The sequence below is a fragment of the Triturus cristatus genome, chromosome 1_1 (genome assembly GCF_964204655.1).
Source record: "Triturus cristatus chromosome 1_1, aTriCri1.1, whole genome shotgun sequence".
In the NCBI taxonomy this organism is placed as follows: domain Eukaryota; kingdom Metazoa; phylum Chordata; class Amphibia; order Caudata; family Salamandridae; genus Triturus; species Triturus cristatus.
Genome location: NC_140579.1, coordinates 1,211,572,993 through 1,211,645,081, shown reverse-complemented (window position 1 = coordinate 1,211,645,081; position 72,089 = coordinate 1,211,572,993). Strand labels below are relative to the sequence as shown.

The 72,089-nt window shown below is 47.7% G+C and overlaps 1 long non-coding RNA gene across 1 annotated transcript; it reads right to left on the bottom strand.

Annotated features, from left to right (window-relative positions):
• Nucleotides 1–12,641: 12,641 nt before the first annotated feature.
• Nucleotides 12,642–71,670, bottom strand: LOC146871847 (uncharacterized). The gene is made up of 4 exons (XR_014981170.1): nt 70,943–71,670; nt 25,202–25,291; nt 12,922–13,020; nt 12,642–12,726 (listed from the first exon to the last, which is right to left on the bottom strand). It is a non-coding gene; the product is annotated as an uncharacterized LOC146871847 (long non-coding RNA).
• Between the last annotated feature and the right edge of the window lie 419 nt (nt 71,671–72,089).

Below are 72,089 nucleotides of genomic sequence, written 5' to 3'. Positions count from 1 at the left end.
CACACACGACTTTGCCTCGAACCGGTCCCTACCAAACTAAGGAAGTGATGGCAGAGGTGTTAGAGGACGTTGTCATTCCAGTCCCTTTCGATGGCCACGCCCCACGGATACCATTCAAAATACACCCTCACATAGGTGCGAATAATGGTGGTGCAACGTGGCCTGACAGTCGTGTTCTCAAACCCGGATGAAAGACATGCCACTAATCTAAAGTACATCTCTGTGGATTAATTCGGTGGATGTTGTATGTTGAGCCAAAACAAAATTGTGTTTTTCTTTTCTATCTGCCTTTTATAACGCACCATTCAAGTGCACAAACAAGCCGTACCAGAAGGTGTTTTGCAACCGGTATTGTATTTTTTCTTTCTATTTGCAAGCTCTTAGGAGCTGTTGACACTCCGGTGGCACGCGCTGTTTTCCGCACTGTAATAACCCTGCGCTGGCACCTGTCCTTCCGGTGGGTAGTACGAGCGCTGCCTGCCGACGGAAGATGCACCCAATAAGTTTTTCCTGATGGTGAGCGTGGCCCCACAAGTCTCAGTGGCTTGTAAAAGCGCATACGACCATACTTAAACACTTCTGGGAGGAAAAATAGATGGTTTTCGTTCAACCAAAACATTATTTTAACTCTCTTCGTCATAAAGCTGCATCCGCTCCAATGCAATTTAATGGGGACATTAAATTCCCACCATATTTGTTCTCCCCCTTAGGTGGTGTCCCACATCTGCATCTATGATAATAGATTAAAATCGACTTGCCTTCAAAGAGAAGCGTCTGCTTTTAAAGGTTTGCAGCAGTGCTTGGTAAATAGTGGTGAGGTCGTAAAACGGATATGACCCTAGAAGCCTTGACTTGAGGCATGCCTATGGAATTTATACATGTGAAATGGCATCCTGGATTTGACATAATCTTAATTGGGGTCTCGTTGAACAAAGCATAATCAAAATCGGTAGGCTATTTTATTTAACAGTTAAATGGCTCCTTTACCCAGGGCCAAAAAATCTATATAAAAACATGACAAGGTTAGATTAAAAGTTGGTGGTAACACATTAGTTATTCACTTGAAATTAAATAGTGCTTTAGGCCCGTAACACAATGGAAAACAGCAGTAGCCGCCTGTCACTTAGGACCTGTGTCACATAAGGGACTTCTGGAGACGGAACTACAGCGTTAGCATGACAGGAAGAAAGTTAGGGGTTTGTTTCTTCAGTTGGTGAATAACAGAACTAGAGGGCCCCAGAGGGCTCTGGCTCAGTGCCCTTTTTAGGTCTCGCCTGGCTATCGCGTAAGCGATTGCTCAGCGAGACTCTAGTAAGGGGCTCCCAAAAGTGCTCCCAAAAGCGGATTGCATGGCGAGCACGCGCACAATCACGTGCATCGTGCCGCCATGCAATCCACTTTTGGGGAAGCGCTTCAGGCCACTGGCGCGTGCACTGGCGACGGGCGTGCGGTTACGCGCACAATGACGAGCAGAGGCGCCATATGGCTTTCCTCTCTAGTCATGGTTCGCGCACATCGCACACCACTCGCCAGCCAGCCTGCTTTCACTTTTGCGCCTCAGTCTTGTTCTGTCGGTTCACAACCTTTTCGCATTTCTGTTGCTGTCTACCACGCTGCCTGCGCCTTCACACTGCACCCAGCTCCTGTTCCCATCTCAGCCTGTCTCTTTTCTTTACTTGTCTATCTTCTTGGCTCTGCGCCCTTCCCCCAGCTCCATCTGTCTCCTACTGGATCTCACTTTCCCGGTGTCGGATTGCCTGCTCCTCTTTCCGGTCACTCTGCACCACATCCTGTGACTTCCTGCCTCCACTGCTTCCCTCTGGTTGAACGTCAGCTATACTCCATGTCTGGCCTTATTCGTGCTTTCCTGTCTCAACCTCCCCCCCCCCAACTCTGCCGCTTGTCCCCGCCTGTCTTTGGTGGTCTCCGTCGGCTACTTATTATGCCTCTTACCCTTTTTTGTTCCTATCCCTCTCTTTTGGGTTCTCCTCTTGCCCCACGCCCTGCCTTCCTCTGTGCTTTCTCCCCGTCTGCATTGCATGCCTTTTCGGTATCAGTCATGCTCCACTTCTGCCCTTTCCGTATGTTTTCCTGTCCGTCTTCTGGTCTGTCATACCTAGATCATAAATGGCCTGATTTAGATGATTTCCCCAAGAGCCTTTTCAGTTGCTATTACTTAATTTCCAGCCAGCATAGGATGTTAATAATGGATCGCCTTTGAGAAGATCGTAGTCTTCAGCACAGTTTGATAAACGGGCTCTTGCACTGGCATGCTTGATTATTCACACCAAACTCAAGGCGTACTTGCGCTGATGAAGCTGACTTTGGTATATTAAACACAGATTTATAAACTTTTGTTTGGATCTTGTTAAGAGTGGCTATTTCCCGACCCTGCATAATTCCATACCATAGGACAACATTGGCGCTAGCCGAGCAGACATAACGTGAGCAGATGGGTGAATGACGGACAGTTCCGTTTCTATTATAATGTTTTGAACCCATAAATTAGCGACTGTGCTTTTGCCTAGATAGGATCTAGTTAGTATTTACAGGTCATATGGAGTAATGCTATCTGAAAATGTGCTGTATTATGCTGATTTAAGAGGTCAAAGATAACCTTAGAAAGCTACCCAAGTGGTGGCTGTGGAGAGCAGCCTTCAGGCTTAGTCTTGAAGGAATGTTAAGCAGCTTGATTTTCCAGAATGCAAACTTGTTGGATTGGTTAAATGAAAGGAGAACCACACAGTAGTTATAACAAGCATTTGCAATGCAATAGGTCTCGGATTTACGCAAGTTTAAGCTATTGGCATTGTAAATGACAATGCCTTTTATTTATGTTTTAAAAACGAAAACAAAAATAAAAGGCATTGTTATTTGCAATGTCAATTGCTCAAACTCACGTAAATGCGAGACCTATTGCATTGCAAATGCTTGTTATCCCTTACGACGGGGTCTTCCTCAGAACAGGAGTGAGAGGGAACGGGGGCAACATAGACAGCCGTTCACTTGTGGCTGATTCGGAGGCGTGGGCGCGTCTATTTATCTTTTGGATATCATTTTGAATCTTGTGGCTTAAGCTATGAGGCTTGTTTTTCTATGTGACTAACTGTGATTTGCACTATATCTTCTCTGCTTTCTCTGTTATCCTCACTCCAATCACAACACCTACCTCATTACCCATTTCTCCTCCTTTCTCCCTCCTAGGGGCACTACCTATTGATGTACGTTCAGTGTGATTAAATAACACTGATTACTAAATACACTACGTATTTCCTCTAGTATCTCTTCTTTATTTATTTATTGTATTTTGTGTTGTTGAAGAATTCTTCATTGGGACCTAGTGACTGGTTGGCACGTAGAGCTATGGAGATTGGGTTCTGCTGAAAGCTCATCGCTGGGCAGGGAGGAATACTGAGGGCTGCACAAAAGGCCAATAGCTATGGCATGGGACGCTATGCTAGAACTCTTTAAAGCACAAGGAGAAGACACTGACTGATTCCGTAACGTGGGTTGGTAGCCGACCAGGTCAGGTTTCTCACTCCTGATGTTCCCCCCTTTCTTAACATGTCACACATGGACATGGATAGGATCTCCTCTAAGAGCTAGAATACAGTGACCGATCACACTCTTCTTAGAGACATTAGCGGGATGATGAAACACAGAGGGTATGGCAGGCATGTTAGGGGGCGGTGGGAAGGGTCTGTTGAATGTACAAGTTTTACCTCACTTTGCATTATCCACTACATTGTTATAATGTAAATCTAATGGTATTATCTGCTCTTATGCGGAGTCTATTCATAAGTTATTCGTGTTTATGACATGGCCAATTAACAATTCAGCTGTATGTGAAATTGTACAACAGTCCAATACAAGTTTGTTTCATGTCTGTCTAAAATATTTAAATATGTTAAAAAAATAAAAAAATAAGTGCATGCGTACAGGTCACTCACCTGTCGCTTCAGGGAATATCTAGAGCATCTGCCATTACTGCCAGCCTCCAGTGCATGCCATGGGACTCTCCTGTATGCCTTATGGGTGGATTTGACAGAGACCCGCTAAATCAGGCACAAAAAGGAATTCATGTAAAGTGCATGCTCTCTCTCTCTCTCTCTCTCACTGCTGTTCGCCCCTTTACACGCTTAGGCGTTGTGACCTAGAAGAAGCTAAGAGCACCCGTCTTGTCATTCCTGCACCTCACAAAAACACTTTCCCCATAGGAATCACTGGAATTTAACACTCTTACAACAAGTGCCCTCTCATCCCCATGGTGAAGCATGGTTCCATCGACTGATGCACTCTGGGACCTCATCGAGAGTATGAAGCAGTATATAATTGCAATTAGAATACAATATGGTACCAACGCTGGCATTGTCTTCTCTCTTTCTGTATGTTTGTGATGTTGTTTATAAACAGCATTCATTTACTTTCCAAGACCTTTTTGAGTAAGCTTCATGTACTTCTGAGAAGCCATAAGCTGTTTTTTCTCCGATCGAGTGATCCCCTTGCTAGCATTACTCCACTCCCTGAGGATCTGCATGTTAGTATCCCTCTGCTTCTGACATTCTGTATGTCATCATTGATTTGCTTCCATATATTCCCAAGGGAATCATTCATTTGTTCCCATAGATTCCTGAGGTTGCATAGAATGGTGTTCCATAGCTCCCAGTTTTTATGTAGGCTAGCCTGCCTAGCTTCAGTTAAATTCCTTCATCTAAATTTCCTGTGAACCCTGGAATTGTTTAGGATACCCGTCCTGTGTACCAAAATTCCTTAGATCAATAATGCTATGCTTCCTGTGATTGCTTATTCTAGTTTTTGGTTGCTCCTTGATATTCCATAGGCTAACATTTCTTTTATCCTATAGATTTTGTAGGGTAGCTTTCCTTTACTACCAGACGTTCCATTTGATAGTATTTTGTAGCTTAACATTCAATGTGTTGCGGTGTCCTAGGTTTGCTGCTTCCTTGCCCCCTCTACCACTATCCCTGCCCACCAGTTTGAACCATAACCATTCGCTTGCTTGGTGTGGGGCACTCCAGTTTGTTACCCTGGGAGACTATTGTGAGGACTAAGGCCATCCCAGCACCAGGAGACCCCCCCATAGAGCATTCACTTATGAGAGCAGAGGGAGCTGTGACCAGTCGCCCCTGAATCATCTCCTATGCCTGTTGTCCATACAAGCAGCTTTCCCATAAAACTGCAAACACACGAGCATACAATTATCAACATTACCACTACCCGAGGTCCAGGGTCCTCTCTTCAAACGATGGCCTCAAAAATACTCCTTGATTTAAAACTGTTGTCCAACTCTTTCATAACTATTTTAAATCTTTCTCTTTTCTGAAATTAGTTCATTAGGCATTCATTTTCACATTATTATTTTTGGTGACTAGCAGAGAGATATATCTTAGAAGAGTGATTTCATTGGTATACTGTTGCTTTCCTTAATAAGGGATTGCTTTCACGGGGCGCTTCATATCCACTTCAGCCATATCTCACCATTGTATTTAACAGACGTTACTAATATCCAAGGATAATTGGGTTGCATCTCCCGAAGTCCTTTCTGAACAAAAAACAACCCTCCTTTAGACACTTAAAAACTTTTTGGACTGGTGCTATTGATCACTGGTTGTTAGTTCAGGCAGTGATTGGTGGAAAGACCGTGTAACACTGTACTCTGACAGTAGGCTTCTGGTGGTGGTTCTGTATGACAAGAATGTTTGTGCATGTTTGCAATGTGTCATTGTGCTGTGATGGTGATGTATTCTGCTGTGATGTATTTTTGTGCTGCTGTATGTTTGTGCTTCTATTGCAATGTGATATTGTGTTGTATTGTGGTTGTCATGTTGCATTCTTTTTTATTTTTGTGTTAGGTCTGTTAAGTTTTCATTATGTTATTTTGTTGCTTTAGGTATGTTGGATATCTTTAATTTAGATATGTTGACACATGCTGAGTTAAGGTAGTGATTGCTGGAAATAAATTTTGATCTCCTTATTATGACTGTAATTTTCTGGAAGTGGTTATGTGTTAAAATAATGTACATGTTTGCTGTGTCTCATGTTGTTGTGGTGATGATGTCTTCTGCTAATTTTTGAGCTGATGTGTATTTGTGCTGCATTATTGAATTTTATGATGTTATTGTTCAGTGCTGGGGTTGTTGGGTTACATTTGGTTGTTACTGTTTTGTTGTAGTGTGCCCTGTTATTTTTTTCTTTGTGTTTCTTTGTTGCATTGTATATTTTATTGTTTTCTTATTTACTTTACATACATCTGTGTTGGATTTGCAAACAAAAATAGTATATACTTTCAAGGTACTTGTGACAAGCAACCATTTACCACTGTCTTAGGTAAATAGCACTGCTCTAACTCTTCAACTTTTTAGGATGCCAGTCACTCCAAAACTGTTGCAGAGACCATGAGGCCTAATCACAAATGTAAATATTCATGGGTTTATATACTCTTGTATATATTTACTGCTATGCCTATGTGTAACTCTTTTTTGCTATTCACCACTTCCGAGTGCACATTTGCTATTCACCACTTCAGAGTGTGCATTTGCTATTCACCACTTCGGAGTGCAAATTTCCACCTAGATATAGACTTATATGTCTCCGCTTCCTCACATCAGGGGTGGAGCCTGCAACAATGGCTTTACAAGTGTAAAGCTACTGATAGTATTTTTGGATACATGGAGGAAGATCACCACTGCCAAAACAGAAATCTCAAAAAATGAAAGTATAGGGGAAATGATTAAAGTTTATCATTCTTTAAAACATACTCAAAACATTTTAATGAAAAATATAATGTGAAGTAATTTTAATTATTTATTTTTAGCATTGCACTTATAAAATTAAAATCAGATCATGTTAGATCACCAATTAATTAAATAATAATAATAATTAAATAACTAACTACATTAAATATACTAATTTATAAATAACTATTTCAAATAATAGTTAACAAATTCCCACCCTCAATAACATTCTAATTTTATATGTAGTATATTTTGTTAAACATTATGGGCCCGAATCACAAAAGTAATCTGAGACAAAAGTCTCAATTTACGACTTTTAGTATTCACAGAGGGCACTTACAATGTTTGGTATTCACAGAAATCACTTTTTACTCCTATCTTTACGTCTGCACTGTAATTTCCGCACCCAGAGTGTCTTTTCTGCCTCCGGGGTGGTAATCCCGCACTTGGGCCAGCATTTCCGCACCCGCACCGGAATCTCCGCATCCGGGACAGAATACCCGCAGCCCAGCCAGATGATCATTTTCCACAATGCTAAACACCTGTCCAAGTGTTTACCATCCCCCCACCATGCTCCAGCTGAAGCACTGCAGCTCAACAGCCAATCCCAGCCCTGAAGCACATATGAAAGCAAAGCAAACATACCCAAATCTTCCAACATATCGCTGTATGTATTTGTTGCTCTTCCCCTTGCCATGCGGCAAGAAGACTTGAGGAGGAGAAGGAGGAGTAGGAGAGTAGAGAGGACATTCAGACAAAGGATAAACCTATTTGGGATGTCCAACCAAGATGTCAGGGCCAGATACCGTTTCCCTCCTGAAGTCATCTTGGAGATGGTATGTGAGTGGGAGCAGGAACGTGACTCAGTGACCTGCTGCTCCCATGCCATTCCAGCATATCTCAAGATACTTTCTGCTCTCCATTTCTTTACGACGGGGTCGTTCCAAAGGGTCTCCAGTGACCTTGTGGGCATCTCTCAAGCAAGCCAGCTGTGGTGCTTGCATCAGGTACTGAGCTGTATCAATTCAAGAGCCCACCTCCACATACGAATGCCCCATACACTGAACATGAGACAAAGGGAAGCTAGAGATTTCTGTCTCATATCTCGCTTCCCACATGTGCTGGTTGCAATTGATTGTACCCATGTGGCCCTTCAGCCACCACGCCGCATTGCACACATATTCTGCAACAGACAGCGATGGCATTCCAACAATGTGCAGGGTGTCTGTGATGCCAGTGGGAGTTTCATTGATGTGCATGCAGTGTTTCCAGGCAGTACCCATGACAGCTTTGTATGCCATATTTCACCTCTTGCGTGGTGGATGGCTGCTGGAGAATTTGGCAACATCGGCTGCTGGGCATGTACCAAGCACTACAAATGAGGAATATGTGTAAATGAAATGTATGAATACCATCTTACATTAACAACCATTGTACAGTAAGAATCATCAAGCAACATACACTGTCTCAACAGACACTACATGTACTAAAGTATAGATCACATTCTGTGTAAATTAAAGAGGGAAATGTAACAAATTGCCCTTTCTTCCCTCCTCAGGCGATGCTGGGTATGCAATCTCCCCACAACTCCTCACACCTTACAGACATCCAACCACTGTACCTCAGCGTAGGTACAATAAGCACACATACTAATTCGAGCCATCATAGAGTGCATTTTTGGTCTGTTGAAGTCATGATTCAGATGTCTTGACCGTATAGGGGGTGTGCTGATGTACTCCCTGAAGTCGTGTACAAGATCATATTAGCCTATTGTGTTTTGCACAATATAGCTTTAATGCATCGCTTACACATACCTCTTGTACCTTGGCTAGCTCTGGGCAACCGGGCCATTGCACATAATAAAGGTCTGGGTAATTAAGTCCGTGATCAGCTGGTTGCCACGTTTTTCACATGAGCAACCTGTTGTGTCATGGACAAAATGTGGTTTGCAGTCTATTGTCAATGATGAAAGTTGGATAATTACGACTCTGTCCAAACATCCCATCCTGAGACTAGTTTGCAAGCCACACTAACTGTATGTAAATCACAGCTGTTGACATGAGTCAAAAGATAGACCGTTCATCAGGTCATGTGCCGATGTCAGCAATCTGTGTAGTGGATGTCCCTAAGGCATCTATTGACTCGGAGGATAAGATGTTTATGTTCTGAGAGACCTTCCTGGACCTTTTGAGAATGGATGTCTGAATCACAAAAGGGCCTAACTATTGCATTGTTGAGTTTTTGCCCCCAACAGATTTGACTCCCCCATAAATGATGGGCTCACAACATGAGTTATGTTGTTCTCGGTGAATCTGGCACTTTGTGTCTGGGATACACAGCACTGCATTCCCCAAATTTTCCGCAACACAACAGACAACTCTTGTGTCGAACACTAAATATGGACTACATATACCATACTGCAAAGGAGGAGAAGAATAAACTGGGGTGTGATGTAGTGCCAGCCCCAATCCTTCTCCCAGCCTAAATCTCATTAAATGGTGACTTGCATCGAATTCGGTGAGTTGGGTTCTGACAGACTTTGAGATCCTTGTCTCACTCTTAAGTGTTTCCAATTTTGCCAAGTGTGTCCACAGACACACGTCTTACCCTCAGTGGCTTGTATGCCATTTGTTAAGTTCAGGTAGCTGTAACAACTAGCCACTAGTGTTTACCAGTGCACAGCACAACCTGATCAGTCTTCGAAGCCAATATGTGTGTCACTGGATTGTCAGCTTTTGTGAGGAAATATTAAAAGGTTATACTCAAAAGTATCCAACCTAAGAGCCCAGACCCTATATGGATGTGTGGCCACAAATCGGCATTTGTGTTGTCTCATACAATGCTACACAGCAGATGCCATCTGTCCGGAAGTAAAAGTGCAGAGACTGCATATCTCAGGCCCATTCCTATACCATATGGATTCTCTTTGATCTCCTTTTGTAGACTGGGTTTGGAACCTGCCCATGTAGCAGTGACAGGACACACAGATCACAAGAATGCCAACATTGAGGGTTGGTCAGTACAGATGTGTAAGCCACCAAAATTCAAGTGAGATGTCCGACTGAAATCAGTTCTCACAAGACGTACGTCCGACGTAGGGGTTTGCAGGAGACAGACCACAGTGAGGAGAGGGGGGGCAGCCCGGAGACGCCACAGTAGAGGTAAGTTTGTTTTTTTCTTCTTTAATTCTTTTACAAATAGTTTTATTAGGGGGGTGGAGGCGGGAAGCGGAGTTCCAGAGTTTTTTCCCAACTCCGTGGAACTCTGCGTAGTGGCACTATGCCATCTCTACCCGGGGTTAGATGTGACAGTGAACATACACATAATTTAAGCTCCTAATCACTGACAAATGTATTGTGTGATCAGAGGAGAACAAAGTCTGCCCTTGACTCATATAGGTATGTGTCTTGTTCTGACGTGTACAACCACTACATCATGATTTGTCTTACATGTCAGTGGGCTCAGCTGGCCAACAGGACCAACAGCAGGACCCGGTTCAGAGCAGGACATCTTTGATGCGCCGTCGGCCATGACCTCTATCCACAAGTGAGGGAGAAGAGGATGAGGCGGGACCATCTACATCAGGAGGCAGGGGGATTGCGACCACCCGGACCGAGCAGGAAGACACCTCTGGTGCTACAGACTGGAAGGGAGGCTGAGGACATTGGAGGGGGGGGGGGAGACCTGGACACCTCTGGTCACGGGGGGAGGAGATCTACTCTCTCATGGACCATTCACCACTTACTTTTGGCGAGGTGCCCCCGGGGCAGGCCACTTCACAACCTGGGCCTGCCATCAGCCCCTCCCTATCTCTAGAGGCCCCCAATCCATTGGGGCCTCCAGCTGCATCCCCTGCAACCAGTCCCCCTCATCATGCCTGCTAGGCAGACACCAACATTGGCTCTGAACCCGAGGCACCCCACCCCTCATGTTTCACCCAAACCCCTCCCTGTGTTGTTAATCCTGCATACTTGATGTGGGCATGTGAGGGTCAGCCAGACATAGCCTTTTGCATCATGCTGCAGATTTGTACAGAGCTGCGCATGATGCGAGAGGAAAATGCAAGAGCTCTGGCCACCCTCACTGCCAGTGTCAATTCCCTGACTGCAGCCATGTGGTCTGTCCTACCCCAACCCCCCTCCCACACCACCGTCAATGTCTCCCCCTGTCCGTTGTGTCAAACTGTTTCTCCCCATACTCCCTGTGTGCCCAAACCCCATGTGGTGCCTGGTCCTGCACTGGACAGCCAGGAGCCCGCATCGGACTCAGAGGATCTGGACATTGTGCAAATAGAGGATGACCAGAAGGACAGAATTTTCTAATTTGGACAAATATTTACTTTGCACTTTGGACATAGACTGGTTCCCCTGACGCTCCCTGAAGTGTTATATTTATGTTGCTCCACCCCAATCCAAGTTCCCTTCTCCTTCTATAGTAAGAATATCATTTGTTTTCCTTTCTCCCTTCCAAACAGACTGTTGTTGTTTTTCTAATCCCACACTTTTTTTATATAACATTTTATTTTGAATCATACTGTCTCTATCTTGTTTAACTTCATTGTGAATGTCTTGTACATAATATGGAAATATATTTTGGGAGTCATCTGCTAGTCTGCACATGAGAGCTAGTTGCAATGATGGGGTTACACTTGTACATGTGTCATGCACAAACATACATCCTCACATCTCTAGGCCACCACAATTGGTAAACAATTGTCTATCAGGACATAATATGCAACATAGTATTGACGTGTGATGAAAATGTAATTTTATTTACACATTCACACTGGTCAAAAATGTAGGTATGTGATCCATGGGGATCGTGCTTGCTACTTCGCAAATTTGGAGATGAGGATCGCTGTGAGGGATTATGTCTGAGTTGTCGCCGAGGTGCAGGTTGGTGTGGTGCATGTGCCTGTACAGGGTGAAGTTCATACGTGGGCGGATGATGTCTGTAGAGTTGGTGTTTGTGCATGGACAGGGGGTGGTTGGGCAGGTGGTGGTAGTTAGTACAATTTCAGGACATGTCTGACAGGGTAGCCCCTATGGCACGAATGTCCTACCTCACATCTGCCTGCTGTTGGAAGAAGTCCTGCTCCCACTTGCCACCATGGCCAGGTGCAGGTCCTCTCTGCAGTGGTCGGCCATGGATGAGACCACCAGGTCCAACAGCAGTGGGGAGGGTGGCAGATGGAGACTGTGAACAGGAGAATGGTGCCCAGGGGTTGGTACTTCCCTCAGATGGTGTAGAGAATGTCTGGGATGCACTGTATAGGGGGGAGTGTGTAGGGGAATCACCATGCCTGTACTGAATGTGAGGGATGTGAGGGAGTGATGTATGTGCTAGGGGGCATGTGAGCTGTGGCTGGTTAGCTGTATGCTAAGGACGGGCAATCTTTCTTTGTTGAGGCTGAGGCACTTTGCTGGGCGACGGGTGTGAGGCCTTGCCAAATTTGGCAGATGTAGGAAGTTTTCTGTCCATGGAATCTGAATCGTCATCCTCTAAGAGGATGGACAGATAGTCTTTATCATCGTCAAATTCTATAGCCTCCTCAGGTACTTCATCCTCCTCCTGTTGCACAGTACTAGCAGCCGACATTACTTCTTGCAGGAGCAGTGGATTTTCGCCTTTGATTGCCAGTCGCCCAACACTGGTGGAAGGTCCATCCTCGTCATCATCACCTGGAACACACGGAGGTTGCAACAGGATAAGTAATTTACCTATTATAAGATGTGGTGCAACTCAAGAGTTGGTTCTACTGTACTTTACCTCAACAGATGAAGCACATGTGACCTGGTTTGGGTACCCCTACACGTGACAGTTCACACCATGGCACTGAGGTGTTGAACAGAGATGTACAATGCACAAGGAAACTCACAAGCTTTATGTCCCTTTGTGATCCCCCCTGATGTCAGCTGCTGAACCTGGCTCCTCATAGGTGTAGTTGATGAAGCGGTCCCCGATCCAGCAGCTGGAGAAGGAAGTGACACCATACGCAATTATCTGCATTACTAATATACATAGAGGCACATGTGACACTTATAAAAATGAAATGGTATCTATGTAACTTTGTAAACACCGATTGCAGATTCTATGCAGAAGGGGATTTGGATCTTTCACATGGTTTGGGAATCTATGATAGGGAAACACTTCATGCCACACTTACCTGATGGACAGGTGCAAGAGGGTTTCACTGCTGCAGCCAGGATGTCTTGCATTCCCTGGGAAGGTGTTGTACGCTGCCCTGGTGTCATCTTGTCAGCACCTGTGATGAGACATACATATCCATATTTCAGTACACCAGATGGTAGCTTTGAGCTAACATGTATGTGTCATTCACAATGACCATTTGTAGGAGAGTGGCATCGACTGCATAGTTGCCCCCAACTTTTTGCTGATGTTTTGACTGTTTTTATGACTTTAGCCAGGCTGTGGCCCTGCTATCCAGGACCCCAGCCTATCAGCCTATCAGGGCATGGGTCCCTCAGTAGGCCTACCAGGGCTGCAGCACTTATTGTGCCACCCTGGGACAGCCATACAAGCTGACACCACCAGACCACTATTGTAGTCTGGGAAGGTGGTGCTAGCACCCCTTACAGGGATGTAGGTACCCTATATCCCACACCATTACAACACATATACTCTCATAGGTCACCCCTATGGCAGGCCCTGGTAATCCTACAGGGCTGGGTGCTGAGGTATGTGTGAGGGGGGACCCCTACATGAGTAGGGCCTCTCTGCAACCTTCGTAAAATCGTTACTGGGTTGTTTGTAGTGTAGCCATACCATATACTCTTAACCGCATTATAAGTGAATCGCGTCATCGCAATAACTTGAGAATGGCTACACAGAACCATATCGTGTTTGGTGTCAAACATGTAGGAATCATACCCCCAGTCCAGCCATGGGCATGAGGATACGATTCCCCCTTGCTAGAAGGGCGATATGGGAAAAGCGGTAGAATTTAGACACCAGTTTAAAAGTGCACAAGTTACACAAAATGGCTACTGCCCGCCACCTCCACGACCCTGGCTGGCTGTTGCTGGGGAAAACCCCAGCCTCGCCAGCTGGACAATAGGGCTCCTGTGGCAGGGAGGTGCTAGCATCTCCCCAGACAGGATAATGTGGATTGGAACAGGGTGGGTGCACCAAATGTCCATTCAGAGTTGCACGTAGGCAGCTGCAGAGACCTAATTCTGCATACACCGCTTGGAACCGGTTCAGGGGCATCCTGCCCCTCGCCCAGGCGGGAAACACACAAAGGGGAGAGGGTGTAGCCACCCTTTCCCGCCTCACCAGCCATTGGTGAACACTACTCTGGACACTCCCCTAATCTTGGGGATAAAGGTGAATAACGTGGCCTCAGAGCCTCAGATTACTTTGGAACTTTACAGAACCGACCTCCGACGAGCTGCTGCCCAGCTGACTGAAGAAATCTCCCTTGGGATAAAGGAGTTATCCCCCTGCTTGGCAGGCACCTGAAACACTGCAAGTGACCCGGTTGGAACTTCGCTGCTCTCACGAACTTCAACGTCTTCCAGAACCCTTGAGGTGGGTTTCCAACGCATCCTAGAGGCCAGTGAGTGTGCTCAACGAGTTTGGGCACAGTGGACTTCGTGGGTGCCGAGATCCTTAATACCCCGAGACCCCGGCCTCTACTTGCATAGCACACGACCCTGACCAGTGGGGAAGTTGTGCTTTGGCCCGTTTACGAGCCAACCAATTTGCAGCAATTGTGCCAAAGACCAGCACCCTAGCCCCCTCCGGTGGCCCGTGGGTGCCCTTTTACGCACTCCAAATTGCCGCCTCCCGCGGTCCCTTGTCTCTCAACTTGTGGGCCCTAGCGGAAGTCTATCTTTGAACACAAGAGTTCCTCTGGTTGCTCCAGGCCTGCTCTACGCTCTCTCCAAAGGAGAGCACCCTCAGACCTCGTGGGTCTGCTCCAGCAGTTGCTTTGTTCATCTTGCCTGGGTTGCGGTTGCCAAGGCTTAGTGGATCCAATCGGGACACTAACACCGCAGCGACCCTCATCTGACGTGGGACAGTCGCCCTCCGGAAGCTGGCCTTCCTTGAAGCCTCCCGGAGCCCGTGACTGCAGAGCCAAGCTGCACCCATCTCTACCTGAAGCACCAGACATCCACGAGCTCCTTCCTGTGAGCTCCCTGGTCACTGTGCCGTGACCCAGACTTTGTCCCCTCTGCTTTCAGGTTCTGCTCTACATTTTCTACATCTTAGATCTTCACGACATCATCGACGTTTTTGGCTAGCAGCAGTTTGGACTACTTTTCCATTGAAAATCAGCCCGCGACCCGACACCAGAATCGACCTATGCACCCGGCTTCCCTGGGGCAGGTAACAGTGGTACTTCGGTACACCCGTGGTAGTGGGCTCTCCAAAGCCTTAAGTCTCAAGCCTTAACTTTGTACTCCTGCTAGAAGTGTCTTTAATCTTTAAATATTCAACCGCGACATTCTCCATAGACTAACATTGCGATCCCGATAGCAACTTCTTGTGCTGCACGCGTCTCCCGTGGGTCCCCTTCCTCTTAACAGTGGGTGGATTCAGAAGGGGCAAGCGATCCTGAATGCCCTAGGCATTGTCTGTAGAATTGTCGTGGTTCTTATACCACTATTTTAGTATACGGTTTGGTTCCCCCCCTGGGGCCCATTGTTTTCTGTGCTATTTATTGTGTTTATAAATGCTTGTTTGAAGTGTAACTTTGCCACTAGTCACATAAAGTGACTGTGGGATTCTGTCTAGAATAAATACATATATTTTATATATATACCTGTGTGGGCTACTCTTTCATTTGGTTATTCAAGAGGTTATTATGGTAAAACAATAAGCTTAACACTCCTTCAAGACTTAGCCTGAAGGCTGCTCTCCACAGCTACCACTAGGATAGCTTTCTTTAAAGGTTGTCTTAAACCTATCATCAATAAGAGTCGAATTGGACTGGTGCAAGGTGTCCCTATAACTAGGAACAGCATATGCCAGGCCAACTTCTCACATTGGTGTGCAGCGGTTGGATTCAAGCTTGCCATTGTTTTACCAGATAAGAAATTGAATTTCTAAAGTGAAAGCCACTTGGTACCAAAGGTACATATAAATTCAAGCTAGAATACAATAAGTTCTACTGAACTTAGAGTTGTGTGTAGAGGGTTTAGCACACCTTGACTACAACTCAAGAGAGGGTTCAGTAGGCCACACTTAGTGTAGGTAGATACACCACTATCACTACACTAAAAAATGTCTGAAGGTTTAGGTGCCCATAAGGCTCTGGAAGGACCCCAAAGGGTCCCAGTAGACAAGTATGATCATCTCTCCTTTGCTGAGCTCAGGGAGATGTGCACCCTTAGGAAACTCAAGACAAACAAAGGTGCCAATACCCAACGTCTCAGGGAAATCCTGCTCATAGCAGACTCTATGCAGACTTTAGGGTCTGGTGGGGTAGACAGGTTGGGTGGGCATCCATCAGAAGAGGACCCTCCAGTAGAGGACTCTGATGAGGACCAGGAAGAGGATGAAAGTCCTGACCTGGAAGAAACAAACCACTCACAACATGGAGGTGATGGCCCAAGAGGCACTCTCTCCATCCCGAAAGGGAGAGTGGTGGATCCAAGAAGGAACAGATCCCCCTCAGTGGGATCCAACCATTCTGGGAGATCCAAAGGGACCTCTGCCTCTCCTCAGAGAAGAGAATCCTCCCATGAGAGTAAATGCAGACTGATCAAATTTGAGCAGGCTAAGCTACAGCTTAAGAGAGAACAGTTAGCATTGGACAGGGAATCCCTGGAGCTTCAGAAAGCTTCAAGAAAGTGGGGTCTAGAGACCCCTGGTGGCAGTAATGAAACCCCTAGAGTTAGAGAGAAAGTCCCTGACAATAGGAACCTCCACAGGATTGTGCCCCCCTATCAGACAGGGGATGACATCCACAAATGGATAACTGCTCTTGAGAGGGCCTGTAAGGTACAGAGGGTCCCAGTAGAGCAGTGGGCAGCAATCCTGTGGCTCTCCTTTGAAGACAAAGGAAGAGACAAGCTCCTCTCTGTAAGAGAAGAGGATGCTGATGATAACTATATCTTGAGAGATGCTTTAATAGATGGGTTTGGCTTAACCACTGATCAATACAGACTTAAGTTCAGAGATACCCAAAAAGCACAGAATCAAGACTGGGTAGATTTTGTTGATTGTGCAACCAAGGCACTGGAAGGTTGGTTAACTGGCAGCAAGGTAAATGATTATCAAGGATTGTATAATCTCATAATGAGGGAGCAGATTCTTAATAATTGTCAGAACCAGCTCTTACATCAGCACCTGGTAGACTCTGATCTGACCTCTCCCCAAGAATTGGGAAAGAAGGCAGACAAATGGGTCAGGACCAGGATCAAGCAAAAGGTCCAGCCCTTGGGGGGTGCAACTAAAAAGGAAGATGCCAAAAACTCTGAGAAGGGTGGGGAGAAGGGAAAAGACCAGCAGTCTTCAACAGGCCCCCACAAATCTGCATCTGACAAATCCCCAGCTAATAAAGCTAAACAACCAAGGAAGCCATGGTGTAAGTTCTGTAAGCAGAAGACCCATTGGACTTCAGACTGTAACAAGGCCAAAGACTCCACAAGTACCACTCCACCTGCCCCTAAGGCAGCTGTTCCCCCTAGTGCAACCATAGGTGGTGGTACACAGAACAAGGGTATAGTAGGGTTGACCCTGGGATCTGGAGAGGACTCTGGCCTAGTCAGAAGTCCTACTCAGGCTGTTCTAGTTTGTGATTGGGACCTGTCCCTGTTTGTGAGCCCCAGTGGTCTGGGCAAATACAGACAACAGACAACCATAAATGGAAGGGAGTCACTAGCTTACAGGGATACAGGGGCTAGTGTCACTATGGTGACTAAGGACCTTGTAGACCCTAGCCAGATCATACTTGGAGAGATATACCAAGTGACCAATGCTAGCAACGTTAGTACAGACCATGCTCTAGCTGTTGTGAACTTCTCCTGGGGAGGGGTAACTGGCCTCAAGAAAGTTGTGGTGAGTGCAGACCTACCTGTTGAATGTTTACTAGGGAATGATTTGGAGACCTCGGCATGGGCTGAGGTGGAGCTAAGTACCCATGCAGCAATGTTGGGTATACCAGCAGAAGTATTTGACCTGACAAGGTCAAAAGCAAAGCTGACAGGATCTGAACAGGCCTTGGATCCTGGAAAAATGGACCAAGGACCTTACAAGAAGAGGAGTAGCAGGGGTAAGGCAGAGCCTTCCCCCCAGGATCAGTCTGTAGAGACTCTTTTAGCAGAAGAGGATCTATCTCCTGAAGAAGGAACTGCCCCAGAGGAACTGGAACCTGATCAGGTTGAGTTCTTGGGGGCAGGGGGACCTTCTAGGGCAGACTTGAGCCTGGAGCAGCAGAGCTGCCCCACTCTTGAACCCCTCAGACAGCAAGCTGCTGCTGAGGCTGCAGGGAATGCCAGTGGGACCCATAAGATTTATTGGGATGAAGGGCTCCTTTACTCTGAGGGTCGAGACCCCAAGCCTGGTGCAGCCAGGAGGTTGGTCATACCTCAAAAGTTTAGGGGCTTCCTGCTCACACTGGCCCATGATATTCCCTTAGCAGGACACCTGGGCCAAAATAAGACTTGGGACAGAATTGTCCCTCACTTTCATTGGCCCCAGATGAGTGAAGACTGTAAGAGCTTTTGCAGCTCTTGCATTACCTGCCAAGCAAGTGGCAAGGCAGGTAAATCCACAAAGGCCCCCCTGATACCATTGCCTGTGGTGGGGGTGCCCTTTGAGCGGGTGGGGATTGACATTGATGGTCCCCTGGACCCACCAACAGCATCTGGGCACAGGTTCATTCTAGTGGTAGTGGATCATGCCACTAGATACCCAGAAGCTATTCCCCTTAGGACCATCACAGCACCTGTGGTGGCAAGGGCCCTCCTTGGAGTTTTCTCCAGGGTGGGGTTTCCTAAGGAGGTATTGTCTGACAGAGGTACAAACTTTATGAGTAGTTACCTGAAGGCAATGTGGAAGGAGTGTGGGGTTAACTATAAGTTCACCACCCCTTACCACCCACAATGCAATGGTCTTGTTGAAAGGTTCAACAAGACCTTAAAGGGTATGATCAAAGGACTCCCAGAAAAGCTTAGGCGAAAATGGGATGTTCTTCTGCCCTGCCTTCTCTTTGCATACAGAGAGGTGCCACAAAAGGGGGTTGGTTATAGCCCCTTTGAACTTTTGTTTGGCCATCCTGTTAGAGGGCCACTTCTTCTAGTGAAGGAGGGATGGGAGCAACCTCTCAAACCCCCTAAACAGGATATAGTGGACAATGTTCTTGGTCTCCGCTCCCGGATGGCTGAGTACATGAAGAAGGCAACTAAAAACCTGGAGGCAAGTCAGGAATTAAAGAAAGCCTGGCATGACCAAAAGGCTGTCCTGGTGGTGTACCAGCCAGGACAGAAGGTATGGGTGTTGGAGACAGTGGCCCCAGCAGCTCTCCAAGATAAGTGGAGTGGACCCCATACCATTTTGGAGAAAAAGGGAGAGGTTACCTACCTGGTAGACCTTGGCACTCCCAGAAGTCCCCACAGGGTACTTCATGTGAATAGGTTGAAAGCATATGTGGACAGGGCTGACATGGGCTTGCTCATGGCAACAGATGAGGGACAGGAGGAGGAGAGTGACCCTCTCCCAGACCTGCTCTCTCAGAACCCTGTGGAGAGGTGTGGCTCACTAGTTAGAGGCGGCAGACCCGTAAGCAGAGAATCGGCCACGGACCTGGGTTCAATTCCCGACGTGGCAGGGTCGTGGACCAGGGTCAAAACGGACTCGCTAATTCTCGCCTCGGTACCTACTCTAACCAGGAAAACACTCTGCAACATTAAGCTTGCCTCATCTCTACAACGGCCCCCCACAGACGCCGGGGATGCCTGGTTTCACCTTGGAGATACCCAGAAAGGGACCATCTCACAGGGATAGCCAGGACGGGTTCCCCAGCGGTCTACAGCGCCGGCACGCCCCGTTGCTGGGGTAGCTGTGCGCTTTACAAGTCTACAACATTTACATTTACGATGGGTCAGTTGATGGAGTAGCCTGGGCAGGCAGCCTCACTGACCAGCAGCAAGCAGATTGTAGACGAGTTCTACAAGCTTACAGACATATATTTTCTCTGACTCCTAGTCAGACCACCTGGTGCACTCATGAAGTGGACACTGGGGACAGTCTGCCTGTCAAGAATAAAATCTACAGGCAACCTGATCATGTCAGGGACTGCATAAGGACTGAAGTCCAAAAGATGTTGGAGTTGGGAGTGATTGAGCCCTCAGATAGCCCTTGGGCTAGCCCAGTAGTCCTGGTACCAAAACCTCACACCCAGGGTGGTAAGAGAGAGATGAGGTTCTGTGTAAACTACAGGGGACTCAATGCAGTCACTAAGACTGATGCTCATCCAATTCCCAGAGCAGATGAGCTCATAGATAGGTAGGCCTCAGCCAAATATCTGAGCACATTTGATCTGACAGCTGGCTACTGGCAGATAAGGTTAGCTGAGTCTGCAAAAGCCAAAACAGCATTTTCTACCCCTAGTGGGCATTATCAATTTATTGTGATGCCCTTTGGTTTGAAAAATGCACCTGCCACTTTTCAAAGGTTGGTGAACCAAGTCCTCTCAGGCCTGGAAGACTTTAGTGCAGCATATCTAGATGATATTGCTGTCTTTAGCTCCACCTGGGAAGATCACCTGATCCACCTGAGGAAAGTTTTAGAAGCCCTGCAGAAGGCTGGGCTCACTATCAAGGCTACTAAGTGCCAGATAGGGCAGAGTCAGGTTGTATACCTGGGACACCTTGTAGGTGGAGGCCAGGTTCAGCCATTACAGAGCAAAATCCAGACCATCATGGACTGGGTTGCTCCAACCACCCAGACTCAGGTTCGAGCTTTCTTGGGCCTGACTGGTTATTATAGGAGATTTGTAAAGGGATATGGATCCATAGTGACCCCCTTGAATGATCTCACCTCCAAGAGGATGCCCAAAAAGGTTCAGTGGACTGTCAGCTGTCAGAAAGCTTTTGATGACCTTAAACAGGCAATGTGCTCTGCTCCAAAGCCCCAACTAGTCCAAAGAATTCATAGTTCAAACTGATGCTTCAGAGGTGGGGGTAGGCGCTGTGTTTTCACAACTGAATGAGGAGGGCCAGGATCAACCAGTAGCTTTTATTAGCAGAAGGTTGACCCCCCAGAGAGAAACGTTAGTCAGCCATAGAGAGGGAGGCCTTTGCTGTGGTCTGGGCCCTGAAGAAGCTGAGGCCATACTTGTTTGGCACTCACTTCATTGTTCAGACAGACCATAAGCCCCTCCTATGGCTAAAACAGATGAAGGGTGAAAACCCCAAACTACTCAGGTGGTCCATTTCCCTACAGGGGATGGACTATACAGTGGAACATAGACCTGGGAGCAACCATGCCAATGCAGATGGCCTCTCCAGATATTTCCACTTAGAACATGAAGACTCAACTGGTCAAGGTTAGTTTAATGTCCCTGCGTTTGGGGGGGGGGTTATGTAGGAGAGTGGCATCGACTGCATAGTTGCTCCCAATTTTTTGCTGATGTTTTGACTGTTTTTATGACTTTAGCCAGGCTGTGGCCCTGCTATCCAGGACCCCAGCCTATCTGCTTCCTCTGTTAAACGATGTGAGTACCCTAGGTACCAACCAATTGGATGCTGAGGGTGCCCTGCCGGTCCCTTGTAGATGGTACCCTAGGTACCCAGGGCATGGGTCCCTCAGTAGGCCTACCAGGGCTGCAGCACTTATTGTGCCACCCTGGGACAGCCATACAAGCTGACACCACCAGACCACTACTGTAGTCTGGGTAAGGTGGTGCTAGCACCCCTTACAGGGATGTAGGTACCCTATATCCCACACAATTACAACACATATACTCTCATAGGTCACCCCTATGGCAGGCCCTAGTAATCCTACAGGGCTAGGTGCTGAGGTATGTGTGAGGGGGAACCCCTACATGAGTAGGGCCTCTCTGCAACCTTCGTAAAATCGTTACTGGGTTGTTTGTAGTGTAGCCATACCATATACTCTTAACCGCATTATAAGTTAATCGCGTCATAGCAATAACTTGAGAATGGCTACACAGAACCATATCGTGTTTGGTGTCAAACATGTAGGAATCATACCCCCAGTCCAGCCATGGGCATGAGGATACGATTCCCCCTTGCTAGAAGGGCGATATGGGAAAAGCGGTAGAATTTAGACACCAATTTAAAAGTGCACAAGTTACACAAAATGGCTATTGGTGGACACTACTCTGGACACTCCCCTAATCTTGGGGATAAAGGTGAATAACGTGGCCCCAGAGCCTCAGATTACTTTGGAACTTTACAGAACCGACCTTCGACGAGCTGCTGCCCAGCTGACTAAAGAAATCTCCCTTGGAATAAAGGAGTTATCCCCCTGCTTGGCAGGCACCTGAAACACTGCAAGTGACCCGGTTGGAACTTCGCTGCTCTCACGAACTTTGACGTCTTCCAGAACCCTTGAGGTGGGTTTCCAATGCATCCCAGAGGCCATTGAGTGTGCTCAACGAGTTTGGGCACCGTGGACCGCGTGGGTGCCGAGATCCCCAATACCCCGAGACCCCGGCCTCTACTTGCATAGCACACGACCCTGACCAGTGGGGAAGTTGTGCTTTGGCCCGTTTACGAGCCAACCACTTTGCAGTAATTGTGCCAAAAACCAGCACCCTAGCCCCCTCCGGTGGCCCGTGGGTGCCCTTTTACGCACTCCAAATTGCCGCCTCCCGCGGTCCCTTGTCTCTCGACTTGTAGGCCCTAGCGGAGGTCTATCTTTGAACACAAGAGTTCCCCTGGTTGCTCCAGGCCTGCTCTACAGTCTCCCCAAAGGAGAGCACCCTCAGACCTCGTGGGTCTGCACCAGCAGCTGCTTTGTTTATCTTGCGTGGGTTGCGGTTGCCAAGGCTTAGTGGATCCAATCGGGACACTAACACCGCAGCGACCCTCATCCGACATGGGACAGTCGCCCTCCAGAAGCTGGCCTTCCTTGAAGCCTCCCGGAGCCCGTGACTGCAGAGCCAAGCTGCACTCATCTCTACCTGAAGCACCCGACATCCACGAGCTCCTTCCTGTGAGCTCCCTGGTCACTGTGCCGTGACCCAGACTCTGTCCCCTCTGCTTTCAGGTTCTTCTCTACATTTTCTACATCTTAGATCTTCACGACATCATCGACGCTTTTGGCTAGCAGCAGTTTGGACTACTTTTCCATTGAAAATCAGCCCGCGACCCGACACCAGAATCGACCTATGCATCCGGCTTCCCTGGGGCAGGTAACAGTGGTACTTCGGTACACCCGTGATAGTGGGCTCTCCAAAGCCTTAAGTCTCAAGCCTTAACTTTGTACTCCTGCTAGAAGTGTCTTTAATCTTTAAATATTCAACCGCGACATTCTCCATAGACTAACATTGCGATCCCGATAGCAACTTCTTGTGCTGCACGCGTCTCCCGTGGGTCCCCTTCCTCTTAACAGTGGGTGGATTCTGAAGGGGCAAGCGATCCTGAATGCCCTAGGTATTGTCTGTAGAATTGTCGTGGTTCTTATACCACTATTTTAGTATATGGTTTGGTCCCCCCCTGCGCCCATTGATTTCTGTGCTATTTATTGTGTTTATAAATGCTTGTTTGAAGTGTAACTTTGCCACTAGTCACATAAAGTGACTGTGGGATTCTGTCTAGAATAAATACATATATTTTATATATATACCTGTGTGGGCTACTCTTTCATTTGGTTATTCAAGAGGTTATTATGGTAAAACAATAAGCTTAACACTCCTTCAAGACTTAGACTGAAGGCTGCTCTTCACAGCTACCACTAGGATAGCTTTCTTTAAAGGTTGTCTTAAACCTATCATCAATAAGAGTCGAATTGGACTGGTGCAAGGTGACCCTATAACTAGGAACAGCATATGCCAGGCCAACTTCTCACACCATTGATAGGATGTTCCTGGCCAATATGCAGTATGTTTACCTCATGGACTTAAATGTGGGCCCCTGCACACATGCAGTAGTTGTCAGCTGTTACCTCCACACGACTATGCCTCATTAGAACTCAATCCTTTTCTCCGCATATAATTACAACACGGTTGTTACAACGACCGCGTTGTAACAACCCATACCATTACCTCGCAAGTCCTAACAATGACTAGCTCTAGGGAGGGTGCTGGATGTTGGAATAGTATTATTTACTATTCCAACTCCAGTCTGTGCAACAGTAGGGAAGGTGTTGGATTTTAAATCCAACACCTTCTGCACCCCCCGCAAGTCGTAACAAAGTAATGGTATGCGTTGTTACAACGCGGTTGTTGTAACGACTGTTGTAATTACACGCAGAGAAAAGGATTCATTGTAAGCGCTGTTCACCCCTCCACACAGCACTGACATCAATGAGATGACACATCAATAGACAAACCTGTATGAGAAGGTTACTGATTTTTGAGGAAGGGGATAAATAATCAGGATGCCTCCGCATTAAATTGATTACACCTTCACAGTTAAGACCATCATGCCTCATGAGTATGGTGTTGTCTGTTGACTAATCGAAAGGAGTGTACATCACCAGACTGACCAGATTCACATTTGTACATCACATCAAACATTGCATTTCAGAGTTCATATGTGAGATGTGCGATAGTCAGGTACTTAATGTGGCTCATTTGTACTTCACTACACATGAAGTCCCAAAGCTCATTTTGGACTGAGAGCTCACAAATTTCTTATGTCCATCCTTTGAGTGTCCTCTGTTCCCATAATCCATTTGCAACATCATGGCAGTACTTACCTGCCCACGGATGATGTCTTGTATAGCTGACATCCTAACCTCATATATTATACACTCACTTATATAGGTGAATACAGTAGAAGAGGAGCCTAGCAGAGTGCAGCATTTGACTAGGATCCCACATTGTGGGTAAGTTGGGAAGCTTTGATGGTTGCCACCTACACTGGATATGTGTTGTGCTTTTCAGCCAAGAGATTTGAAAATTTAACTTTTAAGATTCACCTTAGCAGCCCATACATCCATCACAAAAGTACACAAGTGGTATGAGTGCGACCCTCATCCACACAAATTTCAATAGGAGGTGTCCATTGATATTTTGCAAGGGAGTTTTCATTTAATTGAATTACAATCCAGTTGTGTCTAGTACACTATATACTATTTTATGTCCGTTCTGCACTCACTTGGCATGCATTTTGTGTCATCCTTTCACCAGCCACCATGGTGTGATCTGGTGTGATCTGGTATATGGTGAAATGCCATATGTAGGCATATTGTGATGAAGGACAACAGTGATGTAGAACACATACAACGGAAATTAAAGGCACATTTCATGAGCATTCATGTACAATATTCTTGGGTTTACTTACCATGGCCCTGCACCTGCCCAGTGTGTGTCACAGCCAACCTTGTAGCAGAAGTCAATGGGGGTACTGGAATCTGGGACAACATCATTGGGCCTACAATGATAAGTGTGATTGAAACTTTACATGTCAGCTACCATGTGATGCACTCAATTTCAGACACAAAGGATAAGCACAAGCAGTGTGGGCACTACAGCTGCAGAGGTGTGTGGCACAAAATATAATGAGTGATCCCACATTCAACTCATAATGGCCCCACTGCCTAGAAGCAACATCTATTAATTTGATACCACAACAATTCCTAAAGTAAGGTCCATTATCATGTTTTGTATATGGCCAAAAAACAGGCCATCCGATGTTAACAAATATAACCAGCTGGGTTGACAGGACAATTTCATGTATTGATAAAACATTTAATTTGGACACTGGACGTATTCTCAATACTCCTGACAATTGAATCTCACTTCTTGTTTGTTCATCATTGTTATATTTGTTAACATTGGATTACTAGATTTTGGCTACAAATACAATATAGTTGAGACTCCTTTTTGACTTGTTGTGGCACTCAAGTCCAGGATTGAGTTCATAGTTCTGGAACTGTTGATGGAATACATGTAACGTTCCCAAATCACAAGTGTTGGACTTGGCCCTTCTGGCGGGTTCACCCCCAAAACTTTTTGCAATTATCCTAGCTTTTTCCCTATGTTGTGTAAGTGGTTTTAGGCCTCTGGGCGCTTTTACACTGTGTCCCAGTGGAAAGTGCGTGCGCTCTGTGTTACATTTAGTGAGACTGACCTGCCCTCCCATAGGAATGCATAGGGAGTGTGTGTGTCCATGGTAGTTCCTGATGCGTGGGGAGTGCAGGGTCGAGTTTGGTATGTGCAAACTTGTGTGATTGAATGCTGCGCGATGATGTGTGCAGCGTTACTGTGTCTAGTGTAGAAGTGCCACTTCTAGAAGCTGGCATGTCTGTGTAATAAATGTGAAGTGACTGTCTGGCTTGTGATTGGCTGGTGTGCCTGGCTCCAGGAGTCAGGATGGGTCTGCCCCAGTGGTGAATAGGGAGATTTACATCCAGATGGGTGGGAGGAGTGCACCTGGTACCTGAATAGGGCTGGGCCTGCCCTACACAATGCTGGCTCCGCCCCCTGTGGTGCGACTGATGTCCCTAGCCTGTCCAGTGAATGGGGAGAGGGGCTGAGCACAACAGAGTGCTCCAAAACCAGTTGCATCTGATTTTTCCTTAACCCTGCAGCCTGAGACAAAGAAAATGTGTATATAAAAAGGGGCTGTGACCCCAAGTAAGTTGTTCTGCTCTGCTGATCCTAACTGGAGGGGCCTGCTGCTGCTGCTGGGCGCCAGGAGGACCGCCACTGGGGACTGCCTCCCTGCCTAGAGGGCCCTGTGAGCTGGCCCCTGGGCCCAGCCCTTGCCCCCCTGCCTCCTGAAAGACTTTTCCCTGGGCTGGGAACTTTGCCCTGAAGCGCGCTTTCCCTGCATCTGGAGAGGGCTGGGGATTCTGGTCTGGCACGTGGAAAGCGCTCCTGTTCTTCATTTGCAGAGCTGGGCTGCTGTCTGGGAATTGCAACAGCGGGCGCCTACCCCGCCGTGTGCTCATTTTACAAGCGGGTGCCCACCCCGCATTTGTGCGTCCTTCATAGCGGGAGCCCACCCCGCATCTGTGCCGCCTTCTGGCCGATATACAACAGCGGGTGCCCACCCCGCATTTTTATCGCCTTTCGCGGGTGCCCACCCCGCATAATTGCCATTTTTTTACTACCCCTAGCGGGTGCCCACCCCGCCACGGACTCTATGCTAAAACCGATCGGGAGCCCACCCCGCATCGGTGCCTTCGCGGCGGGTGCCCACCCTGCATTGCAGTGCTCGGTCGCGGGTGCCCACCCCGCATAATTGCCATTTTTTTTTAACTACCCCTAGCGGGTGCCCACCCCGCCAGGGACTCTATGCTAAAACCGATCGGGAGCCCACCCCGCATCGGTGCCTTCGCGGCGGGTGCCCACCCTGCATTGCAGTGCTCGGTCGCGGGTGCCCACCCCGCATAATTGCCATTTTTTTTTTAACTACCCCTAGCGGGTGCCCACCCCGCCAGGGACTTTATGCTGAAACCACGGGAGCCTACCCCGTATTGCCTCCAACCTTGCCACAACACCACGCCGGCTCCCCGCTGACGTTAGAGGGGACCTGCGCTGGGATTGGGGCTCGCGCCGGGAGTTGCCCGTCAACAGGAGAGCGTCCTCGAGGACGTCAGGCCTTTGTAGGCTTGATCGGGGCTGATGCGCATGCCCCAGGACTGTCCCGGAACCAGGAAATCCCGGAGTCCCAGACGGGGGCTCCCGTGAGGCGGAGGGAAGCCCCGGAGACTCACCCGTGCCGGCCGTCGGCCCTGAAGCTCTGAGGCCCACGGGAAGAAGCTGCAGGAGCAAGCAGACCGGCGGAGAGGAGCGGAGTCCCCAGAGAGCAGCCCGGTGAGTTGGAAAGGGCTGGGGGACTCCGTGTGTGCGTTGTTGGTGCCGGTCCCAGACCGGCCTACTTCCTGAGCGGCCCCCGCCTGATAGGGGGGTCGCTCCAACGTTGGGGCATTGGTGTTCAGAAGTCCCTAAGTGGGGGCTTTCGTGGTACAGCGAGTACCTGTCCTAGTGCCTGCTTTCTCCAGCTGCGTCGCAGAGGCGGCCGGCTGCACCACGGGGTCAATTACTTTTAATACCATTCTCCTGATTCTTGGACACAGCTGCGCAGCAGATACCGGCAGCTGCAACGTGGGGGCAGATTGTGTTGATAAGCCCCCGTGGGGGCCCAAAGGGCACCAGGAGTGCCAGATTGCATTTGCGCCTTTTTCCAGCTGCCCAGCACTTAGTGGGCAGCTGCACCGTTTAGGTTGTGCCCCGGCGCGCTTTTCCTTGGCTGCCTGCGCAGCCCAGCCCTGACACTTTGGACAAAGGGCGTTTGAGCCCCTGAAAGGCCAAGTTGGCCTGGGGACAGTTTTTCTGTGTTGTGCCCTCACCTAGGGTACATGGTTATTTCTACATGTGTGCTTTTGCATAATGTGCATTGCCTTTATGCTTATTACTATTTCTAAATGTGTCTATGCTTAGGAGATGGTTTTCCTAGTATAGGTTATACTAGTTAGTTAATGGTTCCCTGCGTGATATATGCCTAAGGTGTTTGGGATTGCGTAGGGTGTACTTACCTTTTACCAGTGGTTACTGGTTGTGTTCTACAATGATTATTTGGTGCTACAATTATTCTATTTCTAAAAGTGCTATTTCTACAAAGTGCTAGTTCTACCAAGTGCTTATTTCTGACAGTGGTCCATGTGGCCCTGTCCTGTGTAAATAGTCCCCTGTAAATTCTGCCCAGTGCCAGTTGGCACAGTGTAAATTGTGTGAATATTATCTAATGTGTTTTGGTATAATACAAAGGCTATTTTTATATATAACCTTGTGTGGAGTTTCTTTTGTGGCGGGCCTTGGGTGTTGTTGCTGGGTGCGCGCGCAAACACTTTACACATTGCCTCCGGGATAAGCCTGGCTGCTCGTGCCAAGCTACCAAGGGGGTGAGCAGGGGTTATCTTTGGCGTGTAACTCCCCAGCCCTGACTTAGAGTGGTGGTTTCTGCCTGGCTTTGGCGCAAGTCCTAGCCAACCAGAAATCCCATTTCTAACAACAAAGATATGATGAGCTTAGATATCTTATGTTTTTATTTTTGCTATTCACAAATGTCATTTGCTAAAACGAATAGTTTCTTACCTGTTGGTGTAGTTTTGCAGCTTGAAGATCTTTCTGGATTCTATGCTGTGCATTATTCTGCGATCTTGTGGTTGGGTCCGGATCCGTATTCTTTTCTATTTTTTTTTTTTTTTTTTTTTGTAGCCCAGGTGGGCGGCGACGACCCACCATTTGGTGCACCTCCCGTGACGTCGTCGTGCTTCCTGCGGAAGTCCCACCTTTGCAGCGCCATCTTCGGGTTCTTTCTTCCTCTCTTTTTTTTTTTCTTTTTAATCCTAGGCGATTGATTAATCCTTTATGTCCATTTTTCTGTACTATTTCATTCCTTCTGATCTTCTTTATTTTACCCCCACTTCCTCCAGCCTCATCTTCCTGGCGGAGGTGGGTGGGTTCGCTAGTGAATCCAGAAAGATCTTCAAGCTGCAAAACTACACCGACAGGTAAGAAACTATTCGTTTTGCAGTGTGAATCTTTCTGGATTCACTATGCTGTGCATAGACTTTGTAGTGGTTTTCCTTATTTTGTGGCGGCTGGGTGGTAGATGAGCATTGGTCGTTGAAAATGTGTTGAAGCACCTTCTGTCCAACTTGTGCTTCCTTGTTCATCTGAATGTCCACGCAGTAGTGTTTTGTGAACGTGTGCACAGATGCCCAAGTTGCCGCTAGACATATGTCCTGAATGGGCGTGTTCGCCAGAAAGGCAATGGTTGCCCCCTTCTTCCTTGTGGAGTGAGCCTGAGGCCCCTCCGCTAGTTCCTGTCCAGCCTGTTTGTGGCAGAATTGAATAGTGAGGGCAATCCATCTAGCGATGGTGCCCTTAGTCACTGGTCTACCCATGAAGCTAGTAGCAAAGGACACAAACAACTGCTTTGATTTTCTGAGTTCCTTGGTCCTCTCAATGTAGTGCATCACCGCTCTTCTAGCGTCAAGAGTGTGAAGAGCCTTTTCTGCGTTTGAAGTCGGGTTTTGGAAGAAACTCGGTATTGAGGCCTTGTAAATGGGTTCAAACGGTGCCTTCATGAGCTCCGTCAGTACCACGTTGAGATTCCATGCTGGCGGCGGCAACCTTTTAGGAGGAGCAATTCTTTTGGCTCCTTCCATGAATCTCTTTACAACCTGCGATGTGAAGAAACTTCCACCCTTCTCTCCTCTGGTGTAGGCTACGATCGCCGCTAGGTGTACCCTTAGGGAGGTCGAGCAGAGGTTACTCTTTAGAAGGTGTGTGAGGTACCTCAGTACTGTTGAGTCTCTTGTCATTGTATTTTGCAGCCCATTCTTCCTGCACCACATAGTAAATCTCTGCCATTTCGCGCTGTAGCATTTGCGTGTAGTTGGTTTTCTTGCCTCCCGCAGCACCCGCATAGTGCTTGGAGGCAATCTAAGGTGAGCGAACTCTAGGTCTTCAGGAGCCATGCCGCCAGGCTGAGCTCTCTGGCTCCGGATGTAGGACCTCTCCATTTTGCATGGAGAGCAGGTCCCTTCTTCTCGTGAACCTGTGGGGATTGCCTTGCGCCATTTCCTGAATTTGGGAGAACCATGTCTGCCTTGCCCACTGCGGAGCCACTAGGATCAGTGTCATGTTGCTGGTTCTGCACTTGTCGAGCACTCTGTGTAACAGGGGTATCGGTGGAAAGGCGTAGGCAAATGTCCTTGACCAGCTTATCCATAGGGCATTCCCCAGGGACTGCTGTTCTGGTTGCCTGGACGCGAAGCTTTGGCATTTTGGCGTGTTGCAAACAGCTCTATTGTGGGAGTTCCCCATCTCTGGAAAAGCTTCTGCATTTCCTGGCCATTGAGCTCCCACTCGTGCGATGCCGAGGTCTGCCTGCTTAGCCAGTCTGCCTCCACATTGTCCTTCCCTAGAAGGTGAATTGCCAGTAGATCTATCCTGAGAGGTATGGCCCATCTCCAAATCTCCTGTGCCAGAGAGGAGAGGGGAAACGACTGAGTCCCCCCCTGCTTGTTGATATAGAACATTGCCGGGGTGTTGTCTGTTTGAACCAACACCCTCTGGTTGTACAGGTGTCTCTGGAATGCCTTCAGGGCTAGCAGGATGGTTTTCAATTCGAGGTAATTGATATGGCGTACCGCATCTACTGGAGCCCACAGACCCCTCACTCTGAGATTGTCCATGTGCGCTCCCCATCCCTTTTGAGATGCGTCCGTGGTAATGGTCATTGTTGGGTTTGGTGGTGTCAGGCTCTTCCCTGCTGTCATGTTGTCTCTGTTCCACCAAGTCATCTCCTCCTGCACTGCGTGCGTAACAACCACTAGATCCTCCCAACTTCCGCTTGCTTGTGACTATTGCTGTTGTAGCCATTCTTGGAATGGTCTCATGTGCAGGCGTACATTCGGCACCAGCTGGATACACGACGCCATCATCCCCATGATCTTGCTCACTGACCTCACTGTCAGAGCTCGCCCCTTCTGGTAGAGACGCGTCTCCTTCAGTAGGGCATCTGTTCTCCTGTCGCTGGGCACCACTGTGCTGCTTAGGGTGTTGATGTTTGCTCCCAGGAAAATCTTCACTTGCTCTGGTTCCAGCGATGACTTCCCCCAGTGTATGGAGAACCCCAGGTTCGTCAGAGTGTCTGTCACGCGTGCTGCGTGTCTCTCGCACTTCTCGCGTGTGTCTGCCTTGACCAGCCAGTCGTCTAGGTAGGGGTAGACATGGATCCCCTCCCTTCGTAGGTGGGCTGCGACCGCCGACAGGCATTTTGTAAAAACCCTTGGCGCTGATTTTAGCCCGAAGGCCAGGGTTGTGAACTGGTAGTGCTCCTGGTTGATGTTGAACCTTAGAAGACCCTTGTGTCTTCTGTTTATTGGAATGTGCAGGTAGGCATCCTTGAGGTCCACGGTGACCATGAAGTCCCCGTCCCTTATTTGGGGCAGCACCTCCTGCAGCAAAGTCATTTTGAACTTCTGCGTTCTGATGAATTTGTTTAGGTATCGCAGGTCCAGGATAGGTCTGAGGTTTCCGTCTACTTTCGGTACCACGAAGTAGTTCGAGTAGACCCCCTTGTTCCGTTCTCTGAACGGCACTGCCTCTATGGCTCTTTTTTCTAGTAGTTTCAGCGTTTCTTCTCTGAGTAGGGCAAGCTCTTGACCCGATCTCTGCCTTCTTTTTGGTTTTCTGTTTGGAGGTCTTTTCTCCAAATCCACGCAGTATCCGTATTGCATGACATTCAGTATCCACTTGTCTGTGGTTATACGTCGCCACTCCTGAAGGTAGAGATTCAGTCTTCCGCCTACTGGCGTTGGATGCTCGTAGGCTTTTGATTTTCCTCTCCCCCCTGATGTTACTGCATTGCGCCTCACCCCTGGGGGTATGTCGTGGGTAGGTGTCCTCCTGCGTGCTGAGTCACTTGGATGAGGGTTGGTCACCCCCTCTTCTCCTCTGGCCACGTCCGTTCCCTCTCCCGCGAAAGGACTGGCCCCGAGGTTGGTACTGCCAGTTTTGCTTCTGTTGACCTTGTTGTCCGTGACTATCACCCTGCTGACCCTGCTGGAACGTCTGGTGCGACGCTCCCTGCTGGCTTCCTCCCCGACCGTAGGGTCTCCTAGAGGGATTGCATCTCCTCATCCCCCTGAGCTGTAGGGCCCCCATGGACCTAACCGTCTCGTTTTCTTTTGTCAGCTGGGTGAGTTTCTCGTCTACTGTTGCTCCGAACAGTGTTTCCCCGTTGAAGGGGGTGCTAAGAATGTTGTTCTGCACCTCCTGTTTGAATCCCGAGATTCTTAGCCATGCAAGTCTTCGCTCGGTGACCCCTATGGCCATTAGTCTGGCCGAAGTTTCGGCCCCGTCCAACGCAGTCTTAATGCAAGAGTTTGCAATGTTTTTACCTTCTTCCACCAGGTGGGAGGCTCTTTGGCGGTATTCTTCGGGGAGGTGTTTTACTAGTTCCCCCATCTCGTCCCAGTGTTGGTACTGGTGTCTATTGAGAAGTGCATTGGAATTCGCCATGCGCCAGTGCATTGCGGCGTTCCTCTCGACCTTTCTTCCTGTGAGGTCCATCCTCCTGCTTTCTTTATCGGGTGGTGGCCCCGAAGTCGCTGGCTCGTTGGCCCTTCTCCTGGCCGTGGAAGCTATGATGGAGTCGGCCGTGATACTACCCTTGATGTAAGGGGGGTCCAGAGAAGAGTGCTTATACTTCTTCTCCGTCCTCGGCGTGATCGAACGGCAAGTCGCTGGTTCCTTAACCCCTTCGATGCTCATGACGGAGCGGTTCCGTCATGAGCATCGGTTGAGCTGTGCTCATGACGGAACCGCTCCGTCATGAGCACAGCCCCTGGGGGAAGCGCTGGCGCTCCCCCCCTGGGGCATCGATCGTGCCCCCACAGATGGGGATGGCAGCGGAAGAGTTTCCGCTGCCACCCCCGAGCCCCCCCACGCTTTCTGATGACGGGGGAGAGGAAAGAGAATTTCCTCTCCCCTGATGTCTCAATGCTGGGCATTCCTGTCCCACGATCGCGCACAGCGTCGCGATCGTGGGACAGGAATGCCCCCACTAGACCCCAGGGATGTTGTTTTTGGCCATTTGGGAAGCGACCCCTTGGGCAAGGGTCGCTTCCCTGGGGGACAATTTTTGGACAGACTTTTCTGCCCCCCCTGGGGCAGATCGGTCCACTTTCGGTCCGTTTCTGCCCCCTGGGGGGGCAGAAAAGCCCACTAGACACCAGGGAATTTTGTAATATCGTTATGGGAAGCGACCCCTTGGGCAAGGGTCGCTTCCCTGGGGGACAATTTTTGGACAGACTTTTCTGCCCCCCCTGGGGCAGATCGGTCCACTTTCGCTCAGTTTCTGCTCCCAGGGGGGGGCAGAAAAGCCCACTAGACACCAGGGATGTCGTAATGGTGTTATGGGAAGCGGCCCCTTGGGCAAGGGTCGCTTCCCTGGGGGATAATTTTTGCAAAGACTCTTCTGCCCCCCCTGGGGGCAGATCGGTCCACTTTCGGTCCGTTTCTGCCCCCAGGGGGGGCAGAAAAGCCCACTAGACACCAGGGAATTTCGATATATTGATATGGGAAGCGACCCCTTGGGCAAGGGTCGCTTCCCTGGGGGAGAATTTGGGAGAATTTGTGCACAGACTTTTCTGCCCCCCCGGGGGCAGATCGGTCCACTTCCGGTCCGTTTCTGCCCCCAGGGGGGGCAAAAAAGCCCACTAGGCACCAGGGAATTTCGCAATTTTGTTATGGGAAGCGACCCCTTGGGCAAGGGTCGCTTCCCTGGGGGAGAATTTGTGCACAGACTTTTCTGCCCCCCCCCCTGGGGGCAGATCGGTCCACTTTCGGTCCGTTTCTGCCAGAAAAGCCCACTAGACACCAGGGAATTTCGTTATAGTGATATGGGAAGTGACCCCTTGGGCAAGGGTCGCTTCCCTTGGGGAATAATTTTTGCACAGACTTTTCTGCCCCCCCTGGGGGCAGATCGGTCCACTTTTGCTCCGTGTCTGGCCCCAGGGGGGGGGGGCAGAAAAGCCCACTAGACACCAGGGAATTAGTGTAAATAAAAATGGAAGTGACCCCTTTGGCAAGAGTCGCTTCCAGGGGGCAATTTTTATAATATGTATTTGGCCCACCCGCCCCGGGACAGAGTAGCCTTTTTTTTTCCTGCTGTTTTCTGCCCCACCTGGAACATAACGATTGACCATTTGGGTAGTAACATAGAATGTTGTTATGTTTATTGTGTTTTTTTTTGTGAATTGCAATAGTAATGTTTTTTTTTTTAACTTTGTTCTAGGTAAAGGCTTTTGCTCTTTTCAGTTTGCCGTGTTTCTGGCGGTTCTGCTGTTTGTGTAGTTTGGTAAGAGACTCTTTTTTGTACAATGTAAATGTGTTTGATTTCTCTGCATGAATTTTTTTTGCAAATGGTGTAATAATAGCAGTATGTTTGTTTTTTGAGTGTCAAAAACTTTTTGCATTGGTGCTCGATGTGTATTTTGTTGTCTTGTGAGTCATTTTTTTTTTTTCTTCTTTCTAGTTTGATATTGTTGGTTTTTGCTGTGTCACTGCAGAGTTGGTTTCTGGTGAGTGCAGCTGTCTCTTGTAATTGGATTGTATAGTTTTTGAGTACATTGATCTTTGTGATAAAGGTACACATTTCTTTACTTACTCGGTTTGCACATTGTTGGTTGTTGTTGACTTGTTTGTGCAGTCTTCTATCTTAGTAAGTATAATGGCTAGCCGCAGGATGACTGCTCAGCAGGTTGTTGGTTTGCTGTTTGAGTCTTCCTCTGATATTGGTTCAGAGACTGACTCTGCATCTGAGGGAGAGGAGGCAGGGGACGATTCTGGCAGTGAGTTGTCTCTCCGTATGGAGTCATCGGATGATGAAGATACTCTTAGTGCGGATGAAGTGCCTGTGTTAGAGGCGGAGACTGATGTGCCGATAGTGAGGCAAGAGGCATCTGGGCTGCAGCCTGGGGCTGCAAGGCTTCCCGTTGGTGTAGTGCGGCAAGAGGCATCTGGGTTGCAGGCTGGGGCTGCAAGGCTTCCCGTTGGTGTAGTGCGGCAAGAGGCTTCTAGGCTGCAGGCTGGGGCTGCAAGGCTTCCCTTTGAAAGTGATGACCTCTGGGTTGCCCCTGGCATGGTGCAGCCGGCATTGCCAGAGTTTACTGGTGTTCCAGGGTCTAGAGTGAATACTGAAAACTTTTTGCCGGTCAATTTTTTTCAGTTGTTTATGGACAATGTGTTTTTTGCAGAGATTGTTGAGCAGACTAATTTGTATGCCGAACAGAATTTTGAGGGACTACTGTGCCAGTCTTAAGCCACACTCTAGAGCTACCCGGTGGACTCCCACAAATGTTGAAGAGATGAAGAAGTTCTTGGGTTTAACTTTTTTGATGGGCTTGCTAAGGAAGCCATCAATGTCTTCATATTGGTCTAGCAGTCCCTTGATGGCAACGTCTATTTTTCCGGCAGTCATGACTCGTGACAGGTATTTGCTTCTGCTTCGGATGATGCATTTTGTTGATAATGGTTTAGCGTTGCCACGAGATCACCCTGACTGTGACCGTCTTTTTAAGATTAGGCCTGTCCTTGATCACTTTGTTGATCGATTTTCTGAGATTTATGCCCCTGGGAAAGAAATTGCAGTGGATGAGTCTTTGGTGTTGTTCAAGGGCCGCTTGGTTTTTAGGCAATACATTCCTAGTAAGAGGGCACGCTATGGAATAAAGCTGTATATGCTGTGTGACAGTAGGACTGGATATGTCTCGAATTTCAGGGTGTACACCGGTAAGGAATCTAGGTTTAACCTCCCTGGTTGTCCGTCCACTTTTGGAGTGACTGAGAAAATTGTTTGGGAACTTGGAAGAGGATTTTTTAACAAAGGCCACCATTTATATGTAGATAACTTCTACACTGGTGTGCGGTTGTTCAGGGAATTGGCCAAAGTGGACACTCTTGCTTGTGGCACAATCCGCTCTAACCGTAAAGGTTTCCCGAAAGAACTTGTTTGTCAAAAGCTTGTGCGGGGACAGTGCAGTGCGTTGCGTTGCCAGGAGCTTCTTGCTGTGAAGTTTACAGACAGGAGAGATGTCTACATGCTGACTACCATCCATGATGAAAGCACTGCACCTGTGACTGTTTGGGGTCAGGTCGCTGAAGCGCGCAAACCTGTGTGCATTTTAGACTATAATAGGCACATGGGTGGTGTTGACAGAGTAGATCAGAGGTTGGAACCTTACACTGCTCTTCGTAAGGCTTACATTTGGTACAAGAAGTTGGCTATCCATCTTTTCCACTTGGCAATGTTTAATGCTTTTGTTGTGTTCCAGGATTCTTGCCCTGAGTCAAAGATGACTTTTGCTAAGTTTCAGGAGTCTGTAATAGGCAGCCTTGTTGTAGTGGAACAGGCAAGTGTTCCTAGAGTTGGACTGGTGGAGGATGTTGCTAGATTGAAAGAACGCCACTTTCCAGATCACATTCCTCCCACACCCGCAAAAGATTTTCCCAGTAGGAGATGTAGAGTTTGTTGGCGAAAAGGTTTGTGGAAGGAGAGTCGAATGTACTGCCCCGACTGTCCTTCTCATCCTGCACTGTGTCTCCCTGCTTGTTTTAGAGCGTACCACACACGAAAGAATTTTTGGGAGGATTCTTGAGTGGTAAAGTGAACTGCCTGGTCTGTATTCTTTGGATAATTTGATTCTGTTTCAAGGTTGGTGTTAGTGCAATGTATTTAGTTGCTGATTTTCTGTTAGAAGATTTGTATCTATTTGCAATTTGTTTGTGTTTTTATTTTTTTCTAAAAAAATCCTAAATGTGATGGCGGTGTGTGTAGGCTTGCGCTTGGCTGTTGGTGTGTGTGGACTGGCACTTGGTTGGTGGTGTGCGCGGAATGGTGCTTGGCTGGCGGTGTGCATGGACTGGCGGTGTGCATGGACTGGTGCGTGGCTGGTGGTGTGCGTGGACTGGAGCTTGGCTGGCAGTGTGCGTGGAATGGTGCTTGGCTGGCGGTGTGCGTGGACTGGTACTTGGCTGGCGGTGTGCGTGGACTGGTGGTGTGTGTGGACTGGTGCTTGGCTGGTGGTGTCCGTGGACTGGAGCTTGGCTGGTGGTGTGCGTGTACTGGAGCTTGGCTGGCGGTGTGCGTGGAATGGTGCTTGGCTGGCGGTGTGCGTGGAATGGTACTTGGCTGGTGGTGTGTGCGGACTGGTTCTTGGCTGGTGGTGTCCGTGGACTGGCGCTTGGCTAGCGGTGTGCGTGGACTGGTGTTTGGCTAGCGGTGTGTGTGGACTGGTGCTCGGCTGGCTGTGTGTGAGTAGTGACTTTCTGCTGGTCACTACACACACTGCTAGCTGAGTGCCACTCCACGCAATCCATCAGCCTGTGTAGTTGCTGTGTCTTGATTGTGGGCGTGTGAAAGTGATGGGCCCTTGAATGGCGCTGTCTGCTGGTGTGAGTTTTGTTATGTGATGGGCCCGCGGCTGGCGGTGTGAATGGTTTTGTATGTCTCACACGTATGAAAGGTGTATGAATGGCCTGTAAAGAGGTTGGTGCCTTGTCGTGGCTTTACAGCTCACGAGCTGTGAGTCAATGGTTCAGTTTCTTGCCCTTTCAATTATTACCAGTGTATTTCATTTCTGTGAAATCACTTGCTAATACAATTGTATCTACTGAACCATCACTCACCCTCGTGCCAAATCCAACCAGTATGTGTGTGTGCTTGCGGATTAGATGGCTGTGCAGTAATATTTGTCTTTCTGAAGCAGGGTGTACCTTGTCCCTTTTTGGTGAATTTTGTAATGTGTTGCTTTTGTGCCTGGTGGTGCGAATGGTCTTGTTTGTATCACGTATGAAAGGTGTATGAATGGCCTGTAAAGTGGTTGGTGCCTTGACGTGGCTTTACAGCTCACGAGCTGCGAGTCATTGGTTTGGTTTTTTGTGAATTTAATTATTGACAGTGCATTTCATTTTTGGGAAATCTCTTGTTAATAAAATTTAATACACTGAACCATGACTCGCCCTCGTGCCAAATCCAACCAGTATGTGTGTGTGTTTGAGGAATAGATGGTTGTGCAGGAAACTTTGTTTTTAGTTTCTCTGCCAAGGTACACTTTCCATTAAAGAATAACCCACCAACTGTAGATATTGTCGAAAACCCATGGGAGTTCATGGTGATGTCTCTCTTGTGAATTCAAAACATTTTTTTATCCCCAATGTCCTGCAAACCTCAAAATGTCTGCCACATTTTCTTTGCAATATTATTCCAAAATTCTCACGCTGTAGGAACAATAGTTAATCTGGTTTTGCAAGGGGGGTCACTTGGGTTTTTGGCCCGGTGCTCGGCGGCCATCTAGGGAAACCTACCAAACCCATGCATTTCTGAAAACTAGACACCCGGTGGCTTCCAGGGAGGTATGGCTTGCGTGGATCCCCCAACGTTTCCTTACCCAGAATCCCCTGCAAACCTCAATTTTTGCTGAAAAAATCACTTTTTTCACACATTTTGGGGTGGGAAAGTAGTGGCATCACCGGGCTCACACAAATTTACCACCACCCAGCGTTCCCCCAGGTCTCCCGGTAAAAATGGTGCCTCACTTGTGTGGGAGGCCCAAGTACCCGCGGCAGGCAAGGGCCCAAAACGTAGTGAGGCGACATCAAAATGGCCTATCGCAAAACCACCTGGTTTTGCAAGGGGGGTCACTTTGGTTTTTGGCCCGGTGCGCGGCGGCCATCTAGGGAAACCTACCAAACCCACGCATTTCTGAAAACTAGACACTCGGTGGCTTCCAGGGAGGTATGGCTTCTGTGGATCCCCCAACGTTTCCTTACCCAGAATCCCCTGCAAACCTCAATTTTTGCAGGCCCAAAATGTAGTGATGGGACATTTGGGATAAGCAATGTTGATGTCGCCTCACTACGTTTTGGGCCCTTGCCTGCCGCGGGTACTTGGGCCTCCCACACAAGTGAGGCACCATTTTTACCGGGAGACCTGGGGGAACGCTGGGTGGTGGTAAATTTGTGTGAGCCCGGTGATGCCACTACTTTCCCACCCCAAAATGTGTGAAAAAAGTGATTTTTTCAGCAAAAATTGAGGTTTGCAGGGGATTCTGGGTAAGGAAACGGGGGATCCACGCAAGCCATACCTCCCTGGAAGCCGCCGGGTGTCTAGTTTTCAGAAATGCGTGGGTTTTGTAGGTTTCCCTAGATGGCCGCCGCGCACCGGGCCAAAAACCAAAGTGACCCCCCTTGGAAAACCAGGTGGTTTTGCGATAGGCCATTTTGATGTCGCCTCACTACGTTTTGGGCCCTTGCCTGCCGCGGGTACTTGGGCCTCCCACACAAGTGAGGCACCATTTTTACCGGGAGACCTGGGGGAACGCTGGGTGGTGGTAAATTTGTGTGAGCCCGGTGATGCCACTACTTTCCCACCCCAAAATGTGTGAAAAAAGTGATTTTTTCAGCAAAAATTGAGGTTTGCAGGGGATTCTGGGTAAGGAAACGTTGGGGGATCCACGCAAGCCATACCTCCCTGGAAGCCGCCGGGTGTCTAGTTTTCAGAAATGCGTGGGTTTGGTAGGTTTCCCTAGGTGCCGGCAGGGCTAGAGTTAAAAAACTACAGCTAGTCACTTAGCCAAAAAAGGGTCATTTTTCACTGCAAAATTGAGGTGTGACCACCTTGCGTTTTGCGCCATTTCCTGTCGCGGGCACTAGGCCGACCTGCACAAGTGAGGTACCATTTTTCTCGTATGACTTTGGGGAATGCGGGGTGGGTGGAAATTTGTGGATCCACGCAGATTCCGGAACTTTCCATCACAGAAATGTGGGGAAAATGTGTTTTTTTTCTCATTTTTTTACGTTTGCAAGGGATTCTGGGTAACAGACCATGGTGGGAGGCAGTCAAGTCACCCCATCCTGGATTCCCCTGGGTGTCTAGTTTTCAAAAATGTAAAGGTTTGCTAGGTTTCCCTAAGTGCCGGCAGGGCTAGGGTTCAAAAACTACAGCTAGTCACTTTGCCAAAAAAGGGTCATTTTTCACTGCAAAATTGTGGTGTGACCACGTTGCGTTTTGCGTCCTTCCCTGTCGCGGGCACTAGGCCGACCCGCACAAGTGAGGTACCATTTTTCTCGTAGGACTTTGGGGAACGCGGGGTGGGTGGAAATTTGTGGATCCACGCAGATTCCAGAACTTTCCATCCCAGAAATGTGGGGAAAATGTGTATTTTTTGTCATTTTTTTACGTTTGCAAGGGATTCTGGGTAACAGACCATGGTGGGAGGCAGTCAAGTCACCCCATCCTGGATTCCCCTGGGTGTGTAGTTTTCAAAAATGTATAGGTTTGCTAGGTTTCCCAAGGTGCTGGCAGGGCTAGGGTTCAAAAACTACAGCTAGTCCCTTTGCCAAAAAAGGGTCATTTTTCACTGCAAAATTGAGGTGTGTCCACGTTGCGTTTTGCGTCCTTTCCTGTCGCGGGCACTAGGCCGGCCCGCACAAGTGAGGTACCATTTTTCTCGTAGGACTTTGGGGAACGCGGGGTGGGTGGAAATTTGTGGATCCACGCAGATTCCAGAACTTTCCATCCCAGAAATGTGGGGAAAATGTGGTTTTTTTTGTCATTTTTTTACGTTTGCAAGGGATTCTGGGTAACAGACCATGGTGGGAGGCAGTCAAGTCACCCCATCCTGGATTCCCCTGGGTGTCTAGTTTTCAAAAATGTATAGGTTTGCTAGGTTTCCCTAAGTGCCGGCAGGGCTAGGGTTCAAAAACTACAGCTAGTCCCTTTGCCAAAAAAGGGTCATTTTTCACTGCAAAATTGAGGTGTGACCACGTTGCGTTTTGTGCCGTTTCCTGTCGCGGGCACTAGGCCGACCCGCACAAGTGAGGTACCATTTTTCTCGTAGGACTTTGGGGAACGCGGGGTGGGTGGAAATTTGTGGATCCACACAGATTCCAGAACTTTCCATCCCAGAAATGTAGGGGAAATGTGTTTTTTTTGTCATTTTTTTACGTTTGCAAGGGTTTCTGGGTAACAGACCATGGTGGGAGGCAGTCAAGTCACCCCATCCTGGATTCCCCTGGGTGTCTAGTTTTCAAAAATGTATAGGTTTGCTAGGTTTCCCTAAGTGCCGGCAGGGCTAGGGTTCAAAAACTACAGCTAGTCACTTTGCCAAAAAAGGGTCATTTTTCACTGCAAAATTGAGGTGTGACCACGTTGCGTTTTGCGCCGTTTCCTGTCGCGGGCACTAGGCCGACCCGCACAAGTGAGGTACCATTTTTCTCGTAGGACTTTGGGGAACGCGGGGTGGGTGTAAATTTGTGGATCCACGCAGATTCCAGAACTTTCCATCCCAGAAATGTGGGGAAAATGTGTTTTTTTTGTCATTTTTTTACGTTTGCAAGGGATTCTGGGTAACAGACCATGGTGGGAGGCAGTCAAGTCACCCCATCCTGGATTCCTCTGGGTGTCTAGTTTTCAAAAATGTATAGGTTTGCTAGGTCTCCCTAAGTGCCGGCAGGGCTAGGGTTCAAAAACTACAGCTAGTCACTTTGCCAAAAAAGGGTCATTTTTCACTGCAAAATTGAGGTGTGACCAGGTTGCGTTTTGCGCCGTTTCCTGTCGCGGGCAGATTCCAGAACTTCCCATCCCAGAAATGTGGGGAAAATGTGTTTTTTTTGTCATTTTTTTACGTTTGCAAGGGATTCTGGGTAACAGACCATGGTGGGAGGCAGTCAAGTCACCCCATCCTGGATTCCCCTGGGTGTCTAGTTTTCAAAAATGTATAGGTTTGCTAGGTTTCCCTAAGTGCTGGCAGGGCTAGGGTTCAAAAACTACAGCTAGTCACTTTGCCAAAAAAGGGTCATTTTTCACTGCAAAATGGAGGTGTGACCACGTTGCGTTTTGCGCCGTTTCCTGTCGCGGGCACTAGGCCGACCCGCACAAGTGAGGTACCATTTTTCTCGTAGAACTTTGGGGAACGCGGGGTGGGTGGAAATTTGTGGATCCACGCAGATTCCAGAACTTTCCATCCCAGAAATGTGGGGAAAATGTGTTTTTTTTTGTCATTTTTTTACGTTTGCAAGGGATTCTGGGTAATAGACCATGGTGGGAGGCAGTCAAGTCACCCCATCCTGGATTCCCCTGGGTGTCTAGTTTTCAAAAATGTATAGGTTTGCTAGGTTTCCCTAAGTGCCGGCAGGGCTAGGGTTCAAAAACTACAGCTAGTCACTTTGCCAAAAAAGGGTCATTTTTCACTGCAAAATTGAGGTCTGACCACGTTGCGTTTTGCACCGTTTCCTGTCGCGGGCACTAGGCCGACCCGCACAAGTGAGGTACCATTTTTCTCGTAGGACTTTGGGGAACGCGGGGTGGGTGGAAATTTGTGGATCCACGCAGATTCCGGAACTTTCCACCCCAGAAATGTGGGGTAAATGTGTTTTTTTGTCATTTTTTTATGTTTGCAAGGGATTCTGGGTAACAGACCATGGTGGGAGGCAGTCAAGTCACCCCATCCTGGATTCCCCTGGGTGTCTAGTTTTCAAAAATGTATAGGTTTGCTAGGTTTCCCTAAGAGCCGGCAGGGCTAGGGTTAAAAAACTACAGCTAGTCAATTTGCCAAAAAAGGGTCATTTTTCACTGCAAAATTGAGGTGTGACCACGTTGCGTTTTGCGCCGTTTCTTGTCGTGGGCACTAGGCCGACCCGCACAAGTGAGGTACCATTTTTCTCGTAGGACTTTGGGGAACGCGGGGTGGGTGGAAATTTGTGGATCCACGCAGATTCCAGAACTTTCCACCACAGAAATGTGGGGAAAATTTGGTTTTTTTGGCAATTTTTTAGGTTTGCAAGGGATTCTGGGTAACAGAACCTGGTTTGCTAGGTTTCCCTAGGTGCCGGCAGGGCTAGGTTTCAAAAACTACAGCTAGACTCTTCGCAAAAAATGTGTAAATTTTCAGTGTGAAAATGTGGTGTGTTCACCTTAGGTTTTGAGCCACTTCCTGTCGTGGGCACTATGCCTACCCACACAAGTGAGGTACCGTTTTTATCGGGAGACTTAGGGTAGTTCAGATTTGTAAAGCAACTGTTATTACCTATTGATTTTTGATGCATTTCTCCCTTCCAAATGAAAGACATTGTGTAAAAAAAAAGTCATTTTGAAAAATGACCAATAATTGTCATGCAAGTATGCGTATTCCCAATTTCGAAAAAGTGCAAATATACACTGTTTCTAAACTCTGTAATTTGTTCCCATTTCAGAAATACAAAGGTGTTTTTCATACCAATTTTTCCATGTATACATTTTCACACTAGAATTGCTAAATACCCAGAACTAAAAAAAAACCCATTACAAAATGCTGCTCATTTTTTTACTCTGGGTTCCTTGGGCTCTTGGTGAACCTACAAGTCCTATATATCCCCACAACCAGGAAGGTCCAGTGGATGTAACGGTACATTGCTTTCTAAGAGATGTCATAATTAGAAGAAGTTACAGGTGAAAACGTTGACTCAAAAGGCTGCTTTTTTCAACTAATTTTTAATTTTTCCTATATTTAACTGGTAGTTTCTATAAAGAAACCTTGATGGATATACACAAATGACCCCTTGCTGAATTCAGAATTTTGTCTACTTTTCAAAAATGTATAGCTTTCCAGGATCCATTATTGTTTTTGTACCCATTTCTACCATTAACTGGAAGGAGGTTGAAAGCACAAAAAATATCAAAAATAGGGTATGTCCCAGAAAAATGTCAAAACTGTGTGAAAAATGTTGGTTTTCTGACAAAATTCTGTCATTCCCTAAAAGCTGGAGAAATGGTGATTTCAGCCCCACAAACCCTTTTTTGATAGCATTTGCAGAGAAAAACCCAGAAGCTTTCATTTGCAGCCCGTTTTTCCCATTTTTCACAAAAAAAACAAAATTTTGTTGTATTTTGACTAATTCCTGGGAACCCTCTAGGAGAATCCACAAACCCTGGGTACCTTTAGAATCCCCATGATGTTGGAAGAAAAGGACGCAAATTTGGCGTGGATACCTAATGTGGTCAAAAAGTTACAGGGGCCTAAGCGTGCACTACCCCAAATAGCCCAAAAAAGGCTTAGCACAGGAGGGGAAAAGGCCTAGCAGCGAAGGGGTTAAAGGCCTCTCTTCCCTGATTCATCACACTTGGTAGCATGGGAAGGAATTGGCTCCTCGTCTGGATGGGGAGCAGGGTCTCGAGGAGGAAATCGGCTTTCGGCCTCTCCTCGCCCAGTTTCACGCCGAAGGCTGTTGCTGCGCTCCTGACCACCATATTGTACACCCCGATGTCGTCGGGCGGTGAAGGCCTCGAAGGGTACGTGTCCACGAGCTCCTCGGGGTTTTCGGTGTCGAGATCCTGCCATTCTATCTCATGGCTGGTTGATGGCGCCGAGCTGTAGAACGACTGCTGGTCGTCTTCCTCGGCTTCGCCCTCATAATAGGTCTCATCTTCCTCTTCGAGATCTCTCTGCAGCCCCTCGGTGTCGAAATCGTTCTGCTCATCGATTTCGACGACGTCCGTCGGCGGAGCCGTTGGAATTTTGAATTCCTTCATCTTGGCGTCGAACTCCTTCTTCCTCTGAAGGATGCTCTCCATTTCGGCCTCGAGCCGCCTCTTCTTTTTCTCCATCTCGGAGATGCTTTCGGCGTCGACCGCGGGCCTCTTCGACGGAACTTGCGTCGACGCCGGCTTGTCCTTCTGCGTCGAGCACCCCGTTTCATGGGTTGTCTTCGACGAACCGAGCCTTTCGGCGTCTTTCGGCACCAGGGAGTCCTTTTCGAAGGATCCGCTCGGCCTCTTGTCCATGGCTCCACCCTTGGTCGTCGAAGTTTTCGGCGCCGGGGCTCCCTTTGTGGACTTTGACTCAGATTTTCTCGAGTCACCCTCAGGTTTTCGAGGCATTTTCGGGTGTTTTGAACTCGACGACTCTCTTACCTCGTCTTGAGTTTTCTTGTCGGTCTCTACGACCGTGAAGATTTCGGGTCCCTCGGCGACGTTGTCCTCATCGTCTGTGGAGAGGCCCAGATCGTAGAGCGACGGGGCCTTACCCTTGCCTTCCATGCTGGCGTTGGCTCTTCTCTGACGTTCTGTCACCCGGAGCGTCTTCTGCGCGAAGGCTGAGCAGGCGTTGCAGTCCTTGCTCAGGTGGTCGACCGGTAGGCAGAGATTGCAGACCGGATGCTGGTCCTTCTGCGCGAACTTGTGGTGGCAGTTAGGGCAGAACTTGAATGGCGTCTTGTCCATTGCGCTCAGGGCCTCTGAGTGCGCATTCTCCAAGGGCGTCGAAGAAAAAGGCGGAACTCTTCCTTCTTCGCTCTCCGGATGTTATATATTCCCTCTTCGTAGTTATTTATCGACGAAACTCACTTTTCCTTCTTCTTCCTTCGATTGAAATCCTGGAGCTTCCCGTTGACGATCCAGACCCAACGGCGGAAAAAAGAATCTGAAGATGGCGCCCCAAAGGTGGGACTTCCGCAGGAAGCACGACAACGTCACGGGAGGTGCACCAAATGGTGGGTCGTCGCCGCCCACCTGGGCTACAAAAAACAAAAAAAAAAAAAAAGTAAAGACTACGAATCCGGACCCAACCACAAGATCGCGGAATAATGCACAGCATAGTGAATCCAGAAAGATTCACGCTGCAAAAGTAAATGTCCTTTAAGAATTACAATAGTTGTAAAGGTTTTCATCTCCGGCTACCTTTGAGATTTGGGCCCTATATGTCCCTCTGTTGTCTGCTGACAATGTATGCATTTTGACCATCTCTTGACCAGTTTGACTTATCAGTTAGTGAGGGTGGTATGCCTTGCTCTGGATGATGTTGTTTACTCCCAGAAGATGCAGGGACCTCTGCTACTGTGGTTGTATGTACTCTGGCTGAATGTGTCAATAGGTGAGAAGAGAGAAAAGTTACCAAATCAAAAATGTACATGTGTAACTTGTCTGACATATCCTCATATCTTCTGTATGTTAACAGTATTGTGAAGTACATCCACTGCCGGTGCATGTAGGAGCAGTGGGGCGTTGGGGGTGTAATGGTGGGGCAGGGTGGGAAATAGACAACGTAACTGTGGAAAGAAATGTCTTAACATAAGGAGTCTCTCACCTTGTGCTCAGTGATGCGGCAAGCACAAGGTGAGTTATTTTTTACATGATTTTGTTTCATTTTCACTCTTCCTTTGTCTGTAGATTATCCCCTGCACCGCAAGCCCCCCCCCCCCCCCCCCGACGTTTTTTGACTGATCCGGCCACGTCTGGATAAGTGGATGGGGCACTTTGTCTATTGCTACTTAACAGTGTTAGGTATATACAACAGCAGTAGTGGGCCCATGTTTTCAATAGTGGGAATGGAATTTGCCATTTCTAATCCAAAGGATTCTGGGACGTGTGGTGCAACATACAGAGGGAAACAAATGAGCCTCTGACTGACTATATTTTTATATAAACTTTGGACATCTTCCTTAATCACAATGGGGGTGCAACACAGACAGTCATTTTCTATACTTGTACTGGTCATCACATTTACCTGGTACCACATTGCGGACATCACTTACAGGAAGCCCATGGAGAATTTGGGGGTGGATTGTACTGAGGACATCTTCCTCGAGTGTGGTGAGACGGATGGATTCCAGATTGTGGGCCAGGGAGGACCCTGGGCAAATGAATCCTGGCTTACTTCTCCTTCACCCACCTCTTTTCATCCTGCCACATCTTCTTGATGTCACAGACTGTGCGCATATCCTCCCCCAATGCTGTGACAGAAGTGGCTAAATGCTGCAATTCAGCTGCCTTCTGTGTGCCACTGGTGCAGTAAGGGGGGGAAGACCATGTAGTCGTTTATGGTGCCTCACAATGAACTCCACAATCATGGTGGTCTTCTCATCAGTGAATTTTTTCTTCCTGCTCAGTTGGTACCTTTTCCAGTAGTGATGCACAGAGAAGGAAAACAGGAACTCTCTGAGGCCAAACCAGTTCCTTGAATGTGTGCTGCTTTTATGTGGTTTGTGGTGCTGGTCTTGCTGTTGGAGTTAATTGACTTCCTCTGACGCAGGTCGGGGGATGGTAAGCACTTGGAAAGGTGTTTAGCATTGTGGAAAATGGTCATTGGGCTGGGCTACGGATATTCCGGCCCGGATGTGGAGATTCCAGCCCAGGTGTGGAAATTCCGTCCCAACTGCTGGATTTCCACTCCAAAGGAGGAAATTCCGCTCCAGGTGCGGAAATTCCAGCCTGAGTGCAGACGTAAAGATAGGAGTCGTAAGTGATTTCTGTGAATACCAAAAATCGTAAATTTTGACTTTTGTCTCAGATTATTTTTGGGAATCGGGCCCTATGTGTTTGTGTAATGTAAAGAACTGCAATAATTCAGCATGACTAATGTGTCTCCAAGACACAAACTAGAACCCCTCTCAGTCCCTTAGGAAATGTTTTTACTCCAAAAGTCTCGGCCTGTCCAATCACAATCTTTCTCAAAACCTCTCAAATTTAAATCAGGTTTCATTTTCAATTCAAATTTTGAAATTGAAGGCAGTCAAACTCATGGATGACAGCCCTCACAAGCTTCACAGGTGTTGCTAGTTGATTGGGACCCCAGGGCATGCTGGTATGCGTAGTCTGCAACTTTGCATTTAAGTATTTCCAGCAACCATTGAGGGCAGTATTAATGAGTATTCCCATAATGCAATTCTTTCTTTACTGATCATCATAGGAGCTGTCATTTACCAGTGGCCAGGCTGGTAAGACGATCATCATTACATCTTTTAAAAATCCAATACCACGGGTTGAAATAAAGGGTGCGATAATTTTTGCCTATTACAGGTTGTCCCCTTTAGAACTGGGCATAACATGCGTATATTGGTGCTTTGCAATCCAAAATCTGCATGTATTGGTCTTTTTTGTGTTCAAATATTTTATTGTATTTGGATAAAAAGAAATACAAAGCAACAGCAATACATAAATACCAAAAACTGATGCATATAAGTAAAACGTTAAAAAGAGTTACATGACAAACAGTAACTGAACTAGGATGATAATGCTAGAAAGTTATCATATAAAAATGACCATGTACATTTCATGACAGAGAGCAGATGTTTCAAAGTCATCGAATAGTAAATATCATCCCAAGGAAGAAGGATCAGATAAAAGACCACCATATAGCGCAGTAAAGTCATGTATAGTAAAATGTGTATCGCTTGGTAAATAGAGTGTATCCGCAAGGGAGATGAATTGAGAAGGGAAAGAGAAAGAGGAGGAAATAATATTGGTGGGGAGAAGGGTGCAATGGGACATCTGCCACACATATAATGACAAAATCAAGAGACGGACCCAAAAGGATGTTGAACTACCAAACCCTGAGCAGACAAATCCATATTATTATCTAAATAATGCCATACATTGCTAGTGATTGGAGGCATAGATTGCTTCCCTTCAATAATAGTATGAGCTCCTCGAAGATAGGACACCCAAGCCCACCAAGTATGGTATGATAGGAGATGAAATGATTTCCCTTCTGTGAGTATAATTTTGACTGCGATGGATAAGAGCAAATCTAATAGCTCCAAAGCTATATTTTCTAGAGATAAAGGGGCATCTGCAGCCCATGGACCTAGCATAATCTTAGGAAAGGAGAGAGTGACAGGTGTATTAAAGATTATAGACAAATGTTTCTGTATAGAGCCCTAAAAGGAGTCTAATGATATGCATTTAAAGAACATATGTTGATGGGTACCCGGTTCTGAACTGCAATTGTATTGGTCTTTAAAGGGCAGTTGCCGCTGGCAAAGATTCGGCAGGTTTTACCTGCCGAAATGTCCCTGGGGAAAATTGCGAGGCATTTGGTAACTACCAAAAAACTTGGAATTCTGAATTCTGTGCAAAGAGAAGCGTGCACAAGGATCAGAAAAGAAAGGGACACTTGTAATGAGAGTAATAGTCTTCTAGGCCACATTTTAGTATTTTCAGTATAGTCATTGCAGACAGTATTAATGAATGAGCTCCCGACGTGTTTAAAAGTCAGTCGTTACTGTAAATGTGTCGAGGCGTGCTGCTATGCTGCGTCATAATCACATTCTGTTCTCACGTGATTCCCAAGCCCAATCATGAGTAGCTCAACCAGTCTAGGCATTTTCCTTAGCATCTTGGGCCAGAAGTAGGGTTCATCCCATTATAAAATCAGGACTAAAAGTCTCAAAATGCAAAGCCAAAAGCTGGACTTCAAGACCTACTTACACATGAACCTGGGACTCTAGAGAGCCCTGCAGATGTGATTCCAACGCCACTAGAAGCATGGGGCCACCTACATACTTGCCTCGCGAGGCATTACATGGGCCTGACCATGTGCTATTTATTCTTTGTCACTAGATGAACAGCAGTTTGATGCAACTTGTTGTACTGCATTTGACATCTATGCAGCAGGTGCCTCAGTATTGTGCTGGAGTAGTCCCGTTGGTTGGGTGCAGCCTGGTTGTAAGTGGGCTGTTCACCTTGCATGTACCACAAGCTGTGCATGAAGTGACACATGCAGGTGGGAGCCGCAGAAACAGACACAGGGCCGTCTTAACAGCATTATAGGCCCCCAGGCAAAGCTATGCACTGGGCCCTGCCTACACAACCACTCACAGGAATAAAAATGTGTTGTTTTTTTAGAACATATTTTATTTGTCAAAAAACACGTAAAAGGCGGAGCTCTGTAACCCAGAGACTTCCGTATAATCAATATACATCATCATGACTTTTGACATTTTTCCATATACAAAGGAGAACTGAAAGGGCATTACAATCGAATCAGAGCAAAAAGAAAACTAAACTAAGAACATACAACTACCCCCCCACACACCCCCACCCCCATCGCACTGTCGACCATTCAGAAGAAGCATATACAGTCAAGGCCACTTGCCAATGCTCACCGTGTGTCGTGTCCAATAAGCTTCTAACCCACAACACGTGTAAGAAAGACACCCTAGAGAAGAAGGAGGAAATTAAAGCTGGTCTGAGATCTGTGTAGGGGCCGGTTCTAGATCTAAACCACGATAGTCTGCCCACTGCTTCCATATTTCGTAGCGTTTACGATGACACACCCCTCGCCATAAAAATGGGAGCTTCCAATCCCATACAGAAATCTAGGCCATTCTTGCATCCAGAGACGGAGGGTGCCACTGTTGCCTTCCAGGCCCTGGGAATGTCTCGTTTGGCAAGAGTAAAACCTAGGAGCATAAGATGGCGTTTATACACATTGCCCCCAATACCTTCCATGACATCCATGACATGCAGGAGAATTTGGGCGAGCAGGGAAGATCCCAACACAGAATTTCTGAAAGGCAGGTTAAGACCCCTCTCCAGAACCGCGCCAGCAGGGAGCGGTGCGATACGGTATGGAGCAAAGTTCCCTCGTCATGCGCACAACGAAGACACACTGGGGAAGCCACCAAGCCCGCCCTACACAGCCTGACCCTGGTATAATACACACTATGGAGGTATTTAAACTGGATGAGCCAAAGGCTCATTGCGATGGCCGCCCCGTGCAGGGAGGGCAGGGCCTCCGTTCAATCTTCCTCCTCCATCGGGCCCACATCTCCCTTCCAAGCCTCCCGGAGATGCTGCAGGGACGGGGAGATATGTGTGACCAGGGACTGGTACATTTTGGAGATCTTGTGGTCTTGCAGATCCCCCATGAACACCTTTGCTTCCACCGGACTGAACTCGGCCAATACCGCCAGTCCCTCCAAGCTAGGAAAGATGGCATGCCGGAATTGCAAATATTTAAAGAATTGAGTTCTTGGCATTTGAAAATCTTTTGCTTGTCTTAAAATGATGATGATTTCAACACGGGTCCCCGCACAACGTCCCCCAAGGAAGAAATCTCGATCACATCCCAGTCATGCAAGCCGGGCAGAGCCGCCAGCTGTGGCAAGCGTCCATTGTGCCATAGAGCGGTCTCCCAAGTCAGCCTGTTCCACCAGCCCATCCCCCGTAACGCCTGCTTCCAAATCTGAAAAACACCTGTGTGGCAGACGGCAGGGAACGCCACAGTGGTGCTGAGTATAGGATTGTGTGTAAGGTATGATCACCCATACACCGCTGCTCAACCGCATATGCTGGATCCAATCTATCCCCGTACCACCATTCATTGAGGACCAACAGGTGTGAGGCCATATAGTACAAAATAATGTCAGAGGTCGCCAACCCTCCACAGTACGTAGACTGGAAACAGGTGCGGAGGGCCACCATAGCCGCCCCGCCACCCCATAGGAACTGGCCCAAGGCCGTATTAATCAGACGGAACCATCTAGGGGGAATAGGATACGGATGATTCTGCAGCTGGTAGAGTAAGCGCGGAGGCGAAACGATCTTGAAGATGGCCGAGCGACCTTAGATAGACAAAGGCATGTGGGACCAAATTCTAATATCCTCGCGTATCCTATCCCACACCGGCACCAAGTTCCTGTCCCATGAGGTGGTCTGCGAATCTGAGAGGAACACACCCAGATATTTCATCCCCCCGTGCACCACCTGCACAGCAGATGCCCACGTGCCAAGATCGCCCTCCCCACCTAGGACCCAAAGGGTAGACTTCCGCGGGTTCATGTAAAGGGCAGAAGTCTCCCCGAATATCTGCATGATGCGCAAAAGCCGCGGGCCCGTCCTGTCCAAGTTGGTGAGGAAAAACAACACGTTATCAGCATACAGGGCTATGCGATCTGACAGTCCATCTGTCCATTCTAGGCCGGTCACCTGGGGTCGATCCACACCCATGCAGCCAAGGGCTCCATGGCCAAGGCAAACAGATATGGAGACAGTGGGCACCCTTGTCTGGTGCCCTGACCAATGGGGAAAGCCGATGAGACAGAGCCCGTTACATGTACAGACGCCATGAGGTCGGTATACAGGAGAGTAAGATAGGACAGAAACCGAGGCCCTATATTCAGTCTACGCAAGAGCGCAAATAGATACACCCAAGTCAAAGAATCAAATGCGCGGTCCAAATCCGCAAGCAGGAGCTCCGCGCGCTCCCCCAAGCCCCTGACTGTTGCAATAGCTACGTGAGCCCGACGGATGTTGTGACGGGTCGCCCACTGGGGCATGAACCGGCCTGATCCGGATGAACTAGAGAGGAGATATGAGGCTGAATGTGTTTGGCCAACGCCTTGGCCAGGACCTTAGCTTCGGCATTGAGGAGGGAAATAGGGTGATAGGACGCGTGGTGTTCGGGAGGTCTACCGGGCTTGTGAAATACTACTACTTCTGCATGCCTCCGGTCGCTGGGCAGGTATCCCCGCTCTCTAGCTCCCTCCTTGCGATAATGGGGGCCGTGCTGCAGGAAATACCGCTTAAAGAATTTGTTTGGGAAACCAATGGGACCTGGAGCCCTCCTGGGGTGCAACTCACTAAGGGCGGCACCCAACTTGTCTTCTGTTAAGGGGCAGTCCAGCTCTGCAAGAACATCGTCTGGGTGGGCCCAAGGTGGAAGATCATCCAGGAAGCGGCCTATTACTTTTGCCGATAGGTATTCCTTAGGAGCATAGAGATCCGCATAATACAGCGCAAAGCTCTCAGCAATAGCCAAAGGGTCCAGTATAGGTGACCCGTCCGATCCCATTATACCTGGGAGAGCCAGGGAGCCCTGCGACCCCTGACATAATCTGTGTAGTAGCTTGCTCGACTTATCTCCCCACTGATAAATCCTGCTCCGGGTCGCCAGCCATGCTTGACGGGCTTCATCTAACAAAAGGTGTGAATAGCTCTGTTGCGCGAGCAGCAGTCGGCGGCAGACCTGCCGCCCCCCCTCTTCCCTGCTGCTCTCCTCCAGACCCAGAATTTCAGCTTCTGCCCTAAGAAGAGACTCCCTGCGCATCTTGCGGGCTGCAGCACAGAAGGAGATATCTACCCCGCGAAGGGTGGGCTTCATTGCCTCCCAAAGATATTTGGCCTCCCGCACCGACCCGACATTAAGCGATAAATACTGATCAATGGCCTTTTCCATATCTTCCCTATAATCTTCTTTCTGGAGGTTCCAGGTCGAGAGACGCCACAGAAATGGCCCGTACACCATTCCAGCTCGCAGGGTAATTGCCACCGGCGAATGATCTGAGAGCCCACGGGGAAGAATATCTGCCGCCACCACCCTACTGACTGCCCCCGGGAGACAAAGATACAATCAATGCGGGAAAAAGAGACATGAACGGTCAATAGGTAGGTATAGCCTTGAGTCATGCCATGTATCCTGCGCCAAGGGCCAACCCAGTCTAGGCAATAAAAAACATCAGAGGGTCCCTGTACTAGTGATTTTATGGGGTGTAGTAGCAGGGAAAATACAATCCAAATGGATTCCAACCCAGTCTAGGCCCATCACCGGGGAATGGAGCTTGGTGGGGTGGCAGGCCTCAGGGGGACACCCCGCCTCCACCGATCCCTGGCCACATCTAACACATCATTCTAATCCCCACCCACTACTGTCAGGCCCTCCGGTATGTCCGCCCACAGGGTCACAAGTTTCTCCACCAGCCCCCAGGATAACGGCGGGGGGGCATATACACTCCCCAATATCACAGTTTCACCACCTACTGTGCCCTGTAGAAAAAGGTACCTGCCCTGTATGTCTCCCCACGTCTTAACATGTGTATAGGGGACTCGGCGATGTACCAGGATTGCGACTCCCCGGGACCCTCTTGCAAACCCCGAGTGGAACACATGTATGTAGCCAAAGTGTTGGAAGCACAGCACCTTTGTCCCCATGAGGTGCGTCTCTTGCAACATTAAGATATCGGCGCGGGCGCGCTTAGCTTGTTTGAGGATTGCCCCACGTTTGATCTTGTCTAGCCCCCTCTCACATTCCAGCTCATTATCCGCAGAGACCCGGTGGGATCTGACGAACTAACCAACGTGGCTGCCATCAGGGTGCTTCAAGAACGTGAGATATACAGAGGACACGGTCAAGGGAGCGCGGCATGGCTCCAACAGAAGAGAGATCAGTGCGATTACAAATCGATAACTCCCCAAAACAACCCAACTAGTTCCCCCCCCACCCTATACCTCAAGAACAGTGAAGTACCTGTGGCGGCAGGCAGAGCGGGCAGACCCCAACAGGAGGTCCCAGCCCTCTCCCGCCAATGGATCCCCAACTTACAGCCCATTGTCTGCTGGCCCAATCTCTGGACGTCGATGTCCAGCAGAGATATCGGCCGTCTTCAGTCTACTCCGGCCAATACGATATACCTGAGGTCCTTAGACAATTGTTCCAAATGTCAATCAATCAGCTGGTGCATTCTGATGCGAGGAAGACCCCGTGCGAGATGGGGCATCGCCGGACTTGGATCGCCGTCTAGATCTGGAGCGCCTGGAGCCTCTCCCCTTGACCCTGGGCAGGTTTCTAGCCACCCTGCTCGTAGAGGAGTCAGAATCCTTCCCGGGCGGCGAATGAGGACGCAGCCACACTGTCTCATCAGTCCACTGGAACACCTCCTCTAGGCAGCTCCCTAATAAAGCACCAGGCCTTGATAGGGTACCGGGTGACCTCTTTCGTTCCCAGCCAAAAATCTGGGCACCGTACCTGGCCGTATTGTTCAATGCGGTTCTCTTGGGAGCCAAGCTACCAGACACCTGGGCGGGGGCTGAGATCGTCCCCAATTTTAAGAAGGGCTGCCCTTTAGTGGCTTCAAATTACAGGCCGATTAGTCTCTTGGATACCACCCAGAAACTAATGGGCCGGATTCTCCTGGATAGAATACTTGGGTGGGCGGATGAGCACGAAGTAATGACCACCCTTCAGGCCGGCTTTAGATCTGGGATCTCGACCCTGGACCAACTCTTTAGGCTGCAGGTCCTTTTCTGGAAGACAGTAAGTGTTGAGGGTGGCAGCCTCTACCTGGTCTTCGTAGACCTGCGGGCCGCTTTCGATCTTGTGCCCAGGGAGAGTTTATGGAGGGTCTTGAAAGAACTAGACCTCCCGCCCTATCTATTGGACGTCCTGAAGCGTTTCCATGCAGGGAACTATGCCCAGGTCAGGTGTGGGAAGAACGGGGAATTATCAGCCCGCTTCCCCGTAACCAGATGCGTACGCCAGGGCTGCGCCCTGGCCCCTACGCTCTTTAGTCTGTACATAAATGGCCTGGTGGGTGAACTAGATAGCATTAGGTATAGTGATGCCCCTTGGTTGGCGTCAGGTCGGGTGCCTGCTCTGATGTTCGCAGACGATACTTTATTGTTGTCTCGAACATCAACAGGCATCCAACGGGTCCTGGACGGTTTTGTATCATTCTGCGCCTCGCGGGGACTCGAGATTAATTTAGAGAAGACGAAGTTCATGATCTTTGGTCCCCCGAAACGCACCCGCCCTAGCCCTGTGTTAAATGGCACCCTGCTTGAAAGGGTGAGAACTTTTGTATACCTGGGCGTCACCCTGACTGAAGATTTCTGTTGGGGCCCCCAGGTAGCCAAATCTGCCCTGAGGCTTTCACAGATCGTAGGGGGTATTGGCAAGTTTCAGAGCACAACCCAATTCAAGCCAGTCTCCCCAGTGCTTGAAATTTACGGCGCCCAAGCCAGACCTGCTGTAATGTATGGTGCAGAACTCTGGGGCCATACGCGCACATCAAGCCTTCTTAGGGTTGAGCAGGCATTTATGAGGAATTTGATAGGTCTCCCCCAGAGTACCCCGCTCATACCTTTGAGACTAGATCTAGGTCTAGAGCCCATCTCAGAACTGTTAGCGGCTCGACCTCTCCTGTATTGGAGAAGGCTCTGGACAGTACCTGAGCTTGATGATTATAGAGCTGAGTTTTCTGCAGTTTGGGGGCGGTTGAAGAGCAAAAATATACCCTGGTTATCCCACATTAAAGCTGTTGCATACCAAATAGGTTTATCCCAATTATGGGAGACCCCAGAGGAGAGTTGTCCAGCGGTGCGGAGAACTGAGCTGCTGGCCTCCCTGAGACAGTATAATTTAAGTTTGCTGTACTGTTCGTCAACTATGGGTAGGTTGTCTATAGAATTTCTGCAGGTAAAACTTGTGCCCAGGAGGGAGGAATTTCTGGATTTAATACAACCTCCCATGGCAAGAAAACTATACACACAATTAAGACATGGCTGTCTGCCGATTGGGGCATTGACTTGCAAATGGGCTGGACGAGAAGAGGGAATCTGCCCAGCTTGTAACAACAGCAAAGAAGATATGGTCCATGTTTTATTCTTCTGCCCTGCCTATAGTGCAATACGGAGATCCTGGTTGGCACCATTGTGTAGAAATCTGGGCCTAAAACAATGCGCTCAAGCCTGTAGAATTTTAAGATATGATACTTCACCTTCCATTGTGTTCTCTGTCTCTCGTTTTTTATATGGTATGTAGCGTAGAAGGTCTACTTTGATTAATTGTGTTAAATAGTGATTAATTGCAATGATTGCCATCCGCCATTTGATAACTTATTGTTTAATAATCTTTTAACTAAGGTTCTCAACTATTTATGTATTTTACCTTGTATGTACATATTTTATCTGTGCTTTTATGGTCTCTGACCGAAATAAAGTTATCAAAAAAAAGAATCAAAGAAGTGGGTATGAGAGCGATACAAAACCCACAGCCTGGCCGAGTAGAGCAACGCATATAGAAGCTGGAGCTCTCGGAGGTGGGCTTTAGCTGCAAGAAAGGATTGCCTTTGCTGTTGGACCAGTTTTGTATAGTCAGGAAAGATCAAGATGTGGGCATTATCATACAGCAGTGGTTCTTTTGCCCTAGCCTGTTTAAGGATAGCGTCCCAGTCATGATAGTTGAGCAACTTTGCGATTACAGGCCTCGGGCGAGCCCCCACCTGGGGTTTCTGCATCAGGGCCCTATGGGCGCACTCAACGACGAAGCATCTGGATAGGGATTCTGGGGGCAGCCAGCTCTCCAACCACTGAGTGAGGAACCGCTCCATATCTCCAGACTCACACCCCTCCGGAAATCCAACGAAGCGGAGATTGTTGGGGCACGCCCTTCCCTCAGCATCCTCCACCCTCAATGCCAGGCCCCGCTGGTAACATCATCCTCCATGCCGAGACTCTTGATTCTGTCTCAGTAATGCGAGCCACCGCGTTCCGAAGGTCTAGCCACAGTAACATAACATCTGAGCCCACCGCTCCGATTTAGGCATCAAGGGCGTCCCTAGACTGCACGATGGCTGCCATGAGAGTGGCGTTATTGGGTACTTCTCCCTGGGTCCCTCCAGACGCTGCTGCAGAGGCCCCCGGGCTGGTGAATTTATCCATCGTGCTCTGCTTGGTCGAGCCATCCCCCCCGGGCTTGTCTCTCGTCATGGCTGGCTGAGTGTCCCCCCGACAACCTGGGTGACAGTCAGTCGGGGACCGGCGAGCCCCCACTCCGAAAGTGAGGCTGGCACAGGTGACGCAATCGTAGTAGAAGCAACAGCGTCGGACAACGTACCATGCGGCCCGATCTGGCCGCTGAGCCCACAAACGTTGATACGTAGCCCAGGGATATGATACGGACTCAATGGCCCCACGCCCATCACAAATGACGCCATCTGCACCGGAACACGTACCTCCGCGGTTTGACAGACCGCCGATGGGAGGGAAATAGGGACACGCTAGCCCTCCGCAGGCGGCAGGATATACAGGCATATTTTTGTTAACAATAGTCCCTAGTGTAATCTTGGTTAGGAAAACTAATTCGACATAGACTTCAATGAGACCTATGTGAGTTCCTCCTGTGTCCAGCCGGACACAGGAGGAACAGTATAGTTTCGGCCATTCAAGGATGTTCAAAAAAAGAAAAAAAGAAAAAGTCTCTGTTTTTGAATAAAGTTTTAAAGGAGCGTTGTCCAATCCTCGGTCCTGTTCAGGCCTTTTCGAATTGAATCATAGGTGATGATTGCTTTTAGTTCCTCTTTGTTTAGGATCTGGGCCATGTTACCCCCACGTTGTGGTAGTTTCAGCACTTTCAACACTGTCCAGCGGATATCATCCTCATTGTGATTAGCCTCTCCGAAGTGATCGACGAGGGGCGCATTTGGAGTCTTGCACCGGATTCGGCTTCTGTGTTGGCAAATTCTCGTTTTTACTCTTTGTGTGGTTTGGCCAATATAGATCTTTTGGCATGGGCACATGATGAGGTAAATTACATTCGCAGTGTTACAGTTGGAAAAGGAATTGCTGAGTGCAGTGATGTTATTGAACGTGAAACTTTTACCTTCCATTGAAAAAACACAATCATTGCAACTTCTGCATTTGAAATGCCCTAGAATGGGGGGAAGGCCCCAAGCACCCTCAAGAGTGGAAGTATTGATAGGAGAGGGTAGAGAAGCACGGATCAGGTGATCCTTCAGATTTTTGTTCTTTTTAAAGGCTAGAGCTTACTTAAGTTGATTACTTCATTGTAAGCCTCCATGATCGCTCCAAAGCCTTTTTGCCTGTTATTACTTTTTACTTTCTTCTAATTTTTTGATCTTCCCTTTCCCTCTCTGTTGAAAACTCGGTACAGGACTGTGCCCTTGTTTCATCAGTCTTCACTATTCTAACTTATAATTTTGTGTAACTCAAGATTACATGCTCCTCTGTCCGGCTGGACACAGGAGGAACTCACATAGGTCTCATTGAAGTCTATGTCGAATTAGTTTTCCTAACCAAGATTACGCTAGGGACTATTGTTAACAAAAATACGAATTCACCCGTGGTCCTTAGCTACCTTTATCGGGTTCCCTTGTTACTTATACTGTTACATAGCGCAATCGCTGGATTGCAAGGGTTTGCTCTACCCTCCCCAACCTATTACAGGTCGGGCCTACCTAGTATTGTTTTCTACTTTACTTTCTACTTTATTTACAATTCTTTACTTCACTCCTCATTCTTCACTCCTCATTCTATTTCAAGATCATAGCATGTCAGCTTTTGCACCACTGTACACCGACGACTATATCAAACAACTTTGCTCAGGTCCTTCTTTACTATCTGACACCGCAGACATACCCACAACACTAAATACCTCAATACCCGAGCAACTGGAGAAACTTAAGAAAAAACAGGTCCGGTTACAACTCATGGTTTTAATGCTCACAGAATATCTCAAAGCAGAGGTCATTCCCCTTGGCCTGCAGGTACGCAATATCCCTGGGATCTTTACTGACAACCCTAAGTATATAACAAACTTTAGCTATATAGGAACTACATGCTCACGCCATTGGCTAGTATTAGGTATAGATATTGCCACAGAAACACTGAAAGCCTTAGAAACAGAAATTTCAGATCTCTACAAACAAATTCAGGATTCTAATCCCACTTCAGAGGCAAAGAAATTACTTGAACAGATTGAGAAAACTGTATCAGATTTTCATAGAATTGAGCAGAATAAGAAGTCAAATAAAATTAAGAAAGACCTTAGATCCTACAGCATAGAGGCCACCTATCCATATTTACATAAAGACTTCTATACCAATAGATCTTACGGCACTTATCAAAACAATCGCCCCTGGGGCAGATACAACAGACGCCAAAATCTTGTAGGGTTTTCAGAAACGTCAGCAGAATCATCTGATAGTTCTGACCCAGGTGAAGGCACCAGCACCACAAGACGTGGAGGCGCCCACCAACCGCCTTTTTTAGCCAGAGGCCCCCCAAGAACCTCCACAACGAGGAAGGGGCAAGAGAAACCAAAGATGGTACAACCCACCGGGAGAACGCAGGACTCGCAACAACTTCTACCAATGGTAGCCAGTGATCATCCTCCTCCCCAATACATTGACACCATTCCCATTTTCAACCTGTCAAGCCATTTACTTGCCACAGATGAACTTTTCCTCCTTAAAAAAGGTTTATCTTTTGTCCCTACAGTGCCACCCAACTTTATGGAATTACACACAGAACTTCTCAGGTTCTTTAGGCGTATTCGCCTCCAAGCCTTTTTCCAGCTACACCCCACCCCAGAACAAATTCGAAACACTCCCTTCCGACCACCATCTACTTTCTCACCCTCGGCAGGAATGATCCCCTCTGAAATAGTCACCTTCGAAAAAATGGTTCTAAAAGATCTCGCCATTATTCAGAACAACAAACATTTCATTCCTTTCAATATTACGTTGAAAGAAAAACTGGCAATCGGTCAACTCAAAGAGAATGACTCGATAATCATCAAAAGTGCAGACAAAGGTGGCGGTATAGTCCTTCAGCAAAAGGCAGCTTACATAGCTGAAATTCAACGACAGTTGGATAATAAAGATCACTACTTGGTACTGGCAAAAAATCCCACTAAAGAGATCCAGGAATTCATTCATAAGACAACCACAGATGGCCTCCATGCCGGTTTTCTTTCCAAAAAAGAATTCACCTTTCTAAACGTGAAAACACCACGCACCCCAGTCATTTACACACTCCCCAAAATGCATAAAAACACAACTAACCCCCCAGGCCGTCCCATTGTTTCAGCCTGTGGCTCAATCCTAGAACCACTAGGCTCATATGTAGACTTCTTCATCAAAGAATTTGTTCCTAATACACAATGCTATGTCAGGTACTCAATGGCAATGATCAATCTCATCGAACACCATCCTTATAACCCTGCATCTGAAACATTATGTACTATGGACGTTGAATCACTATATACCAACATACCACAGACAACCGCCCTGTTGGCAATAAAAAAGACCCTTGACTTAAGACCACGTCCTCATGCCGTCCCAACTACTTTCATTTTACAACTCCTTGAAATCTGCCTCACACGTAATTTCTTCCTTTTTGACAACATCTACTACCAACAAATCAAAGGTACCTCAATGGGTGCAATTTTCGCCCCTAATCTGGCAGTACTGTTTATGGACCAACTAGAATCTAATGTCATTCTCACTGACTCAAACCCTTTCTTTTCTTGCATTTGCTTCTGGCGCAGATATATAGACGACATCTTCATAATCTGGAAAGAGAACACAGAGTCCTTAATCTCTTTTGTACATTGGATGAACAACAACTGTTCAGGCCTGTCATTCACCATTACGACTGACAAAGATTCCATTGCCTTCTTAGACCTTTCAATCTTCCACTCTGAAGGCGAATTACTCACACGTTTGTACCGCAAACCAACCGAGCGGAACACTCTACTGAACTACACCAGTAACCACCCTAGGGCCCTTAGGGACTCATTGCCCTACTCTCAGTTCCTTAGAATAAGGAGAAACTGGTCTTGCAAAATTGACTATTTCAGAGAAGCAAATTATCTCTCCCTAAAATTGAAAGCGAGAGGCTACCCTAAGAGAATCGTGAAGAATGCCTCCAAACGTGCATGGTATTGTCCAAGGGAAATCCTGCTGACCCCCAAACCCAAAAAAGAAACACAAAGAATATCCTGTGTCACTACTTTTTCGCCAGTTTCAAATAAACTGAGGAAAAGGATACTCCACCATTGGCCAATTTTGAACGTGGGAACCCTCACATTAGACAAACCACTTTTTGCCTTTAAAAAGAACAAAAATCTGAAGGATCACCTGATCCGTGCTTCTCTACCCTCTCCTATCAATACTTCCACTCTTGAGGGTGCTTGGGGCCTTCCCCCCATTCTAGGGCATTTCAAATGCAGAAGTTGCAATGTTTGTGTTTTTTCAATGGAAGGTAAAAGTTTCACGTTCAATAACATCACTGCACTCAGCAATTCCTTTTCCAACTGTAACACTGCGAATGTAATTTACCTCATCATGTGCCCATGCCAAAAGATCTATATTGGCCAAACCACACAAAGAGTAAAAACGAGAATTTGCCAACACAGAAGCCGAATCCGGTGCAAGACTCCAAATGCGCCCCTCGTCGATCACTTCGGAGAGGCTAATCACAATGAGGATGATATCCACTGGACAGTGTTGAAAGTGCTGAAACTACCACAACGTGGGGGTAACATGGCCCAGATCCTAAACAAAGAGGAACTAAAAGCAATCATCACCTATGATTCAATTCGAAAAGGCCTGAACAGGACCGAGGATTGGACAACGCTCCTTTAAAACTTTATTCAAAAACAGAGACTTTTTCTTTTTTTCTTTTTTTGAACATCCTTGAATGGCCGAAACTGTACTGTTCTCCCTCACTATTTACATGCAATTTGTCTGCTGCTGTTTTTCTAAATCTTGTAACTTATATTGCATTTTACCATATTTTCACAACCTGTTTTCCTTGAAATTATCGTCAAGGCTTATCTCTCAAACTTTATCCTGCAATTTATTCACATGACCACTCTTTTCCCCACTCCAAAATGGCCCCCGCACTCACGCCGTTCTTGGCACCCCACCGACACAGTCCTATTTTTATTTTCACCATTCCTTGCTGTCTTAAACCAACACTGCATCCTCCAGTCCAGTCCCCATCGCCGGTTGACTCTGACTTCCCATCGCGGCATTGAGACTCTGACGAGGTAAGCGCCAACCCCGTGCAGCTCCTTAGACCTTCCGCCATACCTTCATTCTACTAATGAGCCTTCCCCTCCATTTAGCTCAATTACGGAACACGGACAGCCATTGTAGCTGCCGCCCGGACACTTCACCAGACGCGCTCCTTTATCCATTTCTCGAAGTACGCGTGTCCCCTTAACCCACCGATCCGGTAAGCATGCCCTCCTCTCATTTGACTGTCCCTTGACCGGCCCCCGATTAAAGCACCTCCTGATACGAGCTTCACGTTCAATGCATAGATCGCCGCTGGCTATTCCCGTATTCTACTAATCAGCCTTCCCCCCCATTTAGCTCAATCACGGAACACGGACAGCCCTTGTAGCTGCCGCCCGGACACTCCACCAGACGCGCTCTTTTATCCACTGCTCGAAAAAAAGCGTGTCCCCTTAAACCACCGTTCTGGTAAGCATGACCTCCTTTTACTTGACTGTCCCCTGACCGGCCCCCCACCCAGGCACCTTCTAATACTAGCTTTACTTTCAGATCCAAGACCGTGTCTGGCCAATCCCGCTACCTAGGCGGACGTCCCCGTTCTTACCCAGAGCGGAACCCACCCCTAAGAATTCCCAGGAACTTCCAACCGCCCTTCGGTGTCCAACCTTGACACATCAATTATATACTCAATCACCTAATTTAGGTCATTATCACTCCCACTCCTTGCTCACCTCCAGGCACCTTTCCATGTAACTTGCATGTTTCTACCATTTCACCACTACCAGTCTTCCTTGCCGTGTACTCCTCCATCACCCCACGACCTCAGCTTCGCACGCCAATTTTCGCATCGTCGCATGAACCTCCCTCCATCGTTGCAAAGGTATTAGTGGGATTTAATGAAGAATCACTCTCATGTCTCGCCCAACATCAGGCACTTCTCCAAGCAATTGATAATTGCGGAACAGCCCCCACTGTAAGACCGCCCATCACAATCCTTCGCGCGGCTACTCCATCACTGCCACGTACACGACTAAATTGTCGCATCATCACTTGTTTCTTCCATCACCATTTGTCGCATGCGGCACTATTCCTGAGCACACAATTGCCGTTCTATTGTTGTCTTTTTGAATGCTGTCATACGAAATGCTGATTTTATTTATTTTTTGTTCTCCCCTTCCTTCCCTCATTAACGTCCACAGGCTTTACAATCATACCAGGCAATCTTTTGAAAACCCTTTAGTCCTGATGATGATCCCAGTATACTAGGAGCTAGGGATCGAAACGTCACGTCGACTTTCCATAACAGTTCCACATTGTATCCATTGTGTAAATGTATTGTGGATACTGTTGGCTAGAGCTTACTTAAGTTGATTACTGTATTGTAAGCCCCCATGATCGCTCCAAAGCGTTTTTGCCTGTTATTACTTTGTACTTTCTTCTAATTTTTTGATCTTCCCTTTCCCTCTCTGTTGAAAACTCGGTACAGGACTGTGCCCTTGTTTCATCAGTCTTCACTATTCTAACTTATAATTTTGTGTAACTCAAGATTAAATGCTCCTCTGTCCGGCTGGACACAGGAGGAACTCACATAGGTCTCATTGAAGTCTATGTCGAATTAGTTTTCCTAACCAAGATTACGCTAGGGACTATTGTTAACAAAAATACGAATTCACCCGTGGTCCTTAGCTACCTTTATCGGGTTCCCTTGTTACTTATACGGATATAAAGGCGGGCACGCTCCACCGTCTGGGCCCTAGGGCACCCACCGTAGCCACACAGCACCCAATCAATCAATAAACTTTATTCGGTTTTTGTTTGTAAAACCATAAAAGTTACACAGATACAATACATAAAAACGTTAACACTATTTTCTTTTTTTAAAACAGACTCCGTTGCCTTACTGTAAATAATCTAAAAATATGTCTAAAAGAGAAAACTCTACATGTCCATAAAGTGCCTAGATTTCAAAGATGCTTTTAAAAACCCTGCTATAAAAATGATACAATCATCCTTCAACAATTGAAGGTACATAAGAGCTGGTCTGACTTGGTTAAAATTTAATTTCTTTAGAATAGGAACTAAAAAATGCCTCCTGGGGACTTCATATAAGTTACAAAAAAACATAAAGTGCAGCAAATCCTGAGGAGACTTTCCGTCGCAGCCACAGGATGCTAGCACTTGACCCCTGGAAGCCCCCTTGGGCCTGGCTAACAGGAGGTGAAAAAGGTTGAACCGGAACCTAGTTAAAAGAAATTTTTCATGTGTCGTCAAGGACCCCATAAGATATGGTTCTGACAAAGGTGTTGATTTAAGCGGTAGGTATGCTCGAACACTCAGTTTCTGGACCTCTACTGAATCCCGATCTGCTTGCCTTCGGCTCAGAAAGGCAGACTTAGTTAATTCCACAACCTTTCTTACGATAACATCTGGGTTAAGAAATAGGATGCCCCGCCCAATCCATTCAAACCCTTTTTTAATATAATTAAGCCAGGGAATAACCAGGTTATCTAGGCCCAGACAATTTTTTAAGATCAAATGAGTGAGCAGTAGGTCTTTATTTAACCAACAATTTAGCCAGAAAATCAGAGGGCGTAAGGCAAGAGTGTCGCTTAAATAGGGGACACCCAATTCCTCGTGTACCGCCATATTCGAGGTTCCTCGCGGGACACATAATAATCTTTTTATAAAAAAAAAATTTCCACTGACTGTTGCCGTGTATCCCCAAATCTCACTACCATAAGATGCTATCGCTAGACTTTTTGCTTGATACACTTGCAACATTGCACCAGTCGGTTTCTTCCACACTTTTGAGGCAAAATTAAAAATTGCTGCATTTGCCCGAACCAGATCCCCTTTTTTTTCTGAATTAAAAAGGTCCCACTTAAGTTGATCGTCAAATAAAACCCCTAAATAAGAGAAAACGTTCGTACGGGGAATCTTATCATTACCAGTTCTGAACTGGAAGCTCCTCTTCATATGCCTCCCTACCCTCATGACATAGGACTTCGACGCATTGATGGACAAGTCCTGGTCTGACATAAAACCAGAGAATGCAGCCAAAAGAGCTTGGAGACCCAGTTCAGTTCTGGATAGTAGGACGGCATCGTCCACGTAAAGCAAGACGGGGATGCCCCGCTGTCCTACATAAGGGAAATCAGCTCGAGATGCCCTCAACACATTTTCTAAATCGTTAATATAAGAATTAAATAAAAAAGGCGCCAAAATACAACCCTGACGGACACCCTTCTTAATCTCGAAGTCCCTTCTTACCTGCAGATCTTGAGAGTACCTAACATTAGCTGTGGTCGATGAATGCAGGTCCTCAAGAAAGTTGACAATGCTGTTTTCCACCCCCATTGCCCTCATAGACTGCCATAGCTTAGTCCTGTTTACACAGTCAAAAGCAGATGACAAATCCATGAAGGCAAGGTGGATGGTTCCAGAATGTGCTACAGTGTATTTATTCAATATCATAAAGAGATTAAGACACTGAGCAACAGTGGAGCGCCCTGGTCGGAAGCCATACTGGACATCCGACAATATCTTGTTCTCATCCGCCCAGCTTGTTAGTCTCTGTAAGAGGACACGACCCACCACTTTGACCACTGAATCGATAAGCGAGATTGGTCTATAACAGTGAGTACTGTTTCTATTGCCCTTTTTAAAAACTGGGACTATGGTTGAAGAAGCCCATGACTGAGGGCACCCATTCTTAGCTGCGGCATTAAATAGGGACTCAAGAATCGGAGCCCAAAACAGAGGATCCGATTTGAATAAATCTGGGGCGATCCCGTCTGGGCCTGGAGCTTTATTTATGGTTAGCCTTTGGATCGCTTCCAGGATCTCATTCATATCAAAGCTTATCACAGCATCTTTCCTATTTTCGGGCTCTGTATAAGTAGGCTCAAGCGGGCATTCAAACATGGTTTTAAAGTGACATACCCACTCCTCTGTGATGTGAGCCGCAAGGCCCACACCTCCTTCCTTATCAAACAGCGGTCCATTCACAACACTCCAAAACCTGGCACTGTTCCTCAGAGTACCATAGTCGGTCAGCTCTTTCCAAGCATCTTCCTGCAGGGCTCCCTTGCGTTTGGCCAGGGCTAGCTTATATTCCCTACGACAGCCACGGATCTCGGATTGGATTCTCGGTCTTGCTGCCAGAGCTTCCCTCAACCGTTTAGCTGATTTGGAGCAGCTGGCATCAAACCATCTGGGGCCCTGTGACACAGTGCCTCTAGCCGGAGCACTTAACAATTCTCCCACTGTTTGCGCTATTACCTCGTAGGAGCCAAGGATCTCGTTGGGAGTGGACCTCTCAGAGTGCATAATTTTAATTCCTGGGCACAAGATGTTTTCACCTTATTGAAAAAACTAACGGGAGACACCTAGGACCATTTTAGTCTGCGCTTTCCATTAGTTGCTTTCAGGGAACCCCTAATCAAAACCTCCCCTGTTTTTATCAATAGTGGGCCCGACATATAGACTGATACAGGGTTATGGTCACTGAATTCAGTAACTACAATGTTAAAACCACTACAAAAGGATTGTAGCGGCGAAGAAATTAAAATAAAGTCAATGAATGATCCTTTTCCAGTTCCTTTGAACGTCGGTACAGGGAACTTGGTATGAGGGTCAGTTAAGGACATTGTGACCACTAGATCTAGTTCATTTAGCATATTGTTTAACAGTTCCCCTTGAAGATGGTGTTCAAAATGAAAGTCCCTCATACGGGGACAACCCAACTCCGAGATGCAGGATGATGAGGGGTCACCGCAAGGGTGTATATTGAAATCACCAGAAATCAAAAAGTTACAAACTCTGTGGCCCATGGTTTGTTTTATCATTGCACCCAGATTGGTAATATTGCACACCTCATGCAGGCGAACCGTCGAGTTATAAAAGTTAAAGATTCCCCATCTAGTGTCCCACCTACTTACTGACAATGCCAGAATTCCTAAATATGTAGATGGGGTCACTTGCAACTTACAGTCAACGGCCACCAAAATGTAAGTGACTAGGCCCCCCTAGGTCTACCACTTGCCGACGGAATGGCCGGGACAAAAAATGCCTTGTAACCTTCCAAAAAAAGGTCACAGTCCACCGACCACGTTTCTTGTAAGCAAATGATAGTGTATTGATTCACGTAACATACCCACCGAGGAACGAGGAACTTATTAGCCAGCCCAGCAATGTACCAAGATAAAAAGTTATTAAGCCTCACTGATGTATGGCACACAGCTGCTGCCCCTAAAGCTTGAAGAGGAGTAACTGATAATGATCCAGGGGACACAGGGGCCTTGAGTCAATCGCAGTTCTCCAAGCCGGATAAGGCTGTGAATCTGTTTTCTGTCACCAATGTGTGGGTGCCACATAACTGCCCATCCAAAGCAGGAGCTACATGGTCTAAGGCGAAAGACTGTTGCCTATAAACTGGATTATTTAACCAACCGCCTCGTTGGCATACCCTATGGCCATTATCCAGCATTTCCCTGTGGGGGGCAGACTTATAAAAATAACCCAAGGGTAAAGCCTTAATAACAGATCTAGTAAGTGAAGTGAGGCTACTATCCCTGGATAAAATGCGCCCGGCAGGAAAGGGGTTGTTAAAATTTATGATAACACAGTCACCAGGGTCCAATTTACGTGAGGTCCCTATCCAACTAACCCTACGTGCCATAATAATATTTTTTATATACACAGTGACCCATGGTGGTATTGTGGGTAAACCAGTGATTTAATTTGTTTCTCAGCTGTGGGTAATCTTCCGTTGCCCCAATAGGGAGAGGGGGTGCATACCCCAGTACAACTACGTATGGGGTAGATTCCGGTGGAAGATCTATGATCGGAAGATTCAATGGCTGGTTTTACCTGCCCACTGGCTCCCTCTCCCTATGGGTCACGGGAGATCCTACTCTGCTCGTGAACTGACATAAGGTGGCCGGAATATCTGAACCTCTAAACCTGGTGCTAATAAGGCAATTCTTGTCTTGTGCCTCACCAGTTGCTTCAAACCTTACAGTAGACCCACCCCCTGCTCCTTCCTCCACAACTCTTTTGCCCCTTATGACTGTGTCATCTATGCGTGTGAGAGGACTAGCTGGGGGCATAACTGGAGGATTACATCCAAAAGTCCCCTCCAGCTTGGCCAACCTAGCTTCTATCACATTTATTTTTTGAAACATAGGGTCTAGTAGAGTGGATAGCATAGTTTCTAGCCTACTCCAAAAATTCCCCTCCTTGGTGTTATCAAATAGTTGCTCTGGCATAAACTGGTTCATAGAGGTGAGATTACCCTCATTAACAACATTAGTGGAGAGGACAGATGGTGCTTTCCCACCAGGGGTGCCCTGTGCTGGTTGTTTTTTAGATTTAGTAAACCCACGTCCCTTTTTTTTGGTAGGGAGGGATTCATTAATACAATCTAATTTAGGCTTAGCCTTCTACCCTTTAGTAGTTACTTTAATTTTCATAGGAATAGGTTCATGCTCCTGAGAAGAGAAAGAGCCAGGATTTAACATTATAGCTGTAGGTGCAGATGGGGGCGGGCTAAGCCTAACTAAAGAGGCATCCTGGTTTAGTGCCGGTAAAGAGTCGAAGAATGCAGGGGTTAAGGAAAATCTACCTATCGGGAGTGTGGATCAAGAGATACCTTTGTTCCATCAATTGGATTTCATGAATCAGGGCGGATTCAGCCCTCAAGAGGAAGGCGTCTAGTGTACCAACCACACTTTTCCCTGGGTTTGTTTTCCGCTTACTCATTATTATCAGGCTTGGGGGACTCTAGGAGAAATACACCGCACCCTAAAGAAAAAAATTCAAAATTTGGTAGTATTGGCCTAATTACTATATGCAATATATAGACTACAAAATACAAGGTATGATGTACAAAATGCAAGGTACAATTCAAAGTAAAAACTAAAGCACAGAATACTAAAATAACAAAAACGAAACACCACAGGGCCTTAGTTGTGCTCCTCGCAAAGTACAAAGTGCGCTTTAGCAGCAATAGTTAAACAATAAACAGCGTTAAAGTGCAAGGTGCAATGCCAAATCCAGGCACAAGGGACAGAGTCTCTAGTCCAGTCAGTCTCGCAAGGACAGGATAAGTGGGTAGCGGAGTCGTCACACCTTGTCATCAAGGAAGGTGCATTGGGGATATACAAGAGTCAAAACATCACCCTACCTACCAGGTAGGCAAAATGAATAGTACCACATGAAAAGAGGAACAACTGTATAAAGAACCTTAATACTGGTGAAAAGGGGGGTGGCCCTGCCCTGCCTCTTCCTGAGAATGACGGGCAAGGACGGGCCTGCCCTTGGCCCAGGCTTCCCAGGCACGCGCTGCTGGAGGGCCGCTGTTCTGTTTTCGCCCCCCCCCCCCCCCCGGCGCAGTAATTCAGTGACGTGGATGCCGGTTGCTAGTTGCCGAGCCAAACCCTCTGGGAGTTGTAGTCTGGTGCCTCGTAGGGCAGTTCACCTCACGGCCGGTAAATCAGGGATTCTAACGACTTCCTCGCAGCAGCAACAGGGGCTCTTCTGACCTGCAGCCGGCCTGATTGCCTCGATCCCCTTTTTGATAGTCTTGTGGCCTGGAGGGAAGAATACTTGAGTTCAGGCCAATTCCATCCAATCGTGGGAAATGGTGCAATAAATCCACATAAGGAAGGCAAAAAGCCTAAATTGACCAATTCCCAATAGAGCCAAATAACACCTTCTCCAAATGGAAAACAAGGGAAATACGGAACCAAAAACCCCCAGCAGTTATAAGAAAGAAGAGGTGATCTTGTTGATTACAGGCTTGGGACTTACTCTGTAAAATCGTCCAAGAAACCTATAACGACAAGGACAAGTTAACAAAATACAGGAAATAGAACCAAGGGGAGATGGAAGCGCAAACGCAAAATCCCATAAAAAACAATATCCAGAAAAAACGAAGAGGGAAAAGCAATACATGTTAATATCCCATCAAGGGTCCTTAAAGAACAGAGTCCAGAACCCGATACGAAGATCCTCTGCAGGGCGAAGTTCAGAAAGGCAAGGAGCACGCCTGGGATGCCGTGGGCAAAGACCTTCCGGTGAGAGGGAGTCAATCAGGGGCTGACGGGGGGCTGTAGAGGCACACTCAGAACATCCGCCACAATCCCCGGATGCGCCGCACCTCAGCCGTCCAGGCCGCCCCGGGGGTCCGGACACTCACCTTCCCTGGATGGTGACCCAAGGACTCCAGCCGGTCGAAGGTGCTGCACCGGAGGTCACAGCCTCGGTACTCGCATCATAGAGTGGGTGTCAGGGCGACCAGAGCAAGGAGGCCGCGCCCACGCAAAGCTACACAGTTCCCCACAATGTTCGCTCTCAGCTCCCGTCGGTATTTTAGAGCCCCAGGCTCCACACCAGGATCAGACGATACACCCAGTATTCCGCCGTTGCTGGAGGGAAGTAATTATCGAAGAGCAGCCCCAGACGTCCAGGAAAATTTCAGTTAAAACGGGTCTCGCGGAGCTACTTCAAGAAATTGCATGTCCAAGCGCTACCAGGTTTGTGCAATGCAGAGTCAAGTCAGCCCCCCTGCAGCTCGGACTTCACAGGTTTCACGCAGACTCTCCGCCGAGTTGTTTGACTCGCTTCCCCACAGCACCCCCAGGCGGTGGCCCACCACGGCCCAACAAGGCTGGCGAATCCTCAGGGGCCAGCTCATGTTAGGGGGAAAAAAGAAGGCAGGAGGAGCAGAAGCGGCGGCGGCGCTAGGCCTCATCCCCCAGGGGCTGCGGCGACCAGACCTGCAGGCCACCAATGGCAGGCCAGCCCGGAAGCGCAGGGAGGCACCGCCAAAGTCCACAGGCCCCCTGTTGGAAATACTCCACTCCCACACCGGAAAGGGTGGTGGTAACGGGGTCTCTCCAGACATACACAGTGGTAGCTTGGCTCGAGTGGTCAGGAATCAGGCACCGTGCTAAGCATACGTCATACCCATACAATAACCATGCGTGCATCCGTTCCAAAAACGACTCTACACCGTAAAAATTATGAAAATATCTCTGTTTATCTTCTTTTTCTCTTAGTTGCTGATTAAATAAATAATAACACAATCACCATATACAAGGCTTTTTCTGTGGAAGGGTACGTCAAATAAATACTGTCTTAATGATTCAATAAATAGGGGAGATCATAAATAATTAAGGCATAAATATAAGTGCATTACATACAGGCAATTAAATATTATGAGGCAATAAATACTGCAAGCCAATAAATATTGTGCGACAATCAATACTGTGGAACAATAAATACAGTGAAGCAATAAATAGGTTAAATACAATAAATACAGTGCTCTCAATAAATAATTGAAA